The sequence below is a fragment of the Trachurus japonicus genome, chromosome 7, assembly GCF_045865225.1.
Source record: "Trachurus japonicus isolate A0001 chromosome 7, Traja_1.0".
NCBI classification, from domain to species: Eukaryota; Metazoa; Chordata; class Actinopteri; order Carangiformes; family Carangidae; genus Trachurus; species Trachurus japonicus.
The window spans coordinates 8,102,589-8,174,677 of NC_140913.1; the positions used below are offsets into that span (position 1 = coordinate 8,102,589).

At 41.2% G+C, this 72,089-nt stretch overlaps 3 protein-coding genes across 6 annotated transcripts; all 3 read right to left on the minus strand.

Annotated features, from left to right (window-relative positions):
- Positions 1 to 922: 922 nt before the first annotated feature.
- Positions 923 to 12,707, minus strand: tm9sf4 (transmembrane 9 superfamily protein member 4). The gene is made up of 18 exons (XM_085781057.1): positions 12,681 to 12,707; positions 10,474 to 10,584; positions 10,011 to 10,110; positions 9,729 to 9,885; positions 9,314 to 9,461; positions 8,758 to 8,881; positions 8,503 to 8,624; positions 8,134 to 8,245; positions 7,850 to 7,920; positions 7,590 to 7,722; positions 6,634 to 6,715; positions 6,460 to 6,535; positions 6,198 to 6,281; positions 3,790 to 3,965; positions 3,618 to 3,681; positions 3,334 to 3,453; positions 3,114 to 3,203; positions 923 to 1,813 (listed from the first exon to the last, which is right to left on the minus strand). Exons 1-18 carry the CDS (start codon positions 12,696 to 12,698, stop codon positions 1,664 to 1,666), a joined length of 1,938 nt encoding a protein of 645 aa, XP_085637183.1. The 5' UTR covers positions 12,699 to 12,707; the 3' UTR covers positions 923 to 1,663.
- A 1,003-nt stretch (positions 12,708 to 13,710) lies between these two features.
- Positions 13,711 to 34,672, minus strand: hck (HCK proto-oncogene, Src family tyrosine kinase). Of its 2 annotated transcripts, XM_085781061.1 has the most exons (13): positions 34,077 to 34,672; positions 26,054 to 26,193; positions 24,284 to 24,317; positions 23,613 to 23,706; positions 23,385 to 23,480; positions 22,952 to 23,055; positions 21,898 to 22,047; positions 20,780 to 20,932; positions 20,502 to 20,684; positions 20,074 to 20,150; positions 18,237 to 18,390; positions 17,786 to 17,917; positions 13,711 to 16,317 (listed from the first exon to the last, which is right to left on the minus strand). In XM_085781061.1, the coding sequence occupies exons 2-13, from the start codon at positions 26,183 to 26,185 to the stop codon at positions 16,115 to 16,117; spliced, it is 1,512 nt and encodes a 503-aa protein (XP_085637187.1). In that variant the 5' UTR covers positions 26,186 to 26,193; positions 34,077 to 34,672; the 3' UTR covers positions 13,711 to 16,114. The 2 variants fall into 2 exon arrangements, with proteins under 2 accessions (XP_085637187.1, XP_085637188.1); XM_085781062.1 differs by lacking the exon at positions 24,284 to 24,317 and having other exon boundaries at positions 26,020 to 26,193; positions 34,077 to 34,242.
- Positions 34,673 to 37,368: 2,696 nt separating this feature from the next.
- rbbp8nl (RBBP8 N-terminal like) lies at positions 37,369 to 46,702 on the minus strand. 3 transcript variants are annotated; one of them, XM_085781058.1, is made up of 13 exons: positions 46,619 to 46,702; positions 46,463 to 46,505; positions 44,867 to 44,962; positions 44,536 to 44,648; positions 44,201 to 44,276; positions 43,843 to 44,024; positions 43,687 to 43,730; positions 42,630 to 42,709; positions 41,426 to 42,161; positions 41,234 to 41,333; positions 41,073 to 41,137; positions 40,820 to 40,964; positions 37,369 to 39,667 (listed from the first exon to the last, which is right to left on the minus strand). In XM_085781058.1, the coding sequence occupies exons 1-13, from the start codon at positions 46,677 to 46,679 to the stop codon at positions 39,609 to 39,611; spliced, it is 1,800 nt and encodes a 599-aa protein (XP_085637184.1). In that variant the 5' UTR covers positions 46,680 to 46,702; the 3' UTR covers positions 37,369 to 39,608. The 3 variants fall into 3 exon arrangements, with proteins under 3 accessions (XP_085637184.1, XP_085637186.1, XP_085637185.1); XM_085781060.1 differs by having other exon boundaries at positions 37,988 to 39,667; positions 41,073 to 41,134; XM_085781059.1 differs by having other exon boundaries at positions 39,415 to 39,667; positions 41,234 to 41,330.
- Between the last annotated feature and the right edge of the window lie 25,387 nt (positions 46,703 to 72,089).

Sequence of the window (72,089 nt, forward strand, 5' to 3'; positions counted from 1 at the left end):
GAACTAGCGCCATTTCACAAAATATTTCTCTACCGTAGTGACTGTGGTGGAATTTAGCTACAGTGAGACATTGGTTTTCAAAAGGAAGTTCCTCGCTTGAGTCGCTCCACGAGTCCCATTTTGAGTCTTTTAGTTAAAAAATACCCTCAAAGTGAAACTTCATTTTTGCATCTACAAAGATGAACAGGAAAAAACAAAACAAAACAAATTACATGAGTTGTAATGCAAGGGCATAAGCATCAGTCTACACAAAAGCATCGACCGTACACCTGTACCAACACAAACACTGTGGTTTACATTTCAATGCTCTTCCCCTCACGCTTGAGCACTGTAAGACTGATGTCTACCATTGCTGGTAGAAACACACAGAGCTGGTCTTGCTGGCTTTAAAAAAAAATCTTTTTTTTTTAACGCATTGTACACAAACTGTATCATACATCAGGTTCAGACTGCGCAAGAAACTAGTTGATATTTCACAACAGAAATGGTCCTTTGAAATAACCTTCAAAAAAACAGCAACTTTGCACTTGTTTCCATTACTGCATAGGTCAGCAGGCATCCAGCGCTGCTAAGGCTACACTGACGGCATGGTACATGTGTACTTCTTCTTATATAAGTTACCACTGGAAAAGCTTCAAACGCATACTTGTGTCACAGACTTTCAAATCGAAAAGGTTCCTCCTCCTCCTCGTCCTCGTTTCTGTGTTGAATGTAGCGTTTCCTTTTCTCCAGCGGCTTCACTCAACAGTCCACTGCTTCAGGGCATCGGGTTCACAGTCCCATTCAGAGCTGTTCTGTGTCATGTAGAACAAATGTACCAACATTTTGACATTAATAAAAGACCCATTGTTTTGGAAGGAGAAGCTAATATTTTGATTACAGTTGTGGTTAACATGGTCACACCAGGACATGGAAACTGAAGTAAAAAATAATAGAACATTTAATTTATCCTTTCTTGTGTTACAATGCAGAACCTCCAATCATAATTTCCATCCGTATCAGTTCAACACGACAAAGTTAACACCATAACCACAGTTCGACGCTCCAATCCTTCCCTGATCTGTAAAGTCTCTGACATGAAACCAAAGTCACATTTGAAAACAGAGACAATGGAAAACAAACTAAAGACAGATTTATGTAAGAAAATTAGATGAACAAACGCCTCCCAGGAGGTGATTGGAAGAAATTTAGACAGAGATGAATCCTGGGATGACAAAAAAGTAAAAACTTGGATAAATTAGATTCGTAACACAAAATGAGAAGACAAAACAAACATGTGCAGAAACCATAGTTTGACAAGCTTTGGCCCACTGTGTTGTGTGCAAGGTGAAACAGCAGAAGACATTAACTGTCCCATCAGCGGGGAATTCCCTCTGAGTCTCTGTCCTAGAGAGAGGAGGGGAAAGAAGCGAGGGGGAGAGAGAGAGAGAAAGAGAGAGAAACAGCTGGTTTAGCTCTGCCACCTTGCTGTTCTTCCCCCACGAAGCCAGTGGGTGGGGCTGTTGCGCCGTAAAAACACCCCTCTCGTTCCCTCTACACACAAGTCAGTGCTTGTTGGACATGAAGAATAAAAAATATATATAAAAAAACTAAATGTGACGAAAAAACAAACAAACAAACGAACAAAAAAACACCCCCAAAAACAGCAGCGATGGTCGATCAGTCAGTCGATCTTGACTGCAGCGTAGATTTTCCTGATGAACATGTAGGCGGCGTAGAAGCCGATTGTGCCCGTTAGCAGCCAGAACGACAGCACCATCAGGGTCGTGTAGCCGAAGTACAAGAGGGAGGGGATGAACTCCACGATGTCCAGCTGGGGAGGGAGAAACACGGTTGGTGGATTTGAAACAGCTGGATCTCAGGCTGTCACAATCCTGACATTTTAGTTGATGATTAATTGCCATACAAATAACTGCAATTAACGATTTAATTGACTTTTTCTGATCATTTCATGCCACTAACAGTATACGCCTAAACATAGTTTAATAATACACATACACCTTATGAGGATAGGAAAGGGATAGTACAACATTTTGGCAAATTGGCCCATTGCCATAATCCCTATAGTTTTAGGAGTAGGTTCATTACGTTTGATTGTCAGTGCAAGCTATTTTTAGAACGGCGGAGCAGAGCCGCTAGCTGCTCAGAGCTACGCTACGGAGGCTAATGGGATTTCTTGGTTTACCTCATCAAATACACAATCCAACAACTCCAAAACGCTCTCGTGGACAAGTTGTGACCTGCACATTCACCACGCTATGAGATAATAACGGAATGTTACGAGACGGAGTTGTTTTCAAGGTAAATTCATGCAAAACCGCTGATGCTTGTTTTTCAGCAAGCAGTCTCTGCATTTGCCTTGAAAACATTAAACCACAGCAGAAGAAGGGAACACAACATGATGATCTCTTTATAGGAGCACCATTCAAACCTCAAATGGTGAAAAGACGATGAGGAAATTGTGATGGAAATATGATATTTCTGTTGGTTTCATCCCGCTGTTTTTATACAGATGAATGGAAACGATTTTAACATGAATGCCAAATAAATGCGGTCAGCTCAAATAATTGTGATGTGGGCAGTTATGTAAAATTGTGACACACCTAGCTGGATTTAAAGAACAATTAAAAATTGAAACAATGGAGCCCAATATTTTTTGACTGTTAGCTCCCTCTGTCTGCCCTTTTCCTGAGAAAATTTAACATTATAAACTTCATTGAGCTGTCAAAGAGCTCTACTATGCTTGTGTGTGTTACAGCTTTATTCTTGTCTCTGTTTCCTCTGCTCTCTGCTTATTTTTCCCTGTGTTTTTTCAGCCTCGATGTTGAGCTGAAGTGGAATTACTCCTCCTGTTTGGCTCATTTTTCTGCTCAGTGATAATCACCGTTTTACCGAGTCCACAGTGGGTTAGCGGTGGTTTTGCCTATCAGAGGTGATGCCCCATGGAGGAACATAAGAAAAGAGATGTGAATCTAATTGAGATCATTTTTGATACTTAAATACAGTAGATGAAATTTAGGACTAAAAAAAAGCACTAATGACATACTCATAATATTAAGTCCTATTAAGACACTGATGTCTAAAGCTGCTGTACAATCAAAAGTGGCTTTTACCTTGTTGACAAAGTAGAAGACAGCATAAATGAGGACGTAGAACGCTGAGCCTCCTGAAACCAGGAAAGTCCTCCACCACCACCGGTAGTCCTGATGGTGAGGAGAGACAGACGCAACACAGTGCAAGGGTGTGTTTATGGAGGATGCAGGTGAGGTTCAGGTAGGTTAATGTTTGTAACGCAAACTGTTGGTTAACACCATTGAGCCTCAGTGAGCTTACCTCTGCACAGAGCTGGAAATAAACCATGACGATGCTGATCTGAGAGCAGGAGACCACCAAGATGATAAACACCAGAAACAGGAAGCCGAAGAGGTAATAGAACTGATTCTCCCAGATGGCCTGTAGGTGGTGACACACACACACACACACACATACACACATAGGTTTATGTCTTAGCCGTTAAAACACAACTTATATTGAAGTAAGTTTGTATGTATTTATATTGCAGAGTAAATATGATCTTTGAACTGATCTCAACATTAGAGCAGAGCAGCTGTACTCACACTGAAGATGAAGAAGAGTTCGATGAACATGGCACCAAACGGCAGGATCCCAGCCATCAGGATTCTAGTGGAAGGAAAATAAATTGTTAAATCACAGAGAGATCACGCCTCAAGTTCAACAACGGTCCTGGTAACTGGTCACAGGCTATTGGTCGAGAGCTTCAACACTCACCCTACAAACTTGTTCATGTACCAGCGCTGCTCTGGGACCTGCCGAGGGATCTGGTTGGTGCGCACTGGGTTATCATACGGCTGTTTGCGGAACCCAAAGTAGTAGCCCAGGTAGACTAAGGGCATGGAGATACCAAACCACATACAGAGCAGGGCCAGCATCGTGGTGAAGGGAACCTGGTGGAGTCAGAGAAGAGAGCAGAGGACAAAGTCAAACTAGTTTTCTTGCTTTTTTGTGCTTGTGCTACTGTTGTTACTTTTTCATCAAGTCACAGGTGAGTGTTTCAATAACAGCGTGTTTACTTCCTGGTTTCATTTTAGGCTAAAGCCATTCAAAAATATCAATCCGAGTCAAGTTTCTAACACAGAATGGCAACAACACAAGGAAAGATATATTGTGAAATCTCCATCAAATGACTCAGTATCATTTACACAGCAATGCCTAATAATAACCATTAGTCATACCAGAAGTCTGCAGCAACAACTAGCGAGTGTGTTTTCAGAAATGTTGTTTATTTTTATTTGTAAGGAGATAATACCTTGTGGGTGTGAGGTTGTGAAATCCCTGTTTATCCAGAATTATATAAATTATGAACTGTTTCTGTGAAATGTGGTCAGTATTTCTGTATGAAGTGTTGGTAACACTTTATTATTTATAAAGTGTTACCAACACACACACCAAGTACACACAATTAAGTATTAGTTAAAGCAGAAGTAAGCGATATTTTTGTGTTAATATAAGTCGTTATATCTTCCGACAGCAATCACTTCTATAGAGTGTTTGGACCGAAACACGGGTCTGTCAGTCACTCTGCTCTGCTCTGAGCCGAGGAGAAAACTTTTCTCGTATCCTACAATTTTTATCCAATGAGGAGAGAGAACGGCATGAAGGGCTGTGTGTGCAGCCAAGGGATGCGCGTGAATGTGGTGATGTAGGGACGAGGACTGTTATGGTGTGTTCAAGGCAACCCGTAACTCGTGTATTTCCGACCTGTGAAGTCATACCAGTTCGATCTGGTACGAGTTCACGGGTCGGAAGTTACGAGTGGCCGTTATAGTGACTTTCACAGGTAAAACAGGTCGGAAAAACACGAGTGGGTTGCCTGGAACGCTACAAAGTCGTAAGTTGTGACTTGAAGCTGTAATTAACGGTTTCAAAAGCCTACCTGGAACGCAGCATTAGCCAAAACGACCGGATCGCTTACTTCTGCTTTAAAGAGCAACTAAACCCCTCAGTTTTGGATGACGTGCTCTAAGCTTGAAATTCAAAAAATGCCTTGATTATGGCCGGGACTCAGGAGCACTCTCCGATCCCCCCTCCCCCCTCCCCCCTGCGCCCCATTCACACCCGCGAAATCACACAAAAGAGAAAAAAAAGTAATAAACACACATCGACACTTCTGCTAGGGCTAACGAGCTACTAACGAGCGACTCAGCACTAGTAGCGTGGACACTACTAGGAGAGGACGCCAGAGCCGTGACAGTGCATCTACAGCTGATCCGCCGGCTCGTTAGCTCGTTAACGGCTCGTTAGCGCCGGCCGCACTAACGACTCCCGTTCAGGCAGCTGTTAGCAGCCGTTAGCCGCAGCAGAGCGGCTAGAGTGCCTAGCAACCGTTAGCGGCAGGCAGCAGCCGGTGCTGATTGGTCGGGGAGCTGGTGGCCGGTGACGAAAGCTGCCTCCAAAACGTCATCTGCCTCGATCTCAGCCAATAGAAAAATTTGATTGTAATAGCCGTGTTTCAACCCATAGAGGGCAGTCACTCTACATTTTTACTACAAAATACACCAAATTGAAATATTGTGATTAAAATGTCAAGAATCAACCGACAACACTACCTTATACCCAAATATATTTGTTTTCAACAGAAAAAAGTGGTTTAGGGGTTTAGTTCCTCTTTAAGCATTAATAAATACTGAATTCTATATACTCATTAGCATGTAGTTTATAAATACAGTGCTTATCAATGATGAGTAAAACATTTTTAACTGTGTTTATAAACTACATACTAATGAGTATTCATGTGTTATAAATGATGAATTCAGAATTTAAAGCTTAACTCATGCTTAATAGTGTGTACTTATTATAAAGTGTTACCAAAGTGTTTTCTGAGGTCACTATGACTTTTGAGCAGCCAAATTTGTCCAAGCAGTTACACACATTGGTGAAGGGATTCAACTCTAATCTGAACATCCTTGAAATTTATTGAATGTTTGTGCCAAATTTCTGTCAAGGTGTTTTTCAGATGTGTTGTCCATGAATAAGAGACGGACGGACAAATCACAAGTGATGCATTACAACTCCTATATCAATATCACAATATTACAGCAAAGTAATTAACCTACTAGCTTTTCATTTCCCAATCTGTCATACAGTTTAGGTGTGTGTTTCAGAGTCAGGACACTCACCGCCCCAGAGGAGTGCTCTCCCCAGATGAAACAGTTGAGGACAAAGCAAATTCCAAAAACCACTGCAGGATACAGAGTTGCCGTCTGGAGGGGAGACGAAAACAAAAACAAGTTCAACCTTGTCGTTTACTGCAACACGATTTTAAAATGCATAAAAAATGAACAGCCGTGTTTGCAAAACAAACAGGGGGTTTGGGCAGAAAACGAGTGAATACACAAACTCAGGAGTGGTGAAATTATTTATAATATGTTATTGACTCACGCAAAATGCTCCTTTCTTCCACCTGTGGCCCTTCAGTGTGCGGTACAGTCTACCAGCAAAGTAGCCACCAAACACACTGTAGGAAACACATCAAGTGATTCAAAAAAAATTAACACACATGAAAATAAGCATCTTTAGATTTTTGGGGAATTCAGACATGAACAAGGTTCTTACCCCATGAACATGAAAAGGAAGCAAGAAGTGGTCATCAAGGCTCCTCTACTGGACGGAGACAACATACCCAACATGGCGACAACTACACACACAGGAAACATTAAAGTTAATTCACAATTATGTGATATAGATGTTTTTATAACATATTTGATTTTATATTCATTTTGACTAATTGATTAGAGAAAACTCCTCACATTTACTAGAACAACACAAAACACCCAGACCACTCTGATATCACGGTGTCAGCACAGCACTGAGTCAGTTCGCTTCAGGTGATCACATCTCACTTCCTTGTTTTATATGCAAATAAACGGGTGTGCCTTGTTCTAAGCCAATCAGGCAATTGTTAGTGTGTTTGTGCATCAGAGTGAGTGAGTGAGAAACAAAGACACAGAGGAGAGGTTGAGTGAATTATCTCACTAAGCTCAACTCCACAGTGGATATTTCAGACCCTAATTTCGAGACTAATTGGTAAAAAAAATTCAAATAAATTGTGACATTTGAGTAATTAGATGTGCATCATGTAAATAAATGGTGCAATGAATTTTATTTATTCTTTATTTGTATGCCATTATGTCACCAAATAATTCCCAGGAGATTGTAGCTAGGTACAATAGTGCATACAAGATAATTAACTCAAATAACTTATTCACTTAAGATAAATATATTTCCATACAACAGTTTCGATTTTCCATACTTTTCCAGACCTTGAAATGTATAAAATCAAATTCCATACTTTTCCATACTTGAGTAGGAACCCTGTTAACAGCATGGAAGCAGTTACAGCTACGTTAAGCTAACGTTGCTGTTGACAGCCGTGGCCCCACAACGACAACCCTCTGACCTAATTTAAACTCAACGTGAAATAAGATGTAGGGGAAAAAGAAAACTTGTGGATTGAGCAGAGATGTTAGCTGACATTACAGAACTGATGATAGAAGAGAAAACACACTCACAGATTACGATGAGGATCATGCAGAAGAGCTGGATCCCTGAGCCCAGCAGTGAGCTGAGGATCATGGGATACTGAGGCGGCCTGAACACGTCACCGTGGACGTTCTTCCATCCCGACTCCTCCATGGTGTCCTCCTGGTTAGGGAGAGGAAACACATGGTCAAGTGCCTGGACTGTATTGACATCCCATCTATACATCCTGTCACAGACATGATTAATGTTCTTTCTGTCTGACACAATGCAACTGTCTTTATTTTCTTACAATGTCATCCTCTCTGTTGTAGTTAGCAATGTCCTTCCTCAATGTCCTGATAATGATCATACTCAGAATCCCTAAAGAGAGAAAACACAGGTTTCAGTCAAATACGAAGGCTGAAATCTCAACAGTTCACATGCTGATATATCTTTTGAATATATGACACGACACATATTTAATAGACTTCATCAGATTCACAAGCCTATGGGCCTAATGACTTAGAGTGGCTTATTGCCTTTGGGCATGATGACAGTTGAACTAAACAGAAATTTGTGAACAACTGGACATACCAGACAGGAAGAAGACGACTACCACGGAGTTGACGATGGAGAACCAGTGGATCTGGACGTCGCTCATGGTCAGGTACGTGTCCCATCGAGACGCCCACTTCACCTCACTCTCCTGCACAGACAGACAGAGGGGACAGGGGGCTCAGACATCGTTCCTTCACACTTTTCTAGCTGAACTTGACTTGGTTTCCTGGTAAACTCACTTTTTTCTATTATTTTGACTTTGTAGTGCTCTAGTAGACTTGATTCGAAATGAACAAAAAGGATAAATGGAATCAAAGAGCACCAGAGAAAAATCAATAAAAACACATGCACACACACAAGTTTCAAAGCAGGGGAGTTGATATAACTGAGAATTCTGTTACTGACCTTCCACTCGACAGAGTAGGTGAAGAGGACCTCGTTCTCCTTGTTGGCGTCAATCTCCTGGGGGGCGGAGCCACTGGCCTCAGGCAACGTGCAAGTCTTGGCACTTTCTACAGCCTTCAGGTCTGAGAATAAATAGATAGATAGTGAATGCCCCAAGGACTCAGCTATGACACATAGCTCGTGTGTCTTCCTGCTACGCAAATAATTTTTATTAACTAACGTTTACACAAACTGCTTAAGTATGTTGACACTTACCGTCTACTTTTACACTTTGGGGTACAACCTCAAATCGCACCACCCTGTAGTCGTGGATTTCTCCCTCTTCCAGCTTCTCCCTGTGGAAGTACAGGATGAAGGACAGGTGGTTGTGCAGATAGAACTGTGAGGGAGAAAAGAGAAAGATCAAGGCGAACATTAGTACAAAAACTCCTGATGCTTCCTGCTGCTGGTGACAGAGAGTCAACATTTTCAACATGTTTCAGGACTGAGTCCGTACAATTTGACTTTTAGTTTGACACTGAGCACAGATTGTTAAAATGACAAGCAGAAGAATGTCACAATTCATTTCAAGGGAGAAAACATCACCCAAGACATCTGACATTTCTTTCATTTTCATGATTTGATCACCAGTGAATGAAATATCTCAAAGTCCCCAGAGTTTTCAATACATTTTGGCATCAACATGTTTCTCTAAAAAATATCCAGATAAATTAAAACAATATCAAATATGCAACAATTAAAGTTTATGGTTCAGTCATATTCATCAATCCAATCCAATATGAAAAACAACCCCTTTAAAAGTAATATCCACCTTGTTGTTGTCGACGAAGCCAAGTCTGTAGCCGTGTTCAAACTGGACATCCCTCGACACGTCCTTCTTCTGCTGCTCGTCCTCGCCTCCTCCCTCTCTGTTGGGGTAAAACTCTAACCTGGTGGCAACTGGCAGGTTATCTGCAATACTGAAAGACATAGAGAGGTGTTTGCTTAGTTTTGGTTTTTACAACATGCATATAGAAACTCCAGATAACCACTAATATAAGGCCTAGAGAGAATCCCCCACTTACATTATTGGCTGCATTTGTTCCTTTTAGGTTTTACATAATAACTTAACTTATGAAGTTTGTCGTCATTAAAAAAAGTATCATTTTAAAATAAACAAAGGCTGCATGCACATATCAATAGGTGAAACTGAGAACAGATTTCCACATAAGTGAACAGACGCTCACAGGTGAACATAATACTCCTCCTGGATTCGCTCCGCCACCAGCTTGCTCTCCTCTATGCTGAGCTTTTTCTTGCTGCACATCATCTCACATTTCTTGTCTTTGTTCATCTGGACACTGTAAAGGGTATTCACAATACGGTCCCCACGCAACACCTCACCTAAAAAAGAGAAAAGTCATTTACTGTATTTAAACATATACAAAAACACTTTGATGTTTATGATTAAAGCTAAATAGGTGCGGGGCAAATGAAGTGATCCATGTGTCTGTGGGGACAACACTTACCCAGGTTCTCTCCCTTGTAGAAAACAGAGTCTGGCTTACAGAAAGGGAGGGAGTAGTATTCATAAGGAAGCTGAGTGCGGGAGCTGGTCAGCTTCACTGCCTGGAAAACAAATGGTCGGTCTGACTGACTGGCTGACTGGGCATAACTATATTCACAATGACAACATATGAATGACTTTTTGGTTGGACTTGGGTTGTGGGATTTTTCTAATAAACAACTTATACTGGTACCTTCCCAATCACAGTGTGGAAAGTAGGAGCAGAACTTAGCCATTTCCGGCAAAGGCAGTAACACGATGTAAGCCTCTAAGGTGCTTTCCCACATAAGCTGTCAGGAGTTTGGATCAAACCATCTCTGATATATTTAACCCTTTGTTTTGGTTTGTTTCAATAATGTTCACTGATGAACAGCCATATCATAATGTTTCTCTGAATCTCTTTATGTATTGTATGTTAGACTTACCTTAATATCTACTACCTCCCCCTCACGGAAGTCCCGGGGAGCAACTCCGGGAACATAAAAGGGCCGGACCATGGGCAGACAGGTCAACAGCAGCAAGGCCCACCACGTCTCCTGTAGCAACGACACCACCGCATGTTTCAACCACACACACATACACAAAAAGACACAAAACTAAGCTACACGATACGTCTTTAATAGGTAACATAACATCATCTGACAAATAAAAAGTAATGTCAGTGCATGCGCAACAAAAGTTCCCTAATGCCATAAAAAGAACAAAATAATACAAACACTGGGGCTGTGTTACAAACACACACTCCATTTTAAAAGGCAAAGAGAAGAAGGACAGTTACTTGACACTAACAGTCTGTGTCTTATCTCTTTCAACAAATGCCTTCATGCTGAATACCTCAAACTGCTTTCTAATCATGAGACACCCGCATACACAGAAACATGTTACATTTCACTTGAAAAAGTGTTGTTTCTGTTTATGTAGAAGACAATGTAACATGAAAATGCATGCGATGCCCGCATTCCCTGAGGCAAAACTAACATCTCCGTGACTCTCCAAGTTTATCCAGAAACATAAACATGGCTGTCTTTTACACCCAGCAAAGTCAATCCTACAGTAACCCAGTAAAATTTATTCTATTGTACTTTTAAGTCTTTAAAAAAACTTGACAAGTCCTGGGAAGAAGCTGATGGATATTTCTATGGCACTGTCTGAATATACAAGAGTATGGTTTTATTTCTTAGATGAAAAGAGAAGACTATAGCTGACAGCTGGTTCCTGTGAAGACAAAGCTGTTAAGATTCATACAGGTCATGGCCTGTGGACACAGCTACCCGTTTCCCAAGGCGAGAGAGAGGACACTAAGTATACAACTGTCGCCTTGGTGATTCAGCGATGGCAGCTTCATGGCAGAGTGCTAAAAGAGCGTAACTTCACATGACATCTATGCTCGCGTTTGCCAGAAGGCGTTAGAGAAACAGACTCCACAACGTGCCCAAAAGAAACCAGCTGTAGGCAGCTTGGGGGATGATAATTTGGATACTAGATGACTTCAAGGCCAGACAAATAGCCATAGCAGGAGAAAAATGGTTTGGCATGTAAAGCCCTCCAGTTGCAGCTCTCTTTTACCCCTTCACACACAGCATCCGTGCAAAGCAGTGGCCTAACCTTTGGTGTTTGATGTCTGAATACTTGCAACGTCAAACTTAGTGCATGATATCAGCTGGACTACATGCACACAACGTTGTGACAGAAATGCTACTCTTCACACAAATGACATCATGCAACATAAAGCCAGATTAAACAGCTTTACAAGTATGGAATCAATTATCTAGAATCAATGTGCTGGGTCGATACTAAGATACTTGTGCTAAGGTAAAGGGGGAGTGGGGACTGGGGAGGTTTCCTGTTTGAACGTACTATAATTTAGCCAATTAAAGACATGTTTTCTAAATAATTTTCTATTTTTCCATGTTAAAACAGTTTAATTATGACAATGTCACACTGAAATACCACATGCACAAAGGGAAGAAGTCCGAGGGGAGCACATGTTAATTAAAAAGCACTGTGAGTTATGATGTAGCACTGTAGGAAGTTAGCAAACACTGATTAACACCTACAAGACGTTTATGTTATAACAAAGTACCAGCACAGCTGCATATCAGAGACCGTCTCAGATTGAGTTGGGGTTGTGTTTTGTGGCTGAACCGGTGCCATGGACAATACATTCCAATACTTTAAACTTGCTAAACCGGCAGCACCATCACACGGACGCTGCCGGACACAGCCGCTACCAGCTAACGTTGAGCCAAAGTTCAGCTCGTTGGTTTCTCTTAACTGTGCGCCAAGTGACAGCCCGGAAACCACGTACGTGTTCATTTAAACTCCGTCAGCGTTGTGTGATATTACGGATAAAATACACAAATGCATCCTCTGGGGCACAGCTAACGTTACACTGACAGCCGAGCTAGTTGACGTTAGCTAACTTAGCTAACTACAGCAAGCAGTTAGCATCCTCCACATTAAAACAGCAGCTAACTCCCGTGAATCCGCACACAGTTGCCATTTGAACGCCATCCCCAGACGACAGTAGACCCGATACTCTGCCACAACTATAGCACTGTGTCGGGTGGTCAGGCGGGAGGACGGTGTCAATTATGTGTATTTTTCAGAAAGAGTTCGCTTTTCCACTCACCATAGCCGCGGCCGCCATTTTGAATACGTGTCATAAGTGACGTTGCGGAAGCTGCTGAGTTTCGGTTCTTTTCGTTTGAGTAACCCATAAAAATAGTAGCCTACTGAACAGCAGGTAGCCTATTTGTCACCTCTCCTGAACTGATATAACTACTGCAATTAATTATATGTGGTGTGAAACTATGGAACAACCTAAAGAATTAATAAAAGCAATGTCCAAACATGGAACATTTCAAAATAAAGTACAAAAACATAACTCTTCTTGAGAGGTAGGCTACAGGGAAGATGATGTTCACACAAAAAACTAAACAAATAGCCTACTTTTTAAAAAATTTATTCACCTTCTTTTTCTTTTTCTCCATTTCTTAACAATGGAATGAAGGGTAATAAAGGAAGTGGGACAAGTGATTGATTGATTTTATGATTTGTGGAAAAGGGGTGGGATTTAATAAGCTTCATCTCACTCCTTTTCAAGTAGGGTATTATGTTTTAGTGTTTTTGTTTCCAAATTTTGTTTTTCAACTTGTTTATGAAATTGTGCCTTATTTTGTTTTACATGTTAGAAATAGGCTATAAAACAACAACTATTAAGAACTATAATTTCTTTAGCCTACCTGTTTTCTTTTGTAGTAGACTAGTCTGTCTTAACATTTTTATTTATATGGTTAGAATTTCCCTCTACTTTTATTACACACACATTGAAATAGAATAGAGTAGAAAATGCTTTACCTACTCCCTAGGAGGAGAATTCAGAATACATATGATATAATTTATATAAAATGATATTTTAAAAAAGTGAACATGTAGCCTATAACCTAACAAAAGGCATTGTGCATTTTGATTGCAGCAGGAATGAAGGATTTCCTGAATCTTTCTGTTCTGCAGACCAGGGTGATGAGCCTGTTGGAGCTGCTCCTCTGACCTGTGAGAGTCTTGTGTAGAGGGTGTTTGGGATCACCCAGGATGGCATTCAGTTTACACCCTATCCTCCATTTAACCACAGCCTCCTATAAAATACAGATTAATCTAACTAGCATAGTGCTGAACAAATGATCAACTGTTGTTTGTAAAACAATTTATTTAAAAAATTCCCATCACAGTTACAATGAACCAAGCAAAATATGCAAAGGTTTTTATATTGATAAGGAAAAACACACCTTATGAATATACAATGCTGGCCATTGATTCAATAATGTGCCATAGCAAAAGTCTCTCTAGTATTGTTGCTCAAACTTTTTAAATAGATAATCAAAAATAAAATCATTCACTGAAAGAAAAAAGGAAAAGGAGGATAGAAAAAGCCGTCGCTTTTAGAGAACATACATTCAAGTAACAACAATGGTCAGAGCAGGACTATTTGCACAAATAAATTATTTTATTTAGACACAGAAAAAAAGGCAAGAAGATGTGAAATATATGAATTAAGAATGTAAATATTGCGAGACTGTGATTTCCACAATCTCTTAAGATACCAGCTTCCGCCACCCTAACTGATTCAGGTACAACCTGTTGAAGTCTTATTACATTCACAGTAAACCAAAAACTGTTTTTGAACTTAAAATTCACTATGTCATGAAATCAGTTTCTGTTAAATTGTAAAATTTGTTGTTGCATTGATATTACACATTAATCCTATTTTATTGTCATCTAACTACTGTACATGTGTCAAATGAATTGCCATCCAATAATAATGGAGTGACCACATCTGCAGAAAAGATTAGTTAATTAGTTGAAAATGGACAACAACCCTGGGACTGCACATAACCTTGACACATTGCAGTCAATATGGGGAACACCCCCGTCCCAAAGCAAAAACCCCCAGAAAAAAAAGACAAAGTCTGAAAAAAAGTGGATTTGGAGTCATTATTCATGTCATACATAAGCATGAACATTGAATGGGTGAAAAGAATCAACAAGCATTATTAGTTAATGTGGCTCCACATTAAAGACCCTATTACTAAAAACCTATTTTATGTGCATATCAGTGTATATACAAAGCACAAGGACTATATAAATGTTTGGTCTGAAAAAACAACCACTGTAAAAGGCACTTTAAAGGAGTAATGCAGAAAGAACCTACAGCATAATGGAAAAAATATCAGTCGAATATAAATAGGATTTGAGCATTTAAGCCTAATCAGCCCTCTATCTTGTAATTTCACCCACCTTCTCTTTACAATGTGAAACACTGTACATCTAACAGCTTTGCTGCTTGCTTAAACATTAATATCAACACAGTATTATCAGAGCTGAACATGGCAGATACTTCACAGTGAACATACGTTCTTCCTCCCTTCCCTTCAGGTTCATATTTGTATTGTGTAAAATTATATTTTGTTTTTGAGATTTTCATGCTTTTACAAAGGTTTGTAAAGGGCAGAATTGCCTTCTACATACTGTAAAAGTTATAGAGATATCTACAAAGATATTGAAAAGTTAGGGACTGTACAAAAATTTTAAGGCTGGTGAGAGCAGAAATGTTTTCTTCTTCTTCTTCTTCAGGAATAAGTAGTTAAACTTTTATACAGCATAGACTGCTTTTTCCCCACGGTCTGTTTTATTTCAGCTTTGCCTTCAAAAGTACTGCATCTCAGTTATGCTTTCCTTGCCTGTGCACTGGCCTCTCCAAGCACATTTGCTATTTTCACTTATACATGTATGTGCAGAGTCCTGCAACCAACCCCTCACTTGCAAAGCTCAGTAATTCATATACACCTGTTATCAGCACATACATCTGGATAGAGATGTGTACTAAATGTCAGGCCACATGTTTTCTGTGCATAATGATGTGCATCACATCTTGCAATACAGTGATCCACACTATATTATGTGTGCAATGTGAAATAAAACAAAATCAATGCAACAAAAGTAGAAATAAATTAAGTGAAGCATTGTTTTGTGGATCACTTTTTGTATTTGAAACTGCATTGTAACAAATGGACACATCTGTCTGTACAAATCATGCACCAATCACAACTACGATTTACAAAACTTTCAAATGATTAATGGTCAGTTTTGTGAAGATGGTGCAGCTTTAATCCCAGAGACCAAACCTTCTGAACATCATCTTACAATATATATTGTGCTGTGCAACCAACCTTAAAATGAGGTAGGATTGTGCTGTCATAAAATCAATAATACCAATAATAATATTTGATGTATAAATTGTATTTATATTTTGCTTGGAGAGGGGCCTAATGGAGATATTTAAAATGTTAAGTATGGCCTAGCTTCATTAAAAAACAGACAATTTCATCATTCTCAAGTAATTTTTGTACAGTCCCTTGTTAGTATATCGTGTGTAAAAGAGAAAGAGAGACCTTAGCAGTGAAGTTCACAGCACTCTCTGAACTGCACTGCTGTATAGAAAATGGACTCGCTACAGTATGAATGGAACAGTATTGTAACAGAAAACATGTTTGTGGACGTTCAGTCTCAGGGCTGCTGCTGGTACTGGCTCTCTGTGGCTGTGTAGAAATCCTCCAGGACGCTCTGCAGGTACTCAAAGGTGGGACGGTCCTCAGGCTTGTTCTTCCAACACTCCAGCATGATTTCAAAGAGTTCGGTGGGACAGCTGTCCAGGCGCTGCATTCGGTACCCCTTCTCCAAGGAACGAATCACCTCTGGGTTGGTCATCCCTGAAATCAAAAGTATGTGGTTGTGTTAAGAGTAGCAGCAGAGCCACAAGCTCTGTGGTGCATAACACAGGTTGTCTTTAGGCAACTTTGGCTGGAATGCAACCTGTTTGGCTATGAGGATGGCAATGACAGTTGGTTCAGTGGTTGTGACCAAACTTAAATATCTAAACTAATGTTGAATGGACTAGGTTGTTAAACTGACTAATCGAGCTCTGCTTTGTGTTCAGTGCTAATTAGCCAATGTTGCCTGGTAATGGCGTGTTAGCTTCAACACTGTGAGCATATTATCATGCTTATCAGGACCGGTTCTAGGCAGGCATATAGGGGCAGTCAGAAATGTGAAGGGGGCATCATGTGAACACATCATGCTCCAGCACTTTTTGTCTTTGTGCTTATAGTAACTTTATTGAATTTTTTGTGATTTTAAAATGTGAGTGAAGCATTCTGGTGTACTCTGAGAAGAGGATGTGGTCTACTATGGTCAAGATTTACAAAACTGAAAGGTAGTCAGTAGGTGGATTTTTGTGCTACTGCAGATAATTTTGTCAACTTGTAATATACACATTTTTTGAGTATATTAAAATGTGCTTTCTCAACTTCTAAAATTTGGATTTGAGGGGGCAAGACATTTATTTGAGGGGCGCTGCCCCCTCTTGCCCCTGCGTAGAGCCGGCCCTGATGCTTATGTCTGCATTTAGGCCTCTGTCCATGTCTTGTTACAGCTTTGTAGAGCTGTTAGCATAGCTGTTTGTTTCAACTCCACCTGGCATTTAAGACAATAAACCTGAGAAAAAGCTCAAATAAAAAAAAAAGACCTGACCTTTGAATACTAAGGTGATATTAAAGGGACAACGAGGAGTTTGTATTTGGTTATAAAAAAAAGTCTCACCTTAATGTGGATGAATCTATGTTACCCACACTTGTTAATGCGTCCATTTTTGATAAATATATCGTTTTGTCTCTATCGTTATTTTGTTATTATTATTAGTGGTGGAAATGCTGGGCGAGCCGACCAGCGTTTCCTACTTTTGGTTTCGCAGACGCTGCCCGGCGGGTTATAGGAATAACGCCACAGAATCGCCGTTTATTGTTGGAACTACGACAGTATCTGATCGTCTTCGAACCTCTGACTTTCATTCTTGATAAAAACATTCTTGGCAAGCCGTCCGTCTTGCGCCGGTCCAAGAATTTCACCGTGCGCATGGGAAATGTAATGTGAAAACACTTCGCTTTCCAAAACTCCTCATTGTCCCTTAAGAAAACCACAAATGGCTCATCCATAGCCACACAGCCACAAAGGCCTCCTTGTGTTTAACTTTTGTCTTGACAAAATCAAAATCCAGAGCTGGTATCCCAGTCCAACATGGACTTGTATGTGACCACAAAATTTAGGCACAAAACAAAACAAAAATCAAGTGTCAGTATATGCAAATGATGTATCAAAGCTGAAATGAGATGATTCACTCACCTGGGTATGGTGTGCGTCCATAGCTGATTATCTCAGTCAGCAAGATGCCAAAGGACCAGACGTCAGATTTGATGGTGAAAGAGCCGTAGTTGATGGCCTCAGGGGCTGTCCATTTGATGGGGAATTTGGCTCCTGGTTAATAAGAAAAAATTGCAAAATTTGAACTAGTGTTGACTTTGTTATTGAGACATTGCTGACAAGTTTCCTGTTGCTACCACAAGAAATGCTCTCAAACACTTCCATCCTCTGCTCATTCAGCCAGAGGCCCAGCAACACCCTCTCATCTTCACTCACTATTTTTGTGTTGAAATCCAACCTCTGTCTGACACGAAGGAATTCCCCCCCCCCAACTGATGAAACTGTTCCCATTTCAGCAGTTCCCCAGTTTCTCAATGACTTCCGCTGCCTGTAGCCGCTTCACCTGGCTGAACAACATGTGACAGTGTCGTACCTTCCCTGGCCGTGTACTCGTTATCTTCGATGATACGAGCGAGGCCGAAGTCAGCGATTTTGCAGACCAAAGCCTTGTTGACGAGGATGTTGGCAGCTCTCAGGTCTCTGTGGATGTAGTTCCTCTGCTCGATGTAGGCCATGCCCTCTGCAATCTAGAGACAGATAAGTCAAAGAGACAGCATTGTCAGCATTTCCTCGTTGAAAACAAACAGCTCAATGCTTTCAGACATATCGTGCAGACTGTCTCTAAGCTGCTACGATGTATATGTTATAGCAAATACCTGTTGCCAACAACAACAGGCATTTACTATAGCATGCGTGAGGTGAGGACTTATTCACACGTGTACTCTCTCCCTTTAGCTCCTTTGTGTTAGCGCTAGATAAGACCAATATCTCTGACTATCTGATGAATAATTGAACATGACCAAATCAGTCATGGTAGGATTGAATCAAAATAGGCAAATCTAGCCCTCTTCCTCTTCCCTTCTCTCTCTGTTGTATAGGACATGATGCAACAGGGTGTTAAATCCTTCATTAATTCACTCACTCATTGACGTTTGGAGATTAACTGTTATGTTGTTGTCAGTGTAACTCCATGCACACCAAACCACCCACACACTGTATGTAACGTCAATGTCTTCGGTAATGCTCTGACTTGTCATTTACAGCGATATCGTCACGTCAAACATTAAATTTTCCCAATACTTTGGTTGAGCAAATGTTAGAGTTTTAATTGCAGTGAACATGGTGGACATCATATCTGTTTCCTAGATCAGCGACCACATCCTTTTCAGGTTGCATTTAAGGACAAATTGCGTCACAATGGCACAGGCAGGCGTTCCCATTTCGAAGGCTCCTTCAAATGCTTTTTTCCCCCCTGGCTGGACAACAAAGGCTCCAGCAGGTGTACCCTTCGCCGCCCGGCCTATCCCACAATTCATTGTGCTCAGGTAATGTCAATAATATGAATCACACGGACAGAAAGCCTGATGTTTTTTGTAGTTTCTATTGTCTTGATTGCTAGGCAACAGGAGGTCAGGGCAGACGAGGATGGTGGTACGAAGCGAAGGCTAGACTCTCTAAATTTGGTTTGACCTTGGAGGTATACAACGACTACAAAAACTACAGCTTCGTAAACTGCGTCCTCTGAATGATTCCACTCCTGAGTTGGAACCAAAGCTCTGAAGACAAAATAACCTGCAGCCTAACTACCTATTTCCATTGACCTCTTTGACCACTGTATCCCACCTTTCTTTTTTCTGTCAATTAATTAAGTCTGTTTGGACCTCCTTCATCCTTGGACCCTACTATATTTTGCAGTTCTAATACACACACTGAGAGTGGCCACACATGGGTGTGTCTATAACTGCATCTATCATGTGTCACTTTTCCAGGAGTGGTGCAGGCGCTAGGCATCTACCAGTTGGATCACAGTGGCTGGACGTGATCTACCAGTGTTTCAGCATCATTTCACCTTGGAGTATTGTTGGTGCAACCATATCCTTTTATATATACATATATAAATATACATTTTCACACACTAAATAATTAAATTAACTTGAGACACATTATGCTGTATACAGTGTACATACATCTTATAGGGATATTTCAACATTTTGGCAAATTCGCCTATTGCCATAATCCCTAGTTTCTCCCCTGCTGATCTCAAAGCACATGTTGCTTGACAATTAAAGGTAATGAACCTACTGCTATGACTATAGTGATTATGGCAATAAGCGAATTTGCCAAAATGTTGAAATATCCCTTTAAAGGGGCCAAACAACCTGGTTTGGCAGGCTGACTGTGTGGAGTGACAGACTGATGGTGAGTCTCACCTGAGCGGAGAAGTCAATCAGCTTGGGGAGCTGGACACGGTTGCCCTCGTCGCTCTTCAAGAAGTCTAATAAACTACCTGTAAGAGCAAACACAAACACATCAGTGAGCAGTAGCACACAAACACAAACACATCAGTGAGCAGTAGCACACAAACACAAACACATCAGTGAGCAGTAGCACACAAACACAAACACATCAGTGAGCAGTAGCACACATTTCAGTCACAAAATAACTGTGGCCTGGTGAGAAACCCCACCACCAAAATTATCTACAGATATCTTTAACAGATTGTCCCTTAAGTTCAGCCCAAGAACTTATCTACCCCACGACATCATCATTTACACCACCCTCCGGTTCACTTAAACTATTACTATAATTAATTATTACTATAATACATGCAAAAGTTATAATTGATGTGTTTTTATACCCTTCTCCATGTATTCTGTGATGATGTAGATTGGCTCCTCCTTGGAGACTACAGCATTGAGTCGGACCAGTTTGTCGTGCTGCAGCGTCTTCATCAGGTTGGCCTCCATCATGAAGGCTTCAACAGACATGCTGCCAGGCTTCATGGTCTTCACCGCTACCTTGGTGTGCTTATTGTACGTAGCTTAAAACAGAACAATAGTTAAGTGTTAGATGATGAATTGCTTGCTTATTTCTCCATCAAAAATGGGATATAAAGATGATTCAGTTCTATCTCACCCATCCAGACTTCTCCAAACTGGCCAGCACCGAGCCTCTTTTCCAGTTTGAGGGATGATCGGGGGATTTCCCAGGCGTCCTTCTCCCAGGGCTTCTCAGGTTTGGGGCTCAGGCACGGGTTGGTAAGGCTTTGGCAGAGGCCATCTCCCTGCTCTGGAGCAAACAAGAAAAAAGTGATGACATTAGCCAGAAGAGGCAAGTCATTTTTTATTAGGCTTTGTCTAAAGGTTTGATTTTGTAATAATCATTGTGGCCACATGAGATTTTGTTGTTTTTCAACAGTCGCCTAATCTTTCTTTTTCTTTTTTAGCAAGAGGTAAACCTCTTCCCAGATCATCTCAAAGGAATTTAAATCAAAAGCAACTGGACTTGGTTATTTGTCTAGGAAGACGTTTCACCTCTCATCCAAGAGGCTTCATTGAGATACTATGACCTGGACAAATGAGAATATGCACAGGCATTTTCCCAGATCATTTTGAATTCCCTCATGTTCTCTAAACCCAAGACACCCATGTTGTGTGTTAGCAAACTGTGTAACATTACTAACACATCTCTCTTTTTGGGTAGAAATACAATCTGGGTTTTTCTTATTTAAAACATTTTTTTAATGTAAGATGAAGTGCTACAAATCTATTGAAACTGGGATACTCGTAGAAAAACCGAGCTTAGGTAATTTCTAGTGGTCAAAATATGTTTGAATGATTTAACCTGATCATTTTTACGCATTGTTATAAATATTATATACATGAATAATCATTTTCTTATTTTTACATAAAAATAACATTCATTCAAACACAATTCATGTCAATGTAAGTTTAGAACTGATGCTACTGCTAATCACAGACCACTTCCTGACTCTGATAATGTTTATTAGAGGATGACCAGCAGAGTGTGCTGTGCATCAGGCATCATGTTTAATGGTGGAGCACAGATAGAATTGACTCTTTTCTAAGACTATTAAACGATTTAAGGGGAGAAAATAAAAATGGACTTTTGGATGACTTTGGTTTGCTCCTTATTATTTTTAATATTTTGGTGAAGATAGGCAAAATAACCCAAAAGCTGTGAGGAGCTAAGATGATTCAGGGGACAAAGGCCTGTGTGAAATCTGAACGTACTTTTGTAATGGCCGACCAGCTCCTGCAGGGTAGTGAAGGTGATGCGAGGAGAGATGTAGAATCCTCCATTGTCCAGCGTTCGGATCTTATAATGTTTAACGGTGTCTGCGGAATGGGCATCGCTGTCCCTGACGGACAGAGAGTAGCTGCCTGTGGTGAAATAGAAAGAACAGTTACTCAGTTAGTGACCCATCAGGGACTTCTGTAATCCTGATGTCACTGACACTGTTGTATTTTTAGATGAGTCAGCATTTTAATGTTTTTATGTGAGCAACATAAAGGTGTCCACTATTTCCAACAGATGTTTTTTCTGGCCTGTAGACCAGCATGGGGCAATAAAGGGGCACTCTGGTGATTTAATGTTGCACTTCATAAATATTATGGGACACACTAAGGACAGATCAAACTCAAATACTCTGAGTTTCAGTCTCCATCATGGGCTAAGCTCTGAAAAACACTACATCTTATGCAGTTCAGGCCTTCTGTAATAACAATGTAAAGTCACAATTCCATACACAGGCTCTCTCCATTTCTGGTACATTAATTTAATGTGTCAAAATGGTGCTTTATACTGATCACATCTATTCATTGGAGGATTCCTGTGTACAACATATATAATAAGAATTTGTTGATTAAAAAATATATATATTTTTAGGCCTCTGAGGGGCATCTGAAACAAGCTGTAAAGACAACATTGTCATATTACATATACAGCTGACATGTTAGCAAACTGTATTATAGTAAACACTCCCTTCTGTTGCTCTAGTTTGGTCTCCGTCAATTTCTTATGGGTTGTCTGGAAACAATGCTGCTGCTGATGGTGAGAGTTCCCTAAAACCAAAAACAGATGCTAAAAAGCTCTTAGTAAAGTTGCAATTCTCTTTGTCACTACAGACCACTCCCATTACAATATACATAAAACTGTGAGAACATCACCAGTCATTAAAGTTATTAGTCTGATAACCAATGTACTTTATGTAGCACTAATTCCTCTATATGACAACTCAGACGGCTCCACCTAAGGACAAATGCTCTGTCTATGTGTTTCACTCACCCTTGGTGGTCTCACTGTCTCGGATCATGAAGGATCCCATTTTGTTCCCAGGGGCCAGCAGCTGCCTCTCGGCATCTTTTCTGCTCACACCCTTGAAGAACCACCTCAACAACAGGAAACAGATTGGTTAGTACTGAAACCTCTTAACGTCTCTCCCCGCTTATGCCTTTATTTTCCATAGCATACTGCCTGTTTTGTTTCCTTGTGCATTTTCAGTTTGTGAATGACTATATGAAGTGCCAACACACAACACAACACAATGCTGCTATTGTGTGTGCAGAGTAACAATAATAATATGATTTCAATTGACAGCCTCTCAAGACAAACGGTGATCAATCATTTCACATTTCAAATCAGATTTTTTTTTTATGTAGATGAATAAGCTTTATTTTGATAATTATTGTTTGTTGTCGGTGTGTTTTTTTTCACTTACTCCTCTGCCTCCAGAGTATCTTTGGCCACATAATTACTGGGGATAAACCCTTCCTGACCGGTGCTGATTAACATAGCTCTCCACCACTCCCCTGATCTGCAGAGAAACAGAAATGTGAATATTTGTCAGCAGAAACATGATAAACAACATATTTCACAAGTCCAGAAACCAAATGGTCTTCTGTCACGTACAACTGAAGCAACAAAGAATAAATAATAGTCTACTTACTCCTCTAAGATTCTGATCTTATCGCCCTTCTTGAAGCCGAGGTCTCCATCATGAATGGCCTCATAGTCGTACAGTGCCATGGCAATAGAATCTCCTGCAACAAGAAAAGCAGACGACCTCTTGTTTATATACAGTAGATGTTGTTAAATGTGTATGCTTTGTGTTAACTTGTGAAAGCTGTTTACTTCCTACATGTGAAATGAATGATTGGCTTGAGAGATGTCAACATTTAAAAAGTAAGTTTCTCATGAAGTTAAGTCCTGATATGTGAGAGGGTGTACACGACTATCTGTGGATATTGTTTTTTTCATACACAAGTACGAACTGCCATCTCTGTTTGTTACTAACACTGGGTTTTCTGTAGCTTGACTATGTAACTGACTTCCGCATAAGCTTGATAATAATAGCAGTAGGGCTTCTGTACACTGCAGGCCTGTGTGAGCGGGGGCTATCGCTCTATACCCACACACTGACTCTCCTTCCTCTCTTCGCCACATGTTGAGTTGAGCTTCAGACAGCGTCTAACCAACACTGACCTACATCAAACTGTTCACGTGCTCATGGTTCCAATGATAGAACTAGATGGGAGGTTCGCAATAAACATGACTTAAGTTTGATGTTTGATGTGAGTTGAAGTATAGTAGTATGTAAAAGAAAAGATTGCGACTCACCCTCCGATGCGTTTGCATTCGATGGCATTTTGGTCTGTAGAGAGATAGATAGAGACACATGTTGGTCAAAGGTAGAAAAGATATAGAGTAGGCTATGTGTATCCATTTTTATTATTTTTAATACAGCTGTGAATAAATTATGAGCAAAGTGCAATCTTTAAAGTACACAATTGTCCTAAAAGTCCCACATTTTACTCTCACATATTTGTGTTTTTAAGAACCAAAAACCATCACAATGTGGTTTTATATCTCCTCTCTCAGGCTTCTCTCTGGGCCTCTAGCAACAATAGGTCATGAGCCAATCAGAAGAGAGGATGCTCTGAGCCTTGGTTCTCATTGGGTTCGAGCTTTCTGGGTGGTTGAATAAAAAATACAACAGATTTCAGGTAAATCCAAAAGGTTGGATGGAGGGTGCAGGTGGGCTGAGCTTGGCGGCATGACTGAGAGCAGTGACTGTTTTGTTGTGACATCACAACGTTAGAGAAGTCCTGACAGCTCGTTATAAGGCTTAGTTATGCCTGAATACAGGCTGTGTGCATTTCTCTGTGGACTGAGGTTTTAATACTTTGACAGTATTAATAAAGAACCTAGACCTGATTTATTATCAAACACATGGACAATACAGTATGGGACCTTTAAATTCTACACATTCAAGACGACTGTCAGAAATATTATTTTCTTAAGTCAAGTAAATCAATATTATTTATTAATCAATTAATAGTATTTCAATTTCTGCAAAGCACATTGTATGCTAAAATGAATACAGCTGGCGCAGCTGCATAGAAAACACACACTTACAGTAAAAGCAACACAGGAAGCAATGGCTTATATTATCTTTAATTATTGGCAGTTACGTGTTGTTTAGATTTTTACTTCTGTTTTCTCTGCATCGGAAAATTATCATTTTCAACAAAGTGCAATGTAAGTCAAAGTCAAGATACAATAAGTTGAGCTGTGTATACAATGGACAGCCAGAACACCTGACTTCAGATCTGTGAGATAACACACACACTCTTAGGTGTTGCCTAATACTTCTGATGGTGTGTCCCCTGCCTGAACGCTCTTGTTCTGCTTCTGTCACTTCCTCTTTCTTCATTGAGGGTGAAAGAGGTGTTACAGTCAGCACACAGGAAGCAGTAGCCAGAGGAACCGCACTTAACAGGCAGCAGTACTGCTACTTTGTACATGTCACAGATCAAAGTCTGACCAGTATGCAAACTCACAACTAGCCACAGGAATGTGTCCAGAGTGTTTTACAGTGCACATCTCTCCCCTTTGAAAAGCACAGGAAAACTTTCTCCTACTGTATCACCTTAACCAGCGGAACTGTTTTCTCTTTTGTACCTTGTCACACTTTCGCTGTTTCTATATTTGAGTGTATCAACCTTCCTCATTCTATTGGGGCACTTCTGCAGGTGTAAGTGTGTGGTTTTTAATGCAAAAAATATGCACAAATGCGTTTAGATCTAAAACCATGTTCAGCTATGGAAATTCACTACGTGAATCTGCCTGTTATAGTTACAACACATTTTTACAGTTGAAACTTTGAGAACCACTGAAAAAAAACAGTCTTTAGTTTGTACAGTGATATTTTTAGGTTAATTTTTAAGTAAGTTATTTGGCCACAGACTCAGACTCAAGCATTTTTAACAAAGAAAAGTGTCACTTCATAATCTGTGATTATGATACGATTTGAATTTCTTTTTTTTACCATATGATGAGCACCAACAAGTTACTTTTCAACATTTTAATCTCTCATGAACTGCTTACTGCTTTGTTTCCAGAGCTTCCTGTGGTGGGGTCTTTGACATAATGGGCTGTCTGTGCGCGGTTCTGATGCTCGTCATTCCCCGTCCCTTTGCTGAGAGGCTCCTGTTCCTTCTTTGAGCCCACACAGCCCATGGTGCCTTCTGCATGAGAACAACAAACAGCAAGATGATGATGTTACAGGTAAGATTCAGACTGATTTGTCAAAACGTTATAGTGATGAAATTATTCGGGGAATATTGGGATGCACTGGAGATCACACGTATTTATTAGTGAACATAAACACATGTGAATCGTAAAAAGACAAGATCAAGGCCAAGGCAGTGAACAGGTTATAAACTATCAAATTACCTTTGAATAACATAAAGGGCATAAAGTAGCCTATTGTGCAGCACAACTGGGAGTGAATATAAAACTAGTGATTTCATGGTACTGTTGCTATTACTTGAAATTATCATTGATTTTCTCACTTAATCATTAGACGATGTGTGTGCTGTACTTAACAGATGAAAGGACTGGACTGTATTGAAGTTCTCATATTTATATCATAACCATAATACATGATAGGAATGACTCAAACAAGCTCAAGGCTACATTAGCTGCTATGAGGAAAACAAGCTTAAAGTTAAGTTGCATTGTGGGTAATATGGTGGCAGGTATTGACAAGGAACAAAACAGTATTGTTCCTGCCACATCAATTGTTTCTTTTTTTAAAGAGAAAAAAAAAGTTAATCATTAATCTCACAATGTTTGGCATGTATTACAATGCAAAACTATGGGGTTGCTATTTTCAGCTACTTAAATTCAATTAAAGTACCAATCTCATGTTTAATATACTGTAGGAAAACTTGGTACCTTTAAGTATCTAGTAGCTAGTAGCTAGTAGCTAGTATCGTTTATCATGGTGTATAATAGATTTCCCTGTATTTTATTATATTTGCTAATTGTTGGGCCTTTGTCATATCTTATATTGCTGTTTACACAAGTAACTGTGTTCATACACCCACTTGAGGGATGGAATAAAGAAGTCGGTTACATCATCAGTCTTTCATGTTACACCCTGTATTGTTGTGACATTGTGTCTGGATTAATCCCATGGTTATTTAGAACATGTAGAGGACATGATGACATGGTTGCCCCCTGTGTCTGGCATTGCAGATTGTGACACTTTAAAACTCAGAACTCAGATATCATCTCTTTTCTGCTGGCAAAAATGCCACAGATCTTAATTAGATTTGTGATCTTTGCAGTGCTGGGTGCTTTGTATTTATTCTTTATAGATTAGATTTAGATTTTTACAGACGTCAGCAACACACAACTGCTGAAAAACTAGTACCATCTAGGTTACTAGATGGTTATACTTTGTTTTCTCTTTGTATCGTTTTGTATCTGCATGTAAATGTGCATACAGTTATGTGCAACAAGGTCTAACAGAGTGAGAACAAAGAGGGAACTGTGAGTGCAGATAGAAGTTGTGTTTTATGAGGCGTTGACTCACATACAGTAGGTGCAGAGGACAGAGGAAAGTTATAGTTTGAAAACTGATCTCTCGTCAGTGCAAAGAAGCAACTTCTGGCACCAAATCAAGGAAGTAATGGTTGATGATGAGCATTAAATAGAACACCCTGTTACAATACCACATGACTTGCTGCTATAAATTTAAAGGGCGTATGCACATCACCACAGAATGACCAGAGCTACCACCAATATACTCCGCAGACGTCACATCACAAACAACAGGAAACGCACGCACTGACACAACGTTAAGTGTTTCTGCTCTTGATATTCCATAATAAACAGTTCATTCAGTAAATATTAAAGGTCCCATGCTATCCTATGTTGTTCTATTCAACTTGAACATATTTCTATCCATTTGGATCCCCCCTGTTCTTTCTGTGGACCTCTACCAGCCACACATGGGCAGAAGTCCTGCCCCCCTGTTCTTTCTGTGGCCCTCTACCAGCCACACATGGGCCGAAGTGCTGCCCCCCTGTTCTTTCTGTGCACAAGATGGCACTGATCTACCTCCGGGTAAGCAAAAAGAAAGCAAAAAGTTCATAAGCAAACGCCTGACTGGCTGAGATGTGATTCGATTTGCTGGAAGACTCAGTAAACTTGGCTGAAGCACTGCAAAGATCCTAAATGTGGATCATAATATATCAGTACAGTTCCATTCAAAGGTTATACTGTGTGTTTTGAGTTACCAACACGAGTTTGTTTACACCGTCACAGCCTCCAATAAACAAGGCATATTATCATAGATTTTATTTCACCAGAGATTGTGAAAAACTAAACTGAAACCAATTTTCACACTGTGGGCCCTTTATCATGCAGCGGTAAGCAATGGAAAATGTCTCATTTGAGTGTCTAGACACAGGAAGTTCCAGCACTCTTGAGGTCAAAACCAGTGTTGCTGATGTTATTTGCTTCCTTTTTCTCTCTGCCCTGACCCTTGTTCCTCTTCGTCAATCAAACGAAGGCCAGGTTTCTCTGGACAGTTCTGATTTCTATTTTAAGCTCTTCAAAACAATTCCTCTTTCATGGAATGAACAGATGTATAGGGTTACAATTTTAATATGAAGCTGGCAGTAACACGTCATGTAAATCGCAGCTGTCATTGACTTGTCTCAGTCAGTGCATAAACGTTATTTGTCAAAGGCAAATTAAAAATCCAAATCAGCTGTTAGTGAGCAGGAAAAAGGTGGGGCTGCACAAATGCTTTTTAAAGCTGCAGAATAAGGTATTAGTAGGTGTTGATACTAGGAATAGGCCTAATGTATATTGACACATCAAATTTTGTATCATTTAAAGTAACAGGATAATATCAAAAAATACATCTATGTCATCACAGTGAATGTTAGTGAAATGGTTCTGGCGTGGGGCGTTTTACTGTGGTTTGTTTTTAGTTTTGATGCAACTGAGCCAAATTTGGAAGTTCTCAAATTTAACTCATTCTGACTTTAACCACAGGTTAAACTTTGGTTTCAAAGACTTAAAATATCATACAAATAAGAACTTGTGATTACTATTTATAATATAATGTCGTACATTTTGTACATCGACACATGACAATACGAATTTTGAACAGCTGTTTAGTGGCAGCATCACTTATGCCTGAAAGTTTAAAATGCAAAGATCATGTTGAAACACTTTAGACCTGCACTATATTGACATGAAAAATTTTGGTTATCACCCAAAATATATATTTAATAGCATCTTTCAATCTGTAATTTGCTGATAAATTGATATCAGTATAGAGCTCACACAGCCAGTATTGATCATGCTACATGATTGTGGATGCTGACCTTTTTTAAGGACAGTGTTATCTCCACTCCAATGGCCTGGAGAGGATGATTCACAGGATAACGCCTCCTCTCTTGGTAGGATGTAACATGGAATTCACCTGCTCATGGGTGCAAGAGGGAAAATCCAAACTGGGAAATATTTGACGATTTGTTGGTGTCAAGCTTGGTCGGGCTGTGTTCAAAGGTTAAAAACCAAATTTACCTTCCAACACCTCTAAAGCTCACGGATTAACTTATCTGATTTTGGAAATACTCCAGGAAATAGCCACTCCCAGAAAGACAGAAGCGGGCTTGCTGCTTCCCCCTTGCTTCCACACTTCATGCTATGATAATTGCCTGCTGGCTCCAGGTTCATATTCTCTGTAACTATCAGGAAGAAAGCAAACTGACACACAGCGGGGATTAAAAGTCTGAAAACACTTGGCCGCATTGGTCTCAAAAGCTGAGACGAGAGCGAGCTACTTCCTCAGCAACCAATTTAAGGACCTTGCACGTCATAAAGCAGTTTGCTGCTCTGCAGACGGTGGTGTGGTGGTGACCATTCAATGCTGAGTCCTCGCCGGTTCCCACACACCCACACACACAGGCTCAGACTCGATAGGAGTGATGCGTACCGCACCTGTCCTTTCATCCCTTGTCAACTGCAGGTTGAGGTATAGTAAGCCTCAAACACAATCACCCTCACACCTACAGCTTTCTACAGCAGATACAGCACAGACCAACGTGGAAACATAGTCACTGCACAGCTATGAGAGACACCTGATGTGTTAGACTGTTAGCTTCACACATTGGTTTCTCTGGTGCTTCAGACCCGAAACATCACTGCAGAATGAAGCTGCTCTTTAACTGAGACAGTGAGTGAGAATGAATAGTGTCATTCTCAAACACAATCGGGTTTAAGTTTTTTGATCCACAGTTAGTTCAAGTTTCAAAGGAAAACAACTCCATTACTTGATTAGAAAATGAAAATGCATTGGAGTTGGTGAAAAAATATTTCTATGCCAACCTCAGCAGGTTCTACCCCGTGTTGAGGATTTGAAAGATAAATCTCTGAGAAATTGCTTATGCTTTGACTATGCAAGCAGTTTCATTTCTGTGCTTCTGTTTCTCTCATATTTGTTCTCCTCCCCTCTTTGACGTGTGTGTTCCTGTCCAGACCACATCAGGCTTAAAAATAGACCTTTTGACAATCAGGCTTCATGTTGTCTGTGTGGAATCAAGTCTCTGTTCATTTCACAACAATGTCTGAAAAGAAAGACGAAAGATCTAATGGAGGAAATCCTAAATCTATATAATTACAATCAGCTACACTGATCCTAAGAAGAAGAAAATCAACAGGTCCATCAACAGGTGAATTATGCAACGTAATTCAAGTCCCTTGAAAATAATCATCAGTTGCACACAGGAATATTTATCTGTCAATAATGATCTACACTGCGTTCAGATTATTGATCAGGTGAAACAACAACATAAGCTTCAATAGGCCATAATTCAAACTGTGGCACACTTAAAGGTCCAATGTCATACACAGTGAGATCTCCAGGTCTTAAAAAAAACTAAAAAATAAAGTGGGTTTAGATTTTAAATAGCCTATATTACACTGAAAATATCAAAGGTTCAGGGACACAGGCGAAAAACGTAAAACTACACTGAGATAGTTTGGTTTCCTATGAATATCTTCTAGATAAACACTTCAAATAAAACACAGGAAAGTGTAAAACATGTGATCTTTAAAACAATACTGCTGCATTTTGGTAAGTGCTTCACTTTCTTGCAAAGAAATAGACAAGAAACAGGTCAACACTACTTTCCTGTCAGTATCCTATGCTAAATGTTACAGCCAGCTAGCCTAGCAAAAGGACTAGGGAACCACCAAACTGACTAAATGTAACATAGCCTGCACCTCTTTACTGACACATTATGTCATGCGTTTGATTGATAATTGCCTAGCAACCTCATAGTGGTGACAAGATTTCCTGAGATAGCCTAATATGAGCTATAACATTTTGATTCTCATCTAACACATAAGCAGAGAACATAAGTGACAGTTATGAGATGACGGTCTTAGCGCTTAGCTGTGACATACAAAAATACAATCGGACAGTAGCACAAGTAGAAAAAGAGTCGTGTCAGTCATCTACGTTATTTTGCAGCAGAGGCAAAAAAAACCAACTAGCATTTTGAGATGAGCAGAAGCTACTTGGTTACTTATGAAAACTTTTCATTTCAAAGAGGAAGAACCGGCTGTTATCTTCTTTGAGAAGTTGAACAGTCACACATTGAACTAAGCATTGTGCTATTCAAGAGCACATATGTCCAAAACAGGACGGCAGTTAGTCAACCCCATTTAAAGACACGACACACTCATCGCACCTTCCAGAAAGAGCAGCGCCTTGGTCTCTATTTTGATAACTGTGAGCACACAATCAACCCTTTGGCCTCCATAAGTAATTCATCTTGATTAATAAATAATTTTGAGGGGAAGTGTCACCGTGTACAGCTGTGGAAAGTTTTCAGGTGGACTTACTGACCACTTCCTGATAGACATACGTGCTATAAAAGAGCTTCGGTTGAATGACTTGCTGTTCAGAGTTCAGCTCAAAATTTTGAGTCCACCTTCACCACTCCAAAATATGTGCCTCGTGTGTCATACTGAGGTTAGCATCACATCAAGGCTCAATTCAGTGTTATCAAATGTATAATAACATGCAAATGTGCAATCGGCCGTGTGTGGCCATAAATCTACTGAGACAGAAGATGACATTCAGCGCAAGCTTTCAGGGCGTGTGGGTAACAGTTGTGCAGTGATGCTCTGCTGATTTAAAACATAAATGACGTCAAAATATGCACTTTTACTTTATAGACTTTCACATCACTTCTTTATCCCGTGAAAGTTGCAGTTTCCGTTCATTTGCATTAGTAAGCAGGTACAAAGCTGATTCCAGTTCTTCTCCACTGCACCGTGGCCTCATTTACGTAGAAAAAAAAACTAAACAACAACTCCCAGAAGACAGTAAAACAAAGTGTCACAGAGGGACCGAGTGTCTCTCAACGGACAGAAGACAGGAATAATTCATGTGTGTTCTGTTATGACAGAGTGATGATTTTTTTTCTACTTCAGATGTAAATTTTGCGGTGCCGCCAAGCTGAGTGTGTACCTGTTCTTTGGACCGCCTCAGGCCATAACAACATCACCTGCTAGTCTGGCATGCAGCCGACAGGAGGTTAGACAGAAAAGAGAGAAGGAAAGAAACTTCACTTGCATTATTACTAAGTTACTTATCAACAGGAGGACACGGAGGACCGTCTCAGACACGTCTCCCTTTCTCTGTGTGACACAGTTGCATTATACATCATGGAGCTCCGTCTGCGTGCCTGATTGTTTCTGCTGTTGGCACCATGGATTCAGAGTGTAAAAGCTAAAACTCAACAGATAATCCTTTCATATTTTTACTAAGAGAACATTTATACAGTCAAAGCAAATCAGTGTATTTACTATGTGTTGTGTGTGTGCAGGAATGTCACAGATGACCTCAGGAAAGTGGGTTTAAATGTGGGTTGTGTGACGTATATGCAGTTAATGAAAAGGAAATTGCTCAGCAACTATTCTGATAGGGCTAACTGATTTATCATTACATCATCCACCCATAGAAAGAAAAAATGCCCCCAAAATCCTTTGCTCCTCTTCTCGGGCCGAAGGTGACATTTGAAAATGTCACCTTCGGCCTTCAGAAATCGTGACGGGCAGTTTTGTCAATATTTCCTGACATTTTATTGAGCGAACGATGAATCCATTAATGATCATTCTCTGTATCACGCTAAGGGGAAGGTTATTTTGAGTCAAATATTCAAATTTTGCTGAAGAAACACTCCGGCAACCAACCGTGGATGTTGCATCTTTGGTAAATCTGTGGTTGCAATAAGCTACACCTTCTCTGCTGCGTTGACAACATCTGGGGAAATGGATGCTACAGTAGCTGGGGAATTCAACCCCCCAGGAGTTATGTAATATTGGCATTTTTGCAGTGCACATTTCACACTCATGTAAAGCTTTAATGTAAAAAGCACTTCTCTTACAGCAAAGGTGCACACGCACACACACACACACACACACACACACAAACGCCTTCATACAGCACATTCATATGTACACCTGCTAAACTCTACACTGACTGTTAATGGTGAGTGAAACTAAACTGGTTTCTGGTTCAGACTAGAGGGGCAGTCTAAAAATAATTCACACACACACACACACACACACACACACACACACACACACACACACACACATAGAGAAGCCCTAGATCGAGATAGCAAACACTTCACACTTTGTCACTCCTCAAACTTCATGTGTGACAGTCATATAGCACTGAGATGTAATTTTTGTTCATCTGAGCATCGACCACTTTCACACTCAGTGTTGGTGTAGCCAGCCTGCTCTGCGGCGACAGTAGGCGGTGGTTGTTTCAAACTCAAAGACTTGAAGTTCCTCTTTTTGGAAAAACGAGCATCCTCAAAGTGTTCAAGTTCACCAAAACCCGAGTTTTCTCATCTTCTCTATAAATTACACTAACATCCTCCATAGTCTGTGTTTTTCTTTCTTTCTTCTAATTTATTCCTACATTCATCTTTCAGACAGTTTCCCCCCCCCACACCCTCTCTCTTCCTCTCTCTCTCTCTCTGGACACACCGGCAAACCCAGACAAAAACAGGACACTTACCTCGCTTCAACCAAACCAATCACTCGGACTCTTGAACTTCTCTGGTTGTGTGTGTGTGTGTGTGTGTGTTTGTTTGTTTGTGATCCTCTAGATTCGTTTGACTGTTGCGGGATTATTCCTCATTTCTTCATAGCTTCCATCCCCCGGCGCGTCTCTCTTCGGGGTCGAGGCAGTTGAAGATGTGGCAGGGGCGACGCAGCGCAGCGCAGTGGAGCGGTAGGAGGAAGTTTGAGCTGTGCGCATCTGAAAAGAGGAACAAGACGCGCACCAATCGCGCTCTTAGTTTCACTCGCCCCCCCCCCCCCCCCCCCCCTTCCCCCAAGCCAGCTGCCCAGGGCTCGAAGATGTTGACGGTCCAACTGGCTTTTAAAACATATTATCTATTCGTTTTAATTAGATAGAAAGACTTTATTTACCAGCGTGTCCACAGTTGTGTTTAATTATTGTGGATCGTTCTTCCTTAATCCAAAAGTCAAATTATAAAGTGTAACGGCGACGCCTCTTTTACGTCTCTGCCGGAGGAAGAAGGGAGGGATAATATAGGGAAGATTGGAGAAATGGATGGATGGCCAGGACGGGTGGGTGGACAGATGAGTGGGACTCATTTGCATGGTGTGCGGGACAGATCTAACATGTATTCAAATGATGGTTTGACAGCTATCAAGCTCGGTGCATCCTCTGGGTGGAGGCAGGGAGGCTGAAGGGAGGGGAGGAGGGATGGCTGTGGAGGAGGGAGGGGAGGGGGGGGGGCGTGGGCGGTTCATCAGAATCCCAGCAATAACACAGCTCTTCAGCCATAATCCTTAATCAACAGTCGGGATTAGAAACCAAGTTCCCTCTGAAACCCCGGCCATGGTGGTGGTGGATGAGGGAGGGAGGGATGGATGGAGGGAGAAGGGGGTGTGTGGGGGTGAGGATAACAGTGAAATGAATGAGATGAAGGGGGGAGGAAACAGAGAAAGGTAGAATGTGAGAGTTGAAACACTGGTGAAGGATAATACAAGATAAAAAGAATCATAGCAGGAGGAATAAAGAGAGAGAATTAGTGTTTAGCAGCTGTAGATGAGCTGACGGTGCAGGTGGGGGGGGGGGTTGGAGGGGGAGTATATACAGGCACAATGACAGCCTCAGTTTGTGGCTCTCAATATTCAAACCTAGGGGGTAATGTGTTCCTTATTAACCAGGCTGTGGACCCACACACAGTTTAAACATTACAAGGGAACTGCAACACACTTGTGGACGTCATACAGTACAAATCCACTGACAGGTGTATTCATCACACTCATACAGCTGTTTGTGATTCTTTTGACAAACAACATGGAGAGAGGCAACTGATTCAATATTTGTGGATGGAGCAGCAGCAGATTCCCGTCCATAAACATGTTGCATGAAGTTTTTTTTTGCTTCCATGGAACTATTTTTAAACTGTAAATGTCTTGATCTTGTATTAGTTCCTCTTTGTGTGAATTATTTGCAACATCAGAAACAGTAGATTTTCCATTTCTGTTTTTTTTTCCTTTTCAAACCAATAGACGATAGAGCAGTTTGGAGAAGAGGTGCATAATGTAGTCCTGCGTCATGAATGTGAAGACTTTTAATTTAACTTGAGACTTAATAAAGACTGTTGTGATTCCACTTTGAAAGACTTTGTTCTTCACCCTGTCTTGATTTGGGACCTTTTACTTTTGACTGAGGACTTGAGACTTGACCGTGTCTCATTTCTGGATAGAAGGATCTTGCTTGTTGACTTGTATTGACTAACATACATACATATATGTATGTTAGTATTGACTACACAGTTTAAAGCAGAAGTAAGCGATATTTTTGTGTTAATATAAGTCTTAAATAGTTATATCTTCCGACAGCAATCACTTAGATAGAGTGTTTGGACCGAAACACGGGTCTGTCAGTCACTCTGCTCTGCTCTGAGCCGAGGAGAAAACTTTTCTCGTATCCTACAAGTTTTATCCAATGAGGAGCGAGAACGGCATGAAGGGCTGTGTGTGCAGCCAAGGGATGCGCATGAATATGGTGACGTAGGGACGAGGACTGTTATGGTGCGTTCAAGGCAACCCGTAACTCGTGTATTTCCGACCTGTGAAGTCGTACCAGTTCGATCTGGTACGAGTTCACGGGTCGGAAGTTACGAGTGGCCGTTATAGTGACGTTCACAGGTAAAACAGGTCGGAAAAACACGAGTGGGTTGCCTGGAACGCTACAAAGTCGTAAGTTGTGACTTGAAGCTGTAATTTACGGTTTCAAAAGCCTACCTGGAACGCAGCATTAGCCAAAACGACCGGATCGCTTACTTCTGCTTTAATCAGCAAGATACTTGCCCCAAGTGTTGTGATAGAATTAATATTTGTAAGAAAATTATACTTCAAGTGTTGTTTACAAACTTAGCCTTTAACCCTCAACCCTGACCGTGCAACCAACCTTTATCTCTGATCAGCTTGGTAATGGTGACTAATGTTTTTTTGGTAATCCATTAATTATTTTCTTCTTCTTCGCAAAACGATAATAACAACAGTAATTATAATAATCATAATTTTCTTTCCACATCTTTTTGTGTTTTTAACATGAACATGTTAACATATTTTAATGTACATTGTTTCCTATAGTGCATTGTTCAGCATTTTGAAAGGTGCTATACAGACAAGTTTCTTACTATCATCATCATTATTATAATTGTCTGAGTTTTGGTGGAACTTATTTGAAACCATCTGTATTTTTAGTCTGTACTGGTACAAACTGTTTAAAATGAGTTCTTATGTAAAAGAGGAAAAGAAAGAAAGAATGTAGTTAACACTGAAATAGTTTAAATTTCCATCTTTCACTTCCTGTGGGTGGGGAAGTGACAATAAAGCAACCAGATCTACAGTATCTTCAACAGAGCCGATCGATACTCTGCTGCACTGCAAACATTTGTTTTTTTTTACATCACAGGATCATTTAGCCTTTAAATGTCTTTTCCATGTAATCTGTAAATAAGATGGTTTCACAGGACACTGGCTATGGAGCCGATTTCCTGTTACAGTAAACTCATCACTTCACACTATTACATTATACACTTTAGATGGTTTCCCCTTGTTTCTACACCGTCCATCATCACACCACAAATTCTGCATAATGTCCTTTCCAAAAAAGAAAAGAAAAGAAGAAGATACGTTTCATCTGTTTCCGCGAACATCAGAGCTGTTGGTAAATACTGCACTGTATGTCTAATGCTTAACCACAACACCAGAAGCAACGTTCAAGTGCGAAGATTTATTTCAGTATCAGGACTAGTGCATTCACACAAAAACGGTTTAATTCTAGAAAACAATGCATCTGTTAAGACACAACAGTACAACAGTATTGAGCTTGAGAGAAGAGCAAACTGTAAAAGCCCAAACAGTACACTTACAGTATCACAGTCAATACATAATAATAATTAAGAGAGAGATGCAAATGGCAGAGGGAGGCTATTTAGTCCACTGACCATTGACCAATTGTGTACTTAATGGACTCTAATGGCATTAGAGAGACATGATAGAAACAGTAGAAATCAATATAACTGCATTATGGACTGCACTTGTTAGGGTTGTTACACACAGGGGTTGTAAAAAAGTGCACACAAAAGAGGGGGAAAATAACAATTTAAAGTAAATATTGGCCGATTCTGCCTGTTGATTTGGTGTCTCCATTAAAAATATGGGAAATTATATCACAGACCGGACACATGCGACCTCAGTGCTCCACCACACCAGTATAGGTTATTCAACTCACTCTTATTTTTATCTCCTCTATCCACCCAGCTTAACACAAGCTGCCGCAGCTGTGAGTGGAAAGTTAATACTTGCAAAATATGTGCATTCTGAAAATGAAAAAGAGGAAGAGGAACATGTTTTTTTCTCCGTTTTTTTCTCTTTGTGGGTCACTTAGAGACAGGCTGAGAGGAAGGGGGGGTGGGGTACTCAGTGGCAAAAATAGCCCGGCAGTGATAGCAATGCCAGGAAAGTGAAAAAACTATAAATACTAGATTAGGGTGTGAATTGTGTTTGATGAGTATTTATGAGGGTTTCAGGACACCTTAACACTGACATCCAAGATTAAACATTATTGTCACATTGACACTTTTCAGTGATGAGGATGATGGTGCTGTTTACTACAGAGGAGTCACTTCAGTGATGGTTGTATTGAACTGCAGCCATGATGGTGATCAGTTAAACCCGTCTATTTACATAAGTAATCGCTTGATTATTGCACTTGTCGTCAGTCTGCTGTATTCGAGGCGGCTGGGTGTTGTGAAAAGTGGGCTGGCAATGTGTTGCAAGAGGTGCAATTTCTCAGCATCAGCTGTGTATTAGTTCTTCACCAAGCTGAATATGAGAACATGCACGTTCACATTCATCATTACACATGAGCTTAGGTTCAAGGCTTTAGCTGGGTAATCAAATGGAGAAGTGTTTTCTTAAGATGGATGACTTTCTCTGTCAAACATTTCAAATCTAGTTCATTTGGATTTACTTTGACTCATGGAAACAGAGTTTGTTTTTGTAATATATAATATTTACAGGACATAATAGATGATGTGACATGTTTATGGCTCTAAGTTTAGCAACTACACCATAAAGGTGCCATGTGTGGAATTTCAGCATAAATAAAAACTAACATTTATTCCATGTCATTGTATTATTATTTGACCTCTGCAGACAAACAAAACCACCACTGGAAGTTTCCACTGACTCCTGTAGTTGTTATGTTGCAGTAGTACTGTAAGTAGAGAATTCATCTCTCTAGGAGAGTTCCCTCTGGCATCAGGTAGAGGGCGCTGTGCTATTGCTTTTCAGTGTCAAAAAGAGGAATGAGTGAGAAACTAATAGAAGTACAATGACTGCCAACTTATAAGAAGTAATTATTGTCTCAATCATGTTTTAACTTGTTTACCGCCCTTCGTCTTTTCTATTCACTCACTCCTGGAGGAAGGTGGGTCTTGTTACAGAGCTCACTGGAGCAAACGCAGGGAAAAACCCAGATGTTTATCAATGCCAAGAGGAAACTTCAAAGCTGCTCGGATACTTTTAATACTAAATCCGCTATACTCAAAAATATTATCTGAACAAAGGATCAAATCAAATGACTACTACTCCAGATGATGAAACAAATTGCCCTGACGTTTCAGGGCTGTTTTGATTTCATGGCCAACAACTTTAGTGTGTATCACCACACTAGACAGTCATTGTTAACTACCAGCAGGCAGCATACTGGTGTGTGTGGCATTTTTAAGCTGAAGAGCAACATATTTCCCTCAGCGGTTGGGCTAAAGGGTCAAGAGTCATTATTGAACTTACATTCATCAGGTGGCCAGACACGTGACTCCCAGTTAAGGCTAAGGTTGCTCCATATCCACTGGATGTGCACATTTTCCACTGGTTGCTAATTTGTTAGCTGTATCACCTTTATAAGCTGATACGTCTGCGCTGTCTCTCAGTTCTGCCCCCCAGTGGCCAAAAACGTCAGTTACTGAAGGTCAAGGTGGCAGCATCCCCTTTAGGGGCTCGTCTCCTCTTTTTTCACCGTGATCTTGATTTTCCTTTCATGCTGGATGTCTGTGAGAAAGAGAAGGGAATTATTTCAAATGGTTTCTTTATGTGACAGCACCAAGGAGGAAGTAGGCACCTGTTAAAGAGGAACTAAGCAGGATTTCTCCCGTGGCTTTGCTACATTTTTACCTTAAAGGCTAGGGAGGCAGCTTTTTTTTGACAGTATTAGGCAAAAACTTACACACTAACCTTGGGGATAATGTAAATGAAGTGATGTGAAAAAAGATCAGACGTCTGCGTCTCCCCTAGGCTCTGTTTTCAGCCTGCAAAGAATCTACCCGTGACGGTTGATTTTGACCAATCACAGAGCAGCAGCCCTTATTCGTATTATTTGGACGTTTTAAAACGTAAGAAAGAGACGTTTTTTCTCTACTCGCTGCTCTGGCTGAGGGGATGAGAACCGTGTGGACTCAACTCAAAGCTTTTTTCTAGATTTCTGCCTCCCTTTCCTTTAATTAAAAAGCTCTGGAGTAATTGTGGTAGTTAACTACATGACTTGTGACTTGTTATGAGTGAGAACCGAGGCTCTCTGCCTTCCACTTGGCGTCTCATGGCTGAAAATCAACCTTGCAACATCAGTGAAGTACTTCACCACTGCCCCGGTGTCCCAGCTCTGGTCTCTGCACACCACGACACAAACACGCATAGATTTTGGTTTATGACAGTTAAGACTACACAGATATACACGGACGTCCTAACATCTGATATGTTATTTAACGTTATCCACCGCTCCATGTATTGATTTTACGCCGGCTTTGTTGTAAACAAATGCACATGGCCAGGAGGAGGGTTAGCAACACAGAGAAAAAGCGACTGGACGTATATACAGTAGACTTTTATAGTCCCTCTTTAAGTCCAGACTGGAACCCAGTTGTGATTTATAGTAGTTATGGGCAGGACTTTTGACTTCCCATTTTACACTTTGATTGTTACACTAAAACAAACAAGCTAGAACATTTTAAATGATGCTGTTGGATGTGTTTTGTTGTATTTTGACAGAGCAGAACCAGAAGTGAAATCAATGTGGATCACATGAAAACAAAAACCACAAAGCTTTAGAAATGAGATTTGCTTTGCAGACAGCACCCAAAATGGAATGAGTGAAAGGAAGAAGAGAAGGAAGACACGCAAACCAGAGGAATGAAAATTGGTGCTTACTGTCTGCGTCTGAGTCTTGGTCGGTCTCTGTCTCCACAGCCAGCCTCTTCCTCTTGCTACCCTGGTTGCTTTCTTGGCCCGACGCACTGCTGTCCTCTACCGGGTTGTCTGAGTCGCTCTCTGGCTCAACTGCCGGTGAAGACGACTGTGAAGGAGCACAGGAAACATAAGGATTCACAATAAAAATCAATCTTTTAAAATGCTGAAACACATAATGTTACAGTAACACAGTCTCCTCTGTATATGAACTTACCTTGCCATTTGACGATAAGGCTTCTTGCTTTTGCAGAGCAGAATTCAGCGTCTCCAGCACTACTACTGTCACAGATACACAACTGAGTATTATTCACCTGTGACCAGTAAATATATGAATGCCAACACACTCACAGGCACATGCGAATCTAAGGTTTATACCTGGTCGTAACGATATGGTGAGGACGGGCACCTTCTTTTTATTATTTTGGTCTGCCTTTCCATTCACCTCCTCTTTCTGCTCCTGATCTTCAGTTACCTGCTGTGATGAGAAATCATTCTGTAAACTCTGACTGTCTCCTTCTCCTTCATGTCTTTGTCTTTTACTGTTATTGCCAGATGCTGTAAATTTACCTTGTGGTTATGATCGTTCGTGGGCTCTTCCTCTTGTTGGTTGACCGATGGCGTAGAGGAGGATGAAGATGAGAGCATGACAGGTGAAGGTGATGATACCAGAATGCGTCCGTAGGTATTTGTATTCACATCCTGGTCAGGGCTCCTCTGAACTCTTTCTCCACCATGTAAAGCTGAGGGTGAGTCATTTCTTAGTGTTTCGCTGGATTTGGACTTTCCTCGATCCGATAGGTCCAGAGGCCCATCGTATATCTCCCTGGGACCTTCTCCAGAGACCCTCTCAGGCTTCGGCATCTGAATTTCCTTTTTGTCCTGGGGCTTAATCTGACTGTCCACATGCTCTGGCAGACTCCGCAGCCTGAACACCACAGTTTGTTCTTTTACCGGGAGCTGAGGGTTGCTGGGTTTTGACCAGGTAGGCCCAAAAACCTGCTTCCTAGGGTTGGCGTGTTGGTTAATTGGGACCAAGTTGGGGAAGCGTGGCAGATTCAGTTTGGAGGAAGGTTGCATTAGCTGTCCGGTGCCCGCAGCAGCTACAGAAACCCAGTCGGAGGATTCAGGCATGGGCCAGGCAGGAAGGCTGTTCTTGAATGGTTGAGGACGACAGGGAACTGGGGTGTGGAGCACATGTCTGCTGGGGTTCACTTCTCCACTGGCCGAGGAGGAGGAATTCTTAAGAAGGATGGCTTGATGGGGCATGGAGGATCGTTGCTCGAGCCGCTCAATACTCTGACCTCTAAATGAGCCAAACAGAGGTCAGACAGGGAGAGGTTAAAGTCTCCACCGAGGTCATTAGACCATAGTGTTGAGCAATAGACAAAAGAACAGATGTCTTCTGCTCTCTAGGTTTAGATTACACACACCAATGACTAAGTAGACCTGTCCCAGACTGTCTGAAAGGTCTGGATGTGTCAGAATGAAGAAGCAAATCAGAAATGTATTTTGTCCCTGTGATTAACAAACCACAAACCAGTGGTAGTTGACATGTAAAAACACCATAATGCAGTACAGCCTACTAAAGATGAACCCAGTGATAAGTGAGATAGTCCTCTGATATTTGACAGGTTTTTCAAGTGACACTGATTTTGTAACTGTCCATGAATAATGGCTGTCTGTCTTGGTCCAAAATAAACTTTAATGACTTACTTTTGTGTTTTGAATATGAACACTTATTATTATTTACATATGGTTTGGTCTGTCTCACCTTCTCTCTCGTGTTACACCATGTTCTGTCCTCCAGGAAGGTAATGTGAGAGTCGACAGTGGTAGAGACTTGTAGCTCTCCTGAGGGAACAGAGGAGAAAGTTAAATAAATGACCACACTTGTGGGTATACGAAATAAAACTTAATAGTTTGACATCTTGATCATCGAGTTGTGTACCCCAAATTATGAAGCTACAGCCAAAGCAGTTAGCTTAGCTTAGTTTAAGGAACAGAAACATGGGAAACCCTTAGCTTTTTCTGTCTTTGTTCAGGATTAAACAAAAATGAGATACAACATGTTAATGACTGAACCCTGCCTTTCCCAACTATGCAAACATGGCAAGGTGAAGAGGGCCCAGGCAGGCTTCAAACCCCAGAGTCCCAGGGAACAGTCATGCGCGCTAACCACTTGGCCAAAGGGACATCCTCTTCGCCAAGTAGCCAGGGCGCATGATCAATTGGAGGCATAGTGACAGGACCCTCAACTGTCACACAAAGCTAGGGTTACATGCTGTCATTCCGACATCCCACCATTTGGACATCCCACCATTCCGACATGCCATCGTCCCACCACAGACAAGGCTTTCAATATAAGGAAATGTGCGTTACTCAACAGGTGACTCCCTCCTACCTATCTGGACTCTCCACAATACTTCTGGACTCTCTCCATCTATCTGGCCTGTCTAGCCTCTACCTGGTCTTTTTACTAAACTTAACCAATTCCTTTAATCATTGCCTAAGCCCAACCAGTGTAAAATATTTTGTGGAAAAAATAGGCTACGCTATTAAAGGAATTGTCAGAAAGGCAGGATGTTTTAAAAAAGAAAAAAAAAAATACCGTGATTCAGCCCATAGGAGGCAAGAATTTTCGGAATGATGGGACATTTAATGGAAAATTAAGTGCCATTTAGACTAGGCCTATTGGTGAGATGTCAGAATGGCGGTTGCCCGCCCTAAATAAAACCTTCACAGTTATGAGGTGAGATGTTGATCTTCTTATTTTCCAAAATGTGAAACTAGTTAAATACTTATGAGAGTGAGGTGATGTGGAAACTTACATAGTGGCTCCTGCTCCCCCCTCTCAGCTGTCTGTGTTCAGTTTCTGTTTGATAAGAATTCAGAGAGCATGAATTCAAATGTAGAACCACCACCACGATCAACAAACAAGCCAGCACCAGGTTGCCCTCCTCCTCACAGCTGTTCCTCATCCTCACCCGCACTTCTTTGGTCTTTCTCGGCCTTCACTGCGGAGTCGCCGCCTGATGACTGGCTGCTGGCCCTGCTGGTTGTGGCAGAGACGAGGGCCACAGGTCCAGGGCAGGTTGAAATGTCAGGGCAGTTGTTTGGTTTGATTTCCGTGACACTGCTGCTGTTTGAGGAGTGGTCATTGTGACTTCTGCCAAACCACACACATACTATATGGTCACACATTTGCTTTGAACACTACAGTGAGAAGAACATTAAAAAAATAATGCTAATAAAAATAATGAAAGACAAGACATTAAAGATGTGAAAATGTAAAATTGAAGTTACCTCCATCTAGAACTTTGTAACTGAAGACTTTATACTCACTCAATTGCTGCTCTTAAGTTCCTGATTTCATCTTTAAGATTCTTGTTTTCCTTCTTCAGGTTGTTCATTTCTCCAGCTACAACACACACACCACAATACACGATTAGAGGACCTCACAACAAAGATTCCTTCGAGGGAGAGGGGAATTCAAAGGAAGTTAAAAAAAATACCATGTCTTAGAAATAAAAATAAGGGATAGGAAAAGTGACTAAAAATATGAAAGTTTTACAGGGAATGTGACACAAGAGACAAGAGGTGGGTGATGGATGAATGGATGGATGGATGGATGGATGGATGAATGGATGGACGGATGATTAGAGACATGAACAGAATACCCATTAGAGAGATGTGCTGGAGGCTCTGTAGCTGTGAGGCTTCAAACTCCTGCTGTCTTCTGTTTGCCACATCCTGAGTCACTGTACATCTGTCACACAGACCTGCTCTCAGCCTGCACAGACCGCAAAATAACGCTCATCACAAACACAACTCAGACACACTGACACGCACTTAATGTTCATGCTTTGTAAATTTAAACTCATTTTTGACAGTCCAAGAAAAACTAAAAAATAACACTGCATTGTGATGGAATATATGACAAATAATCTGTGTTCTGCAGTAAACAAGAGCACTGTAATACAATACAACATCAGACCGTTGCACCAGTACCTGTTCTCCAGTGTCTTGATGTTCTCTGTGAGTAATTTCTGTTGCTCTTTCATCTGCTGGTTCCTGGCGAACAGTTCTTCCATTCGCTTTATATCACTGATGGTAAGCCATGCACACACACACACGTAAACACATGCACACAAGAATAGGTTTGTGAAAACATGATGCCAATCAGTCTTTCCGCAGAATAATACAACTTCTCTGTGGAATTTCCAAGGCAGTGAACAATCATCTGGATGTCAGGAAAGCTGCTTCAGAGGTGTCCTATTTCCTTTCCATTTCAAGTGCAGTACTTGATGAGCCAAAATATAAGTGGTGAAATGCATACAAAATGATTTAATGAAAGTATTGAGTAACCACAAACCCACACATTCATTTCTTTTTACAATCGAAAATAGAAGTATATCCCTACATTGAGGTTAATTTTACAGTGGCAAGTGTTTGTTTGATATTCTTTTCAATGATCTTCGTCCTATTCAGTTCTCCTGACAAGTGAAGCAGCATGCATAAACAAGCCGGCAATCTACCCACAAGCTACAGTGGTAAAATTAGACCCAGAAAACAAATTGTAAATAAACATACGTATCATGAAAAGAATGGTGTGAATTTCTTGCATGTAAAAAATGTTGCTGTTTGCTGCCACACCTGAAGTGTCACATCCTGCACTTTGTCATTGCTAATTAAACACGGCAACAGTTTGAGTTTTCTAGGCCTACTTGCAAAAATCTACTGTTGGACTGCGTGCAATTACATCTTGTTGCTTGTTGTTAGAGAAAATACAACATTTACCAAACCGACTCATTGGTCATTGGCAAAGTCAGACTATGAAGGAATATCTTATTTTAGATATGTATTTATACATGCGTATATGCTGTTTGTGGACAAATACTGTAGGTGAGTAGATTGTTTGTTTAAATATTAACTTGTCCCATTATCATACAATGAAAAAATCTAGCTGAATTAGCAAAATGTAAGCATGCTAACATACAGTATGACTCTATTAGTCTATTATTCATGCTCCATGCTGCCAGCAAACATTTGGCATAATATTATGCGACTGTTAACATGCTAATATTAGAAATTACCTCAAAGCAAACAGCTCACAGAGCAGTTATCATGGCTGCAACCTTTTACCTGTTTGATTAATAGTCCTGTTCGAACATTTGAATATTAACATCAGTATGAAAGCAACCAGGCTCTAACTAACTGTGCCTAAGCCGAGGTGCGACACAATGCACATCTTACATATGTAACCTTCAATAAAAAGCTAATGAACAATGACTTTAGTAGAATGATCCCCCGACTTTACATGTTCCTTTTTGCATGTTGTTTTTTAATACCAGCTCTATAGAGAAACAAAACTAAGATTTGTGACTCAGCACCACACTGGATGACTTGTTACAACATGAGCTTCCTAACTTGCTCATCATGACGTGAACAAACACTTGGCCTGGTGCAGGACCAGCCTCGTCCACAAAGACTTTCAGGCCTGAGCAGAGCTCTCTCAGTGGCTGCACTTTAATGTGTACGGAAAAACTTGAATATCTTGTCTAAACATCCAGATAAATCTGGAGAGGTGCAGGATCAGGAACTCACCAGCCCTTCTTGTTGGACAGCTCTTGGACTTTCACCTGCCAACCTGGAAATAAAAGACACATCTTGTTGGTTGGAAGAGTGAAAAAGGAACTCATGCTCACACGTTTCCTTAGATATTTAAAGTACTTGGCTCAGCGGCTGCTGCTCTCCACTTACCCTCCACCTCTCGCTCGTGGACCTCCCGCAGCTTAAAGAGCAGGTCGTTGAAGCACTCCATGGCCTTTCACCTGGAGTCTGGCTGTAGAAGAAAGAGATGCAGATCAATCTGACATTTTTGATGGACAGAATAAAATAGTAGCAGACTTTTCTGAACTGCATTTTACTTTAAGATGGCGATAGATGTGACATTGCACTCCTTTAATCCACCATTTCTGCAAAATAATAAAACTTCAAACCACTGATGGAAGTAAAAACATAGTAAATCAGTCAGAGTTATTAAGTTCATGGGCGTTATAGCCTGAGGTCTGTCGTGCATCTGTGCACACACACACACACACACACACAGTGGCACAGCGCAGCACACTTTGCTGGTGCTGCACTTTCCCAAGCTGCCCCTGCTGCTCAAATGTGGGAGCAAATTTCGTTGTTATATTGAGGACGATCGAAAACCAGCTGGACTGGTTGCGCCAGGTGTGTAAAGACTGTGTTTTCAAGTGTGTGAAGCAACAGCTCCTATATGTGCATGTGTGTGCATATGTGTGAATCATGTGCGCTTGCATCACATGTGTCTCTTTGTTTACTACAAAGTGACACAATTAAATCATTTGTTAATTGAAAGTGTCTGTGCAAACATGTGCCATTGTTGTCCTGCCGACTGATGTGTTTACTGTAATGTGTCAACCCCCCCCCCTCTCTCTCTCTTTCTTTCTCTCTGTCTCTCTCTCACACACACACACACGTCACATCACTTAAACGCACAAACACATTGACAACTATTTTGCATTTTGATCAGTGGAGTTATAATTCTCTCGACATGTCAGGATATGTCAGACGAGTGGTTCAGATCACTTCAGCAGAGCAAGAAAAGACCTGTCTGCCTTTATATGTGGCTGCTCTGCTATCTCCAGATCATTATTCACACAGACACACACATGCGCACACATGTACACACATTATTTCTACCTGGTTTCACCATATTTCCAATATACTCACCCTCAAACTCTTCCCCCCCCTGCATCACACTCTTGACAGAGACATTATATGACATTATGTGAAAAATGTGGTCTTGGATGCCACACACCTATAGATACAGGCAGTGGAGATAACACATTGGCAGCATACCTCAAGTCATTTGCTGCAGCTCGAATGTAAGCCCTTCACAAACAGAGACGGGCTTGTTGTTTGAAACCAAACTTGAGTGGATAAGAGGAAGTTTTCGTTTTCAATCCTCATTAACACACGTTAAAAAAAGGCTCTGAAAAAGGAAGTTATTTTTATGGTGGGTTTGTGACCATCATTGACAAGTGATGCTGAGTAAACGATCTGGTCACTTGTTTAACTGTGACCATGACGGGAACAATGTGTTGTGAAGATGGTTACTGCGCTATTTTAATATGAAAACCTGTCTGCTGCACTTCACCTCCCCAACACCCTACACACACACACACACCTATCCAGTCTAATGTTATCAAAATAAACCCTGAGAATATGCAAATGAGTTGCTCTATTGTGTGTTAGGTCTGTTTGATTACATGTATGGTATTATTCCCATCTTTAAGTTTATTTATATACATTTGCTGTATAGAAAATATAGGCCTGGGTACACATGATGTGAGCAAAATATGATACATGACCCCAAACCTGCCACACAAGTCCATCCCCACACACACACACACACACACACACACACACACACACACACACACACACACACACACACACACACACACATGCACTAAAACGACCGCGCAAAGGCCGTGACTGTTTCCTGTGTGTCAGCTCAGGCCTGGCCCTCACTCCCAGCCACACATACCTGCACTCACTCTGCCCACCTGTCAGACAATCTATCCTGGCCCTCAGGTTAATAAGTCAGAGCTTAATCTGTGGTATATAACTCACCTCACGCGGCTGAAGATCTGTCCCAGACGCTCAGTGCCGGCGTTCGCCACTCACACTTCAGAGATGGGCTGAGTGATACACAGACAGAGGGAGAGAGAGAGAGAGAATGAGAAAGAGGAGAAAGAGTTGAGGGAGAACGCCCCACACCCTCCCTCCTCTCATCTCTCCACCCCAGAAAACCGGTTGGGGCGGTTGTCCCCTTGAGCAACACAAACATCGAGGCCTGGGCAAGTTCTCCCTTGATATTCCTGTTCTGCTGAAATCCCACATAACCGGCTAAACCGGCCCCATAAAGCCCTGAGGCGATAGAGAGACGAACCCGACTGGAGAAAAGACATGTCCCGCACAGGCGTCTGCTGTCGAGCATTTGAATCATGTCACATTTTCATTTTAGTTGAAGAACAACACATTTTATATGGGCTTTTCATTACAAGCAGAGCATGAGGGTGTAAAACACAGTGTAGAAGACTCCCAGACTTTACACCACCCACTCAGGTGGAGTATTTTAGCTACTGTAAGTGTCCATTGTTATAATTCTCAACAAAGAGGTCATACATTGAACACTGTACATACAGCACATAGATGTCGGCTGTCATGCATCTGAAATGAGCCATAAAAGAAGGACAGGGTGTGGTGGATCTTATGACTGGGATACTGCTATGTAAATTCACAGAACAACACACAATAGCAATAGTGCACGCTTTGTCTAAAACGAGGTATGATAAGTGTTCGATGTGAAAAAACGCCGTTTCCTGATTCCTGAACCAGATTCCTCATGATCGGCCTGAGCGAGGTCAGGCAGCATCTTGGTGTTGAATCACCTATTAGGCTGCCACCTCCTGCTCTCGTATAGGTACTTATACCTGAAGTAAAGCAGGGGACATACAGTATGGTTACATGTTTTTGTCATGTGTGTTCACTAACATTTAAATTAGCACAAATCCAGCTGTGAACCATGCAAATGTGCTGGCAGGCTGGGTTGTTTCATCAGCACGAGAGGAATTTGAGAACCATGACTTTCCTGATCCCTGAACCAGATTCTTACGTTTTTGAATCCTGAATCATGTCACGTTGCTATGCACTCGAACATTATTTTTTCAAACACCCCACCTTTTTCAATTCAATTCACACCATGATTAAGCATTTTTTAGACAGGTGCCTCTGTCCGTGTTCCTATAGAGATGTAAAACATCCACACAGAGATGCAAAATGACCATAAAGAGATGCAAAGCAATACGTACATACAACCAACAAGCAACCAACAGACATACAGCTACTACAGGTTTATGAAGTCACCACAAACAGACATGAAATGACGACAAAGAGCGACTAATTGATGACGAAGAGATGCCTAACGACCACATAGATATGCAAAACAAGTGTGGAATTCATGACAAATGTGAAGTGACAAAAAAACAAAAGGAAAGGGATTGAAAACAATCACAATGAGACAAGTTTATGGGCAAGTCAACCACAAAGAGAAGACAAATGACCACATCGAGATGGAAAACAACGACAAAGGGATAGAAATGTACCATTAATTCATGTAAAACAAGAAAGGAATTTAAAAATGCCTCAAAGAGATGAGACAAACCTACAAGTAAAAGGACCACAAAAAAACAACTACAGTGGGCCATTGTCTCAGTTTAGGTATGACAAATGGCAAATCAAATCAAATCCAGGGATACTTTGGTGGGAGAGTTGTTGGAGAGCATATCCAATGGGCTCTGGCCCTTGCAGGAAATTGCAGGTTTGACTCCCAAACAGGAAGACTGTGTGCCATTGCTATTGCCTGTTACCCCCATTCTCTCTCCCCATTTCCTGTCAGATCTCCATCGTCTTGTCCAGTCAAGGCAACCTTTAAAAAAAATACAAATCAAATGATTGACAAATAAGTGAAAAGGTGGAAGGGGGCATGAAACGAGAAGGTCCGCATGCCACCTGCTGACGTCTCTGAAGAAATGACAGACAGACAGGAGTCCTGTTTTCTGAGAGCACCTGGGACCAAACATCAATAAAACATTCATGTAATGTCAATTGGTTTCCGAAATAATCTAGTCTCCAATGTCTAGTTCTGGTTTAAATTACAGCAGTGGCACCTTTTGACCTTTTTCTCGTCTTCCACTGATGCCTTTAAATAAAGTTGACTTGAATTGATATACATGAGTGTAATGTTCCTATTCCTCCACAAGAGGGCGCAGTTGAACCTTGAAGCAGAGAGACGATCGGCGTAGCTCCTGAGGGACTAGAGTAGTTTTTGAGGCCTTTCACCTGAAAGTTCCCCTCACTCCACCTGGACAGGTGTCCTGATGAATGACTCCCCACTGAAACAGGAAGTCACATTTAGACAGGTGTGGCTATTTGGGTGGTTTGCAAAGCTGAGCAGGGAGTGTGTGTAGAGTGACCCAAGGGTGAAAGGTCAAGCCGGCAATTTATCGGTGTCTAGGTTTTCTCCTCTCCTTGAATTGTCAATATGATAGACCTATAACAAAAGCTGGTGTGAGTGTTTATTTCCCACAAATTATTATGGACACTGAGAGGTTGATTGTGTCACATCGTGTGCACACTTCAACCTCCAAGCGAAGTGGAGAGTGAAACATTTCTCTTCCATCCAGTTTTAGGTTGTGCAGTTATGAACTGATATGGAGTAGAAGTGCAGCTCAGTTCAGCTGGTCCTCGGTCCCACACGGCCAATCCAAGCCGAACATGAGTAACATGAACAAACAGAAAGCTGTAACAAGACAATCCTATCAGGATATGTGTGTATTTTACAGGGTGAGTCTGTCTCAAGGGCTTTTGGGTACAACAACACAGACACAGAGTGTGTGAATGTGGGTGTGAGAGTGTGTTTGCCTGTCTGGCTCAATGAATTCAATGAGAAACTTCGCATAAAGATCATTTCAATATCTATAATGCCATAAGCAAGATTGAACTGGATCAGCCACCTGTGGTGAATCCATCACTTATCACTAATCTGTCCATTTTAAACTCTTAGTTATTGCTGCTAAGATAAAAATCTGAGATTTACTTAATTAAATTTTATTTTATTTTATTTGCATTAGCATATCAAATCAAAGGGATCAACAGGAACTTTCTGTGGCTTCACATGTTGTAATATCATTTGAAAAACAATTCAATTCTCAAAATGAGTGAATCGCTTCATATAACATTAATGTTTTGAATTTGACTTTGAATAATTAATTTCTGATATATTTCAGGTCTTTGCTTAAGGCCCTCAACTGAACTTCTCCACGCTCTGCTATCTTTATGTATGTTTTTCTTGCTGGGTCAGGTTGTGCCTCTAGCTTATGGATATTTTTAAATGCTAATGAATGAAGCAGACCTATAGTTTGGGGTCCTTTTTTTTGTAAGAAAATTGAGTTACAAGAGACAAGAGAAGAGAATACGCCCTCTAAGCAGCTATGGAGAGATCAGAGGCTACAGTGGGTCGGAAAATGAGCATGCTGAGTTCAGCAGAAGTAAATACATGATAGAGAAGAGAGTTAAAATTAACTGACTAAAGCATGGTCAGATGTCTTCAACATCACCACCCCAAAATTCATCCTACCTTTTCAAAAGCCCTTGAATTAGAGTTAGAAACAGTTTAAATAGCTCAAGTATCAACACATCAAAGCTGTAAAGGTGGTTTGGTAGGTAGATAGATAGAAGCACTAGTTAAGCATTAATAAATACTAAATTCTTCATTTATAACGCATGAATACTCATTAGTATGTAGTTTAATACAGTTAGTGCTTATCAATGAGTAAAACATTTTTAACTGTGTTTATAACTACATACTAATGAGTATTCATGTGTTATAAATGATGAATTCAGTATTTAATGCTTAACTAATGCTTAATAGTGTGTACTTATTTTAAATTGTTACTGCATTAGCTTGTTTTCCTTCAGTGATGTGTTAATATTCAGTCAAGTAACCACCTGTGTGTGTGTGTGTTACCTTTTCTTTGATGCTGAATGCATGAGCAGCTGCAGAGAACAAGTGCTTCAGATTCAGTCACAGTGTTACTTAGAGCTGGTGCTGTGTGAGTGTTTGCAGATGTTTCCGATGCCAAATTGCCATTAGACCCAACAAAAACTTTCACAGCTCTTCCTCTGGGTCAACACAGGGGGCTGTAAGTTACGACACCCGTGAGCCGCAGGAATTTGAACCCATCCTCAGACTTGTTATGATGTTCATCCACCCTCTCTCACTTGTTCCTTCTTCTCCCACCCTCCTCCACCTCCTTCTCCTCTCCTGCTGCAACTCTTATTTATGATCATTACCTTGACCTGCACCAGCCATCACTAAAACACTCACAGGCTTGTAAATCACGGGACTCTCTCTCCCTCCGTTACATAAACAGCATTTAACAAATCTGTTGAGAAGGCAGTAGACCTGAGGGGCGCTAATCAGAAAGCCATTGTCTCTGTCTCGCTGGGAATATTAAGGAAACGTTTGGATGCTGTGTTTAGTTTCAGTACTTTCAATTTATTGAATCGTTTCAACCAAGCGGAGGAGAACTGTAAGAGCGAAGTTTGACTTATTGGTGTTTTTTTCAGATCAAACACTCCCAGGGCAGGAGAATGTGTCTTGGTAAAATTTTCACCTAATGTATTGACTCTGGGCCTCTGGCTTGTTCTAACTCTGTGGACCAAAAAGTAAATCACAGTTAAGCTTATCCAAAACACTGTGACCGCTCAAAGATGAAGTGAATAATGTTGATTCCCTTGTAAGAAGGTCTGCAGTATATTAAACAGTGCGTAAACAGTGGTAGTAGTCAATGTTATGGATGCAGGTGGAAAGACTAAAGCGACTTCGATGGGGGACATGGCTGGATGACTGGGCTGGAGCATGGCAGGGCTTGTGCACCTTTTGACAATGGTTCAAGGTGGAACACACCATGATCTGGTGTGTTATCAAGGTGCAAGGCAAACACAATTCATCCTGTCCACTCAAATTGACAGAACGATCTCTGTCTCAAGTTACAGAAAATGTAAATGATTGCGAGGAAAATGCATCTGCTCTTGTGAACACTGGATGTTTTGTTTTTAAAGGGATAGTTCAACATTTTGGCAAATTGGCCCAGTGCCATAATCTCTATAGTTTTAGGAGTAGGTTCATTACCTTTAATTGTCGGTGCAAGCTATTTTTAGAACGGCGGAGCAGAGCCGCCAGCTGCTCAGAGCTACACTACGGAGACCAATGGGATTTCTTGGTTTCCCTCATCAAACTCATCAAATACACAATCCAACAACTCCAAAATGCTCTGGTGGACAAGTTGTGACCTGCACATTCACCACGTTATGAGATAATAACGGAATGTTACGAGGTAGAGTTGTTTTCTAGGTAAATTCATGTAAAACCGCTGATGCATGTTCCCATCGGGGGCAGTTTTTCAGCAAGCAGACTCTGCATTTGCCTTGAAAACAACTCCATCTTGTAACTTTTGTGGCAATGGGCCAATTTGCCAAAATGTTGAACTATCCCTTTAACATAATAATAATCTAATTGTGGTTTAACATCCATTTCTTCACCGCTTTGTTTTTTTATTCTGCGCATATCTCTGACAAAGTCTGTACTTGAAATATGCTCAACTATTAAAGCTGGGTTTTGTTTTTCTGATTAGTGTTACCATATTTGTGATTTTAAAAAATACTTTAAAGAACACACAGAGATGAACTACTTTTGGTTATTATGGCAAAGGTTGGGTACACCAAGGTTGCCAGTCTATCACATGGTGAATATATAGAGATACTCACACCTAGGGACAATAATAGAGCTGCCAAACATCCTAACCCTTATGTCTTTGGACTGTGGGAGGAAACTGGAGGAAGCCAGTGCTGGTATGCAGGGGGGAAACTATGTATGGGTTCTATAATGATTTTAATTTCAAGATACATTTTTGTATTTTTAGTTAACTTCCACAGAGCAGTAAGACATGATATACAACGGTGGTAAATGCTAGATGTTGCCCTTGTGTAGTTGCCATTTAGTTTGAGAAGTAAAATAATTTTATCAGCTCACAAGGGAAGAGGGCATTCTTTACAGTAGTCTGTTTAAAAATGTTTAAAAATATCAAATTCCTCAGGGTTTCACAGGAAACATGTAAAATTTCTTTGTCAAAATTCAGTTTCTGCTACTTTAAAGGATTTAAAGTCATCAGCTTAATTATAGGTATAAGAGATATTCATGCAATGTGTCCTGCAGACACACACACACACGCACAGAGCAGATAAGACATCAAAGCGGTGGGCAGATTTACAAGGCACTGCAGAGGGCTTTAAAAAATAGTGCTGCATAAATGTTTATGCAGTTCTCTCCATGTCAGGCACTAGGGGGAGGAGAGCATGGCCGAGCAGCGCGAGAGCAGACACTTTGCAAATTAATGGCTGCCTATGAATCTGACCGACCGATTGCATCTCTGCGAGGGAGGCGTCATAATAGCTTTAAATGGCTGACGGCGTAAATCTGTCCTGCTTAAGACGGCCCAGCGGCTTTGACAGGTGCGCTCTGGAAGTCTTTGACTCTGAAGCTGTGGTGGGCGAGTGTGGTGCTCAGGTTCAGAGGAGAAAACACATGCACTGGTGCTATTAGACACACAGCTCAGTGTCAGCGCAGGTGGCTTTTGAAGGAGTGGCCGTCAAGTAACTTCCATGATTCAATGGTGGCGCTCAATTCTAAATAAATATTACATTGACTGTCCATACGCTGTGTATTTCTGAAACTGAATCAGATTTATTATCACTTCCATAGAATACTGTACACACATGTTAGAGAAAACACAGAGACACATATTGTAAAGTAGAGACATGTTTATGAGTCTATAACAGTCAAGTGTGCAGTAGATGTTTGAACACAGTCAACACCAGAGCCCAGAAATGAGCTAAATACCTGATCCTTGAATATAAATGACCAACATGAGTGAGCTCCATCTCTGACTGGAGTGAATGACCTCATCAAACAAGGGTGCGAAGAGTAACTCTGCCAACCAGTCAGCCAGTCCTCCTGTTGATCTCCTGATAAGGTTGTGTGTGTGTGTGTGTATATAAATGTGTGTGTGTGCACGCACATGGAAATTCTTACAGGGCTGACATCGCTCCACCACCACCACCACCACCCTCATAGTTCCCTGTGTGTGCCCGTACGTACATGGTGCATGTGTCTGAGTCGGTGGTTTTGATTTGCACGTGTCACCAAACATCGGTCAGTGGACTCAGACATGACATGGGCGTGGGAGACTTTGAGAAGAGGGTGGAGCATCAGCACTGTGTGTTTACAGTATGTGCTGGACTCATGCCAGTGTTTAAATACATGCAATAGGGTAGCCCAGGAGACCCACGCACGCACACACACACACACACACACACACACACACACACACACACACACACACACACACACACACACACACACACACACAGGCACGCACACATACTTTGGTACACTCTAAGAAACAAAGGTGCAATATTTTACCTTTGAACACAGTAATAGAAACTTTTACAGTGAACAGGTGCAGAAATAAAAAAAACTTTAATTTAAAACCTTTTTTTTTTTTTTTTTTTTTTTTTTTAATTTTGCACATGTGCTCACATGTGTTACCATGTAGAGCACTTGTGTAAAACATGTGGGATGTCCACATGGGAATTCACATGTGATTCACATAAAATTGGGCCAAAACCACATGTTTCCCATGTGAAAATAACATGATTCCCATGTGCAAAATTTTTCACATGTGAAAAATCACATGTGAAGTTCATGTGGTTTTTCTCTAAGGGTGAGATCCGAGATAGTAGTCAATTCTGCCCCAGAAGGCAAACTGTAGCTACACATTAATTGCAAACAACCCTGTAATATTGACATTAGCTCTAGTACAAATACATGACTGTACATAATGCCTGACTGACATTTTTATATGAAAGAAATTAGCTGTGCAAGAACAACAAAAAACATTACAAAATAAACAGAAAAGGTGCATAATGTGGTATGAAAATAGGTAAAAGGCCAATAGCAGCAAGAAATATTGACATGTACCTCCTAAAGTCTTTAACCCACAAACAGAAAGCATCATTATCACTGATTTAGCTGTATAAATCTAATATTTACTCTCCTTCTCTTCACCTCGTCCACAGACCTTTTTCACCCATATGACATTGTTGCTATGATAAATATTATATATTTATATATTTATCTATTGCTGATAAATCACATCAGCAATAGATGATAATTAGAATAAAATTGTCACATACTGTATGAAGGTGAGACTTTCTGGCCAATTGGCTGAAAGGGACAGGTGCTTGTAGATTTTCTAAGTACAACAGGAAATTGGTTATTGAGACTTGACCATAACATCATCAGGAGCTCTTTGAGTATATTAAATTATTATATAACTCAACTACTGTACAACTACTTGTCTTAGAAAATTCATAACTCTGTTAAATCTGTACACTCATTTATGATACCAGTATATTTCAATGTCCATTTCAACTTGCAAGAGCCCATAAACTCAAACTTATATGACAATACATTTATTATTCAAATTTCAACCGAGGGTGCAAAATATTAAACTAAAATATTTGCATTACTACAGAACCAGCCCTGATTCAATGTGTGTGTGTGCGTGTTTATTTGAAATCAGTCCTTTACATTCTGCAGCCACTGCACCTCTTTGTCCTCTATTCGAGGAACAGGGAACATCCACCACACTGACCATGTAAGTGCACTTCATTTATGGACAAAATACAAATGTCCCAAACAATTCCAATCCCCTTGTATTTGCTCGCTGAACTGTAAAAAGCACTGATGTAGGTGTACATATTAGTGTGACTGAGAATAATGTGGTGACCTCTCTATAGCTGAGCCAGAGAACATCGGGAGCTGCAGTGTGATCGGGGCCACCCAGAGCGATGAATAAACCTGGGACGTCAAACAAGCAGAGAGGTAGGATAAATATTTCAAACCCCAGCGGGACAGAAGAGAATAGAGACAGAGCAGGCTGCGGAGAGAGGGACAGTGTGTGATAATAAGACAGAAGAATAAAGAGAAAAAGAGGAATGAAGGAGTTTGTGTTTGGCAAGTGTGTACACAAATGTATGTGTGTGTAGGCATATTTTCAAAGTGAGGAATAGTACCACAATTATTGACATGCTGTTTAGCATTAAGGTGTGTGTGTGTGGGTTGGTGGGTGGTTGATTTCTGTCTTTATCAAGTGTAGCTATCAAATTAGAGACAGTGTGTACAGTATCAACACAGGAAAGAACCCAGGAGTTTGAGGACATCCCAACTCCTTGTGTGCCCTCTGTGCAGTGTACACACACACACACACACACACACACACACACACACACACACACACACACACACACACACACACACACACACACTTGTGAGTTTAAAGCATATCGTTTCCTTACTGTGACATACTGTCCAAGCTCTTGCCCTCTGTCATCTGCACGTCTCATGTTTCCTTCTCCATATTCAAGGAACCAATGTGTCAGTAGTCCAGTTGGCTACAGATATTTATTAAATATATGCATAGATTCATGTTCCAGTGTGTTGCAGAGGTTAGTCTAACAGTTAGACTAACCTAATATGATATAAATGTTAATACATTACTAGAGTTTAGTATTAGTAGTTAGTAACAAGGGAAAGAAGCTCCAATGGAAACTCACCTTTCTTCCTCTCACTATTTCACCTGGGAAACTACTGTGTAATCAATAACACTGAAGATCTATTTAAGGATCATTGTATGCTAATGAGCTAGCATGCAGCTTGGATGGCACATTAGTTCTGTCACGTCCTTGTTTAGTCAGAGTTTCCCTGTAGTTTGCTTGAGTTAAGAGTTGTAAATCACTTATGTCTTCTTTCTGCCCAGTAGTGTCTCTCACACCTGTGTCTTGTTTGGTAATCAACCTGTCTTTTGAGGCCTTGTCCACATGGAAACGGAGCTTTCCCAAATGAAACTATTTCGTGTTCATTTTTAAAGAAAAGTTTTCTGTAAAAACAAAGAAGATGTGGAACGCTTGCTCGCTGTAAATAAACTGAAACTCAAGAATTGCGTCACATCAAATAAGTCCATTTAATGGACCCGTTTCTTGCGCAATTTCCAAGGGACCCCCCTCGCTGTTGTTGTCGTTACGTTATCTCTAGCGGTGTGACTCAGAGATTACAGGTTAGCATGGTGGGGCTATGACATCATCATTTTGGTTGTCTACACAACCACACACACGATTTAGGGCTCCAAGATTGCTGTTTTTATGTGGACGAAGTGCAGAAATGGTGAAAAACTTTAGTGGATACTCCTACACCCGTATCAGATGGGCCCTTGTTTGTGTTTTCCCACCTGTATTTGTTTGTCTTGTGGTTTCAGCTGCTTACCTTCCAGTGTGCTCCTCCTTAACAATCTGATTGTTGTGAGTCCTTGGGTTTTCTCATCTTTTGGAATTTTTCTTTTTTTTTTTTTCCTGATTTTTTTTCCACTTTGGATTGGAGACCCATTTTTGTCCCTTTTTCTGATGTCCAGGATTTGTATCCTTTGACAAATTGTTGGAAATTTCAGTTTGGACTGCTAAAAAAAACCTCTATGTTTTTTGCCTTTTCCCAATAAATGACTGCCTACCTGCTCACCTGTGGTTGTGTCTGCAGTCGGGTCCTATGTTTCTGCCCATACACAGAATGCATTGATTAGTCTTATTAATTACACCATGTGTCACTGTGGCACAACAACCTCGTCTGGACTTGTTCTAGCCTCGCATCACCAGGCTCTTCAGACAAGCGAAGAGCCTGGTGTCTGTTACCTCCGAATTTCGTCTGCATTCTGGTTCCTGTCTGTAGCGGATACCGAAATCACCAAATTCACCAAAATAAAAGTGTTCACCAACATAAAACTTATAAAATAAACATTAACTTGTAATACAATAAAAGCAAAATGTTAACTTAATGGCTCTGGGACTTTCTTGTAAATTATATTCCTTAAATTAAAGAGTTTTACCGCATTTTATTAGCTTGGTGCTTTTATTTTGACGGAAAGGTCTGTCTCTCTCGCCCTGGATCCGTTTCCTACCAAAACAGCAAGTCAACGGCCCCAGACTAGGACCTGTTCAGGCCCCTCAACATGCCCAGGAACTGTCAAACCGATGATATTGAATATAATTTCTTAATGGTGTCACTATATTTCAAATTGAATATACTTTATTGTCCCATAGGGCAAATTTGTCATGGAATTAAGTGCATGGTAGTAGCTGCCTTGCAGTCAGTAAACATAAAATACACATGACAGCTAGAGACGTACACACACGTACACACTCATGACACATATTTAGTAGATCTCTGAAGTGAATTGAAACTTTCTGGACTAAAACTGTTGAAACGCTCTTGTCTTCACTCTGACCTCTGACCTGAGAAAAAGACCTGTTACCTTCGTGCTGTGCACACACACACACAGTCAGGCAGACATTTACACACACACACACACACACACACACGCAAGCCTGTCTTTTAGTTGATTTGTTTGTTTGTGTACCAGTAGTTTACAATAAGCAAGGATTTTTTTGTGGGGGTTCAGTGTGAGCCGTGTTGCTTCCTGTCTGTACCAGCCTGTTTCCTGTACGCCTCCGTGACAGGACGCCAGGCTTCCTCCCCTGGATTAGTGTGTGGCTCCGCTGATAAAAGCACAGCGGTCCTGTGTTTCTCTCTCCCTCGATCTATTTCTGTTTTTCATTCTCTCCTCTTCGTCACAACCTGACTCCATTTTTAGTCCTGTGCTCCGCTGCCACCGGTGGATTGACTTATAAGTGATGGCCGTGTGAACATTTACTACATCCACATCTATCTTCATTCAGGCTAATAGAGATGGACAGAGGACAGAGGGTCTGAGAGAGACAGACAGTATCTATCACATGGGGCTTTCCAACCAGACGTATGGACTGGAGACAAACTGAGAGAGGGTGTGGGGTGTGTGTGTGTGTGTGTGTGTTAGTGTGGGGGGTGGTGTAAATGATGGTTTTGAGATGGCCGGTATTAGGCATTCTTCTCTCAAATTTTTCTTCCTCTTGATACGGCGAGGAGCTCCTCTCTCACTCAGCCCTCTGCGCCCCGGCAGACGGATGGCTTGGCCTTGGATGGAGTGAGTGTGCTCGAGGAGAGGGAGTGTTGGAGGAGGGAGACAGAGAGAAGCAGAGACTTTGCCCTGATTTATGCCCTGTTTCTAGGCCATGGCCTTCATGTAACACCCTACAACTTCCAATCTCCCTGTCTTCTGCAAAGTTCAAGGAGTAATTGTTACTTAAAAAGCACTAAAACATATAACTCTTGTGCATGAGTGAACCAGCCTCAGATGCTGATGCTCGCTGTTGTCACCATTAGTGGTTTAAATATTCTATTGTTTAGGTCTGTTACGAACGCCTTGTGGTCTCCTGGGAACCAACAACTGGAAACATAACTTGGAATTCCCAACAAAGAAACCCCATGCATGTCCCTGACTCCAGAAAAATGCTGTTTACTCTCTCGCTCACCCTTCTTACCCTGCTGTGGCCCCATTGGCTGTCAGCGGGGCCATTCATCCTGGGAGGAGCCAATGAGCGATAGGCCCTGGCTATGAGTTAAACCAATCAAAGCGCACAAAACAGTGACATTGAGGGAGATGCTGGGAATAGCTGGCCGATGTTTATGGGCTCCTGCCTGCCTGACAGAAAGCAGAACTCCTTGATGGGAGAAAAAAAGCAATTAGGCAATTACACAATCTCGTCCTATAAGGATCCCACATCGCGCTGTTTTCTTAGCCTCTTCGAGGGCCGATAAGGGACAGCTGCCGCCGAGGCTGAAAAATGATCAGTGGAGGGACCTGTGGAAGGATGGCAGAGAAGGGAAAAGGGATGGGGAGAGGCTGGACCGGAGAGAGGGTGAAGAGGGGGAACAAAAGGAAGAGAAGGGCGGTATAGGCAAAAGAGGAGGGAAGAGGTATAAAGCAGAGGGGAAAGTGAGGGATAGAGTTCAGAGAGGGGTTGACAGGAGAAAGTCAAGGAAGAAGGATGTTCAGGGGAGAAGTAAGAGGTTACATGCTCCAGACCTGATGGAGATTTGTTTCCTCTGAGCAATTAGCATCAACTCAACTTTGAACGATGGAGCAAGCGGGAAGGGAAAGAAAAATAAAACTGCAAAATGTATTTTATTTTCACACCAAACCAGATCCTGAGGCCTGTTTTTCTCTTTGTGTAAAATTAGATGAAGTTCTCCCAGTGATGTTACATCCTGTTTTCACTGCATTTCTCTGCATGATGGGAGTTGATATGACTCAGATGTACCATCATATGGACACAATGTACATGTTAACCCTCTGATCCAGGTTAGATATGCAGAGTCATGGTGCTTAGTTAGAGGATCAAACCTGAAGCTGGCCGTGGACCAACCAGAAACCATCCATCTACCAGCAGTGAGGAGCAGGACACCTGGGTGGTCCAGCATCTCTCTCACTCCTTGTATGTCGTTCTTTTCCTCCTCTGATGGTTATTGCTCCTTCTCTCTTTCACACTCTTAACGCTGCTTTCTCTTCACTCCCTCGTGCCTCCCGTTCAGCCAGGGATGCCTAACCAGCAACCCTCGCCATAATAACCCAGATAAAAGTCATAAACAGTCCTCTACAGTGCTACTCCTTCATCTTTCTTTTACCTCTCCTCCACTTCTTATCGTTTGACTGTCTCTTTGTTTCAAAGCCAGTTATTCCCTCTTTAAGTATGTCATTGAGAGGCACATAAGATCCTCTAAGACCATTTCAAAACTAATAAACAATTGTCAAGTCGGAGGGAAAGCAGAGAGAGCACGGGCCACTTTAAAAGCACATCAAAGGCCAGAAGAAGGAGAGGCAGGAGGATGGGAAATGTGGACAGATGAGGGGACACACACACACACACACACACACTCAGAAAACACTGAAACATTATTTTTTGATTCTATCTTTAATAGCTATTCAGTGTATACAGTATGTAAACATTACCTCATATATTAGTACACATTGGTAATGGTACAATTGACCATTCCCATGCTGGATATAATACAGCTGAGTATATATCTCTAATCCAAGGTGTTAAAGAGATATTTCAACATTTTGGCAAATTCGTCTATTGCCATAATCCCTATAGTTTTAGGAGTAGGTTCATTACCTTTAATTGTTGGTGCAAGCTGTTTTTAAATCGGTGGGGCTGCTCAGCTAACGCAACAGAGTGTGTCCATAACTGGAAACAACGTCTGTACAAAGGACTTTTCTGCTCCGCATGAACAAATGTTCATGCATGGGACTGTGATAAGTCCGAGGTTGATGCTCACAATATGTTCCCAACTGTTCATCACCAGTTCGCTTGTCAAGTTGACATTTGAAGCGGGGACAGTGGCTGATGTCTCAGCTCCTTTGATCACCTTCAATACACTCAGTCCCTGGCCTGTCTCTTAACCTCTGAACCCTCTTTGGTGACAGAATCATCAAGAAGAAGATTCCAGAGAAAAAAAAAAAAGGAGGTGGAGGATCAGCTGCTTTGCTGAGCTGCCTTGTACACATGTAAATTGTGCATTTCCAAAATCTATCTGAGGCTATTTGTGATAACAGTAGCAGCTTTTACAATCCACGTAAATTGAGTTTATAGTTGCTACAAGCAAGAGACAGCAACAACAATACTGAAGACACCTCAGCCTTCTACAGGAGCCCACATTACATTGTATCCTGGCTCTTTATCCTGTGATCTGACAGCTATCTTCTCTTACTTAAAGCAGAAGGAAGCGATCCGGTCGTTTTGGCTAACTTCCTGTCAGCCGATGGAGTTAGCAGTCCCCGCCCTCGTCCCTACGTCACCACATTCACGCGTATCCCTTGGCTGCACACACAGAGAGGACCGCCCCTTTATGCCGTTCTCTCTCCTCATTGGATGAAGGTTGTAGGATACAAGGAAAGTTTTCTCCTCGGCTTACAGCAGAGCAGAGTGACTGACAGACCCGTGTTTCAGACCAAACACTCTATAGAAGTGATTGCTGTCGGAAGATACAACTATTTAAGACTTATATTAACACAAACATTCTGCTTACTTCTGCTTTAATCATTTCAAGTTGCTTTGGTGATCCACTGCGTGTTGAAGGAAATCCAGTTGTTCACAGCTGTGTTCGGTGGGACTATATTTTTATTACTATTTGTTTACATGGCAGTCTTGCATGGCCCAATGTGGTGGGGATGTTGATGTATTGCAGCAATGGGCAGACACCTCCGATGTGATGTTTATGTATGTCTATTTGTGTGTGAACATACAGTACGGAGCTTAACAGTATGTAGTAGTGGGTAATTGTGTAGTTTTCATGCACGCAGAAGTAAGCGGAATGTTTGTGTTAATATAAGTCTTAAATAGTTATACCTTCTGACAGCAATCACTTACATAGAGTGTTTGGTCTGAAACACAGGTCTGTCAGTCACTCTGCTCTGCTGTAAGCCGAGGAGAAAACTTTCCTTGTATCCTACAACCTTTATCCAATGAGGAGAGAGAACGGCATAAAGGGGCGGTCCTCTCTGTGTGTGCAGCCAAGGGATGCGCGTGAATGTGGTGACGTAGGGACGAGGGCGGGGACTGCTAACTCCATCCGCTGACAGGAAGTTAGCCAAAACCACCGGATCGCTTACTTCTGCTTTAACTTTGCTGTTTGAAATTTTCACAAAAACATACATTTCTTTTCAAAGCTTCATCATTTCAGAGTCTTCCTCTGTACATGCATACAGAGAGCTAAAACTGAGGGGTGGTAAAATGCCTATACTATTTCTACAGGACAGGTGGATGTCTCGAAAAGGAATTTACCTCTAATGTCTCACACTTCCCACCCAAACCTTTTCTCCCTGTCCCTGCTGGAGGAGCCAGGCTGGCTGAGACAGAGGGAGCCAAACCTCAGTCGGGTGGTGGAGGAGCTGGGGGACGGTGGTAGGCGGAGGGGTGGGGAGAAAATTGGGAGAGGAGGGAGATAAGTCAACTTCACAGCCAGTGACATAAATCACATCAAGACATGACAGTAGGACATTGACCAGGACCACTGATAAAGCCCAGCAGGGAGGGAGAGAGAGAGAGGGAAAGACAGACAGAAAGAGGGAGAGAGAGCAAAGTAAAAGGCAGAGGAGGAGAAAGAGGAGGAGGAGAGGCCCTTTCAGGTTATTATTACCCCAACAAACTCCCAATCTCCAGTTATCAGTGGTCACTAATGAGCGAGCTCATATGGGTTTCGCAGAGAGTGGGTGGCATTGTTTAATACAGCTGTCTGCTTCTGCTGCCCTCCATTGTAACAAGAGGGCTGGCTGTGTTATTGTGATGGGGGTGGGGGGGGAAACCCTCATGAGCTCATATTCTGGGAAGAAAGATCATCTGTGATGTGATGAGCTGGTCTGAGGGAGCGGGTGTTGATTGATGCAGATGCCTTGTGTAATTGGGTTGGACAAGTGAGGGTGCTTCTGCAGCAGTTTGATGAGTTATCTGAGCTCACATGTTTGGCACACTTCATTTTCAGAAAGACCTTTATCAGGTTCCAGTAAGTAAGTTGAAACCAATTCACACATGCTTGTGAAATACCCAGTATCAAGACTGTGATGGAGCAACTACTTGTAGAGCAAGTTAGTGAACCACGTGTGGGGACTCGCTAAAGGCTAACAAGATACCTGGAGGGAAAAAATACCAACACTAAACAGTTAACAGCTTCTTTCTATGTACCATAAATTCTCAAATAGAAGTCCAGGCTTTTATTTGCTTCAACTGCCGAACTGACCCAGCTTATATTTGAAACAGGCGTCTATATGGGACAGGCTTTTGTTTAATTTTTAATGAATATTGTGCTCAGCAAAGATGGCAAATACTCTCAAATCATTCTGTTCTTACTGTTTAAAAGAGTAAGAATAGAAGGAAAGAGCTGGATCTAGAGCAGCATTCCAAATATATGCGTTTTCACCGGCCATGTAATCTGGTCCGGCTCCTCCCTTGGGTCAGTCGGAGCCGGCCCAGCTCGAACCACATGATCAGAGGCGTTGGGTTAGGGTCGAAAGTTTAAACGAACAACTCAGTTCGGTTCGGACCAAAGTCTTACTTTACTTACCTTATTTTACCTTATCGTTCAAAACCGACCCTAACAACACAAATGTCATAATTTTAACCATAGCATTTTTGTTGTGATTTTTTTTTTTTTTTTTTTATTTTGTTTAAATACAGGTTCCTGACAAAGTCAAAAAGCCTTGATGCAATAAACAAATTTATGTGGTACTTTTATGCATTAATAACCTAAAAACAAGAGGAAGGCTAAACATGTTGTGGTTAAAAACCTTTGGGGACATTCGTCTTCTTCATGTCTCCATGGGAAACACCAATGTATTTTGTTTTTGTTACAGCTTTCTGTCCACTAATGTTTGCATGCTGCCTCGACCCATCTTGTCACATTTCCACAATGACACATTTTCCCCCAAAGCCACTGGGCAGATGGTGAACCTTTTTGTAATACAAAGGCAGCAATGGCTGATGCTGTCGCCAAACCACAATCTCCACCAGCAGTAAGAAATCACCTGCCAGTCTATAATAACATGACATGACTTCCTCCTTCCCTCCTGTCATAATAACTATTAATAAGTGTCACTAGCCACATTAAATGGTTGGACTAGACTAACAAAGCCTAAACCTAGGCTATACATGATGGCTACATGATAACCAAATGTTTATTTTGTGATCAATAACTTGCTAAATGTATTGATAACTCCAGCAATTAGCATGATCAAACCTTAAGAATTATTTTCAGGTTCTGTTAAGAAATGTATCAAACTGACAAACAACTCATTTTTCATTGTTGACTGTGCCTACAGGGATTTTCTCCCCTCAGCTCCTGTTCTCTCACTCATATGGGCACAGTGGAAGAATGGGGATTTGTAAACTGTTTGACGGCTCCACATTTTTTTTAAAATGAACTGTTTATCCGAACGGCTAATTTGTTACAAATGTAAAACATCTCTCTGTATACCAAAATGCCCTCCTTGGTTGCACAAGTCCTGTACATCACCACGACAGCCACTAAAAGCCAAGCACAGTGTGACAGTCCATCACTCGGAGGCCTTGCGCCTCATACATGCAGGCGGAGATTTTATAGTTTAGGTTTCCAATTCTCTGGCAGCACATTTCCTCTGAGAATAGAAAAGACCTGAAAAATATTAAAATATTATTGGTAAGTCAAAACTCTTACGTGGTATTTCAGAGTTTTAACTCAAAGTCTCAGAATTTTTGGGGTTTGTTGCACAAATTTCTTTGTGTTTTTAAGGAGATCCCACACATTTCTGTGACCACAGTCTTGAGAACATCTGAACCTTGAAACCTCTGGTATTCAGTAGTGAGTCACAAACCTGTATCTAAGCCAGTGGTTCCCAACCTTTTTTGGCTCGTGACCCCATTTTGACATCACAAATTTCTGCTGACCCTGGGCCGCCAGCTCAGATATTTTTATATGCTTCATTTTATTTTAACTCGATTTATATTCGAGAAAGTGAAAGTATATAATACAGTAAGTTGTTTAAGATTGCGTGTGGTGTTTTTTCATAATTTTAAAAAGAATAATAATTAGTTAAATATATTTTTATCAGTAATTTTTTTTTTCAATGACTAGACATTTCAAGCGACCCCATTTGAATTCCAGGCGACCCCATGTGGGGTCCCGACCCCAAGGTTGAAAAACACTGATCTAAGCAATCATAGCAAACCTTTTATATTTTCAACATCTAACATCCACATCTTCAAATTAATAGCTAGATGCAATTAATAAATGTTAACTGATCTGTTATTTGTTTCAACTCAGTAATTTTGATGTTTGGTCATTTCAAGGCTCCCTCAACATCCAATTTTACTGCCAACTGCAACATAAAACACAGAATTTTGGTTAAAGAAGAAGAAGAAGAAGAAGAAGAAGAAGAAGAAGAAGAAGAAGAAGAAGAAGAAGAAGAAGAAGAAGAAGAAGAAGTAGCCTTATGTGCCTTATGGTGTTATCTTAGTTCAATTTTTGGGGGGGTCAGAGGCCATAGGGTGGTAGCCTGCTTTAGTCAAAATACTGCATGAGAACATTTGGTCTTCCTTACAGTGCAGGCATTAAGTAATATAATAAATAATAATAATACATTTTATTTAGAAAGCGCTTTTCACGCCACTCAAGGACACTTTACAGCAGTTAAAATCATCAGGCAGTTAAAATCATCAAAGTGGCCACCTGTATTAGACATAGGCATGGACATTTGCAAAGTAAATCAATACTAAGAATGCAACTAAATCAGAAAATGAAGGTTATTTAATAAAAAGTTAAGCTCCTGCAGAGTGGCCAAGATACGTGTAATCATACATGTCTCTTTGATTGAAAGTCATTCTTTCTCTCCTTGATCGGCTTCTTTTCTTATCAATAGTGATGTAATATGATCTACATATAGTATAAACTCTGCCTACAACATCAACATTATCATTCAAAGGGCAGATGGCATCTGGACTCATCAAGTCCCTGTTGTCTTCATCTGAAGAACACAGAAGGCAGACACAGAGAAGATACGGCAGCTTTGTTATTTGTTATTTATAGTGTCAGCTCGGGACAATCCTGAGCCAGACTACGGCTAAACTGGTTCACGACATCAAAGTTCAAGAATTCATGATCCTCCACTACACTGTAAACCCACAACCCCTCGTAGACCTTATCACAGAGCTGTGATGTAAAGCTGAGCTCCGACCACTAAAACCCTCACAGTGGGACATGAAAAGCAGGAATGAGCACGCTGTGTTTGCCAAGACAAGCTGCTTAAGAAGGAAACTAACTGGCTCCTACCCACCAAACACTTTCACCAAGTTCAAACCTGGAGCTGCTGGCTCGCACAGCGCTACACGTCAGACATCAAACACTCAGCGGGTGATTCATTGGGTGAAGAGAAAAAGGTAAATCCAGCAGTGAAATATAAAGGTGTGTCTATTAAAGATACAGAGAAGGAAAGACAGATGAGTGTGTGTGCGTGTGTGCGAGTGTGTGTGTGTGTGTGTGTGTGTGTGTGTGATGTATTTGGGGCTGCGTCCCCCTGGGCAGTGGGGCCTGCTGCCTGTCAGGGTGAGTGGCCTTATCTTCCCCAAACATTTACTTAACCCTTTGTCTTACAGGGCCCAGGACAATGAGACAGGCGTGAGGAATCCCAGCATGCGCACATACACACACACTTACACACACTGTTCCCTCCACCCAGCCCTGCACACGTTCTGGTCATACTTCATCCAGTTATTTACATTAATACCAACCAGTCATCACGTACTGTATCAGTATGAGCTCAACTACAGTCACACTCACACTCACTCAGGAAAACAATTTCCCTGTGTTTTTTCTTCACTATAAAACAATTGATTTCAGCTATGACAGTTCAGTTTCCTTGTGTATAATCATAGTTTTGAATGAATTAAAACTTTCCATCTTACTGGTTTGACGAAAGGAGAATAAAAGAGGGGCCTGAGTTGAGCGACATGATTAATGAGAAAGGAAATGAAGGGTCACTGAAAGACTTGATGAGCATGGAAATGATGTGAATGATTGGCTCAGCTCAAAAGGTCAACCCCTTAAACAACTCTTCACCACAATCACCAGGGGTGCCCAAGTTTTTTGTTGCTTTTTTAAGTCTGTATTACAGGCAGGGGATCTATGGAGAGAGTAGGGGAATGACTTGAGGCACATGGTCTAGACAACTGAGAATCGACCCAGGGACTCACTGGGTAGAGCTGCACAGTTCATCAAAAAAAAAAAAATATTGTTGATATCCCAAAATGGCCAAGTGCAATATCCAAATTGCAGGAGCTACAATTCCTTAAAGGGATAGTTCACCCAAAATTTAAATTTCGTCAAGTCCTCCGTGGCTTCTCTGAGTTACAGGGGGTCTCGGCGTAGCAGTGCATGTCCATATAACGGTTGCAACTGTCTTCGTAACAAAAAGACACACCAAAAAACATCCAAATACCTCCATGCTGCTCGTATGTAATGTCCGTCTTGTATTGAAGCCCCGAAATGCGAAATTGTCCCGGAAAAAATTAAATAAGTCTATATTTCAAGCTTGTTTTGTAGCAGAAGCTTCTTGAAGCTCCTCTTCCCGGTTCGTCAAATTTGGACGAACTGGGAAGAGGACAGACCCTGGTTCGTCCAAATTTGACGAACCGGGAAGAGGAGCTTCCACTGTTACGAAGACAGTTGCAACCGTTATATGGACATGCACTGCTACGCCGAGGCCCCCTGTAACTCAGAGAAGCCACGGAGGACTCTGAAAGAGTCCCAGCCCTTAGTCAACATGAGGGTGAGTAGATAATGAGTGAAATTTAAATTTTGGGTGAACTATCCCTTTAATAAAAGTGCCAAAACAGACCTTAAGTGGAGGATCATGGTGTTACGGAGACAGATAAAATTCTCTAATATGATGGAACAAGTTTGGTCCAAACCCAGCAACAAAACATCATTGTGATTTTTTGTATATATTTTTATATGTAAAAAAAAAAAAACAGAGAGAAGCAAAAATGACCTTTCAGCCCCATGTGAAACACACCTTAGTTATTTAGTCACATCAGGTACTTGAGAATCTGTTGGCATCATCAGAGCTGATGCTACATGAGATCTTCTCTACATCCAATAATAACCAGGTCTGTGGGGCAGTGTCATTAAAACAGAAAAACATGACAAACTCAAATAGTCCCAAGTTGGAAATGAATATGTGCTGAGCTGAAGTGCCCGTATTCACCATCAGAGTTAGAAACCTGACCTGATGTGTCTTCCTCTTGTTTTCCTTCTCATATGTGAAGTCAAAGCTTTTTCAGCCACGTCATCCATTTGAAGAATGTAAGACGCCGTTTGACATAATTAGGCCTGTTCCTCTGATTGCCCCGCCGTCTCCCGTTCTGGCCGAGCTGGCTGCAACTATTTATTCCTTCTTTTTGTACGAGCCTCCTCTCTTTGCTGCTGTAAAGACAGTTATCTGTACGTTTAGCTGATGTATGAGAAGAATGCAGCAATCAGCCTTTGTTTCTGTGTCAGCTCAGACGATGACTGGCTTCAAAACCTGTGTGTGTATGTGTCCATGTGTGCACTGTCTGCATTGGTTTCCTGGTATAAAAAAGATTCACCAAAAGAAGAGACGGAAGACGAAGAAGGAGGAGGAGGAGGAGGAAGAGGAGGAGGAGGAGGAGGAGTGAGTAACAAAGTGAAACTCATGTTGGTTGCTTTGAGTTCATTTCTGATCTTTGCCACGTCTTCACCACTGAGCAGCTCATCATCATCCTCTGTGAGGTTTGCATTGAATGTGCTGATAACTGCGGGGCTGTGCTGTTACTGGTCACACATCATTTATTCAGCTTATGATATTATGGTATAGCGAACACTTGACTGTGCAACTGCTGTGTTTTGAGAAGATTCAAACTGGAGAGCAGGAGACAATTGAGCTTCTTCACTGTACTGAACACTGTCTTCACTACAAGACTGATTTCTCTACAAGCTGAATTACACCATATTCTGTCTTTTATATTAAAAGCATTGACACTACATCCACACAACTACGTTTTTGTTTTAAATCACATCTCTTTTGCCATGTCTGTCTGTCCACACACAGTCCTGAAAATTGAAACACTGCTAATCCTGTTCAGTTCGACAACTCTAGGTGAAAAATGAGACGTATGGAAACGATGACACTAGTGGCTGTCTTTACACTGCATAGTTCCAGTGGCCCAATTCCGAATTTTCCCTCTCAAATGGCACAGATCGGATCTGAAACATGAACGTGTAAACGGGACAAATACGCATGGAATCGGATGTTGTCAGATCGGATTCAGGCCCCTATCATATGTGGAAATAAATCAGATACAAATCGGATATCTGCCGTCTAAACAGACTGATTGGATCTTTCCTGGCAACGCATGTCGTACGTCAACAATATAATATTTATTCCCGTCCCCACACGTTTCTCTGAACGTATAGCCTGTGACTGACACGGGGGTCTGACCTGGACTTCCATGGCCAGCCACTGTTACAGGAATTATTACAGTGGTTTCTGCGCATCTGTTTTTTTTTTCTCTCACCAGTTCTTGTTTTCACATAATATTCATTTATATGTGGATCGAGGTCAAGCGAAGGAGTGTCTAAGGAAGCTCTTGAGAGAAACACCAGATTTCACGTTTGCCTATACCGGCAAAAACTGAAACGAGCCGATTAAAAATCAAGAGAGGAAAAACAATATACACACATGTGTCCAAGAGGCTGCTGGGACAGTGCACTACTGTCACAACCAATGGTGTGACAATTGGGCCACGGGGGGGGGGGGGGCATCAAGGCCCACTGATTGCTACCTGATTGGGTCTCGTCAGCCGGGACTGGTTTCACTGTCTGGACTTGGATCATTTTCTGTTTTTAAAGGTGTACAGAAAAGACAAATGAATTTGAGCCCACTGTGGGTCTTAATATTAGTGTAATAACTCATCTATCAGACGATGTAGCCCAAACTTTGTGCAAAATTCTATTTTCGAGTAAATCCGGGATGAAAGTGGGGTA

Coding starts and splice junctions, on each gene's coding strand:
- tm9sf4 (XM_085781057.1), bottom strand. Junction 9,462..9,728: donor GAGGAGTATTATGTTCACCT/GTGAGCGTCTGT, acceptor TATGTCTTTCAG/TATTGCAGATAACCTGCCAG. Junction 3,454..3,617: donor AACTCTTCTTCATCTTCAGT/GTGAGTACAGCT, acceptor CACCACCTACAG/GCCATCTGGGAGAATCAGTT.
- hck (XM_085781061.1), bottom strand. CDS start 26,185: ATGGGCTGTGTGGGCTCAAAGAAGGAACAGGAGCCTCTCAGCAAAGGG. Junction 23,707..24,283: donor GAATGCAAACGCATCGGAGG/GTGAGTCGCAAT, acceptor TTCTTGTTGCAG/GAGATTCTATTGCCATGGCA. Junction 17,918..18,236: donor CGAGTACACGGCCAGGGAAG/GTACGACACTGT, acceptor CTTATTAACCAG/GAGCCAAATTCCCCATCAAA.
- rbbp8nl (XM_085781058.1), bottom strand. CDS start 46,679: ATGGAGTGCTTCAACGACCTGCTCTTTAAGCTGCGGGAGGTCCACGAG. Junction 43,731..43,842: donor GAAAGACCAAAGAAGTGCGG/GTGAGGATGAGG, acceptor CTTATCAAACAG/AAACTGAACACAGACAGCTG. Junction 40,965..41,072: donor CCTTATCGTCAAATGGCAAG/GTAAGTTCATAT, acceptor GCTCCTTCACAG/TCGTCTTCACCGGCAGTTGA.